Source organism: Archocentrus centrarchus, chromosome 18 (assembly GCF_007364275.1).
Source record: "Archocentrus centrarchus isolate MPI-CPG fArcCen1 chromosome 18, fArcCen1, whole genome shotgun sequence".
NCBI classification, from domain to species: domain Eukaryota; kingdom Metazoa; phylum Chordata; class Actinopteri; order Cichliformes; family Cichlidae; genus Archocentrus; species Archocentrus centrarchus.
In genome coordinates, this window is record NC_044363.1 from 12,341,956 (window position 1) to 12,414,044 (window position 72,089).

Here is a 72,089-nt window from a genome sequence, read left to right on the forward strand (position 1 = left end):
AACATCATCATATCCCACAGTTGAAAGCAGATTAACACACACAGAGGCCCAAATGTAGAGAGCAGAGGGAGGTGATGCAGTTCAGTGATTTATGTTACACAAAGAGGAGCAAAGACCCACAGAATGAGGCTGAGATTTATACACAGACACGAAGAAACGAGCATTCAAAGTAAGAAGCTCAGAGAAAAATCTGAGAGGTCGTTCAGGTTGAAGAGAATACGCTGTGCTTGAAGTGTGAGGCTGAATAAGGAAATGAACGCAGGGACGTGACTGAGGAAAGGAAGAGGAAACAGAGCTTGGATGATGGGGGGTAGCTAGTCAGCTAGTGAGAGCAGGAGGGAGAGTCTGAGGACACCCGGTGGACACTTGGAGGAAGACAGGCCTGCGGAGGATGGGAACAACAGCCTGCATGGAGGAGGTGAGAGGAGGAACAGAGGATGGAAAAATGTTTGGAGGCCACGTCTGACTTCACTGCAGAGGAAGAAGATCCTGTGATGGATTCAGACCTCAGTCTGACCAACATGTTTCACACCTGTGTGCTGTTTGGGTCTGCTGGACTTGTTTTCAGTGTTTATTGAAATATTTCTGTTTGACTTTGTGATATTATTTCTAATTCTGTCAGAGACTAAATGTGACTGCACATAGTGTTCAAGTGTTAGTTTTAAAGAGTTTTAAAAAGCTCTGAGTGTTTGAATCATGTTTAGTTACTGACTTGTTGAATGTGTGTAATCCAGCAAAGAGCCTGAACTTGTTCTAAAGATGCTGAGTCCTTATTGAACTTCCTGTGAGCTGAAGCTCAGCAGCTGCTCTGTTTCCTTCACTCTGAGGATCGTCACACACTCTTGATGACTCCTGTCTCTGATTAAAAACATACAGAAAGTCACAACAACTCATCAAGTTTGCATTTATTTGCAATAAGAAGAAACTGGATGAGTCACATCAGAAGAAGCTGAGAGGACTCTCAGACATCTCATTATTTAATCAGGCATCGATTATTTCTGCTGCATTAACTTCAGTTCAACAGCAGGAAATATTCTGCCACTAAATCAGTTGTTACAGGAAGAGAGTCTCGTAGTCTGCTGGAGGACAAAGTCTTACCCAAAATCTCTGGGAAGTGAACTAGCTTTTTGCTCTTTTATTTCCTTCCTACAACAAACCAGATCAGAGCAGCCAGCAAAGCAGACAGTGGAGCTGTTAGTGCTGTTAGACCATGTACAGCATACAGGGTGGTCCTTCCCCAGCTGTTTACTTCTGGACTCACAGTTGGTCTCAGTGTTTGGACCTGATGAGCAGCTGTTAAAGACCAGAAATAAAAGTCAACTATCTGGACTTTTGTTGCCATTTTCATAATATTATATAACACAAAGTGTGTCAACTTACCAGTGATGCTGACTCTGCATCTTCCAACACTGAAGCCATCATCAGTGTTGACCTCACACAGGTACAGACCTGAGTCATCAGTCCTGAGTCTGGACACTTGAAGTCTGATTCGTCCTTCTCTGAGGGCGTCTTTGTCACTCTGGACTCGTCCTGAAAACTTTGCATCCTGAGACTCTGACACCTCAACACCTTCATGGACATGATACAGGACAAACTCTTTATGATCAATGATCAGGTCACAGAGGATCTTCAGTGACGTGATGGATCTGTCAGGTTTGGTGGTGAACGTCCACTCCAGTGTGATGTTGTGGTTCTCCTCTGCCTGATAGGAGGTCTGTGTCACATTGACTACAAATGATCCTGTTGAGGAGACAGAGAGGGAAAGAGAGGAGCAGACACACTGAGAACTGGAACAAATCTGTTGTTGAGCTTTATTTGGAGTTCATAAAGTGAAGCTGTAAACTAACCAGAGACACATGAGGTGAGGATGAGGAGCAGCAGGATCCTGCAGATCATCTTCTCCCTGTGAGAGGAGACAGAGGTGAAGAGTCAGCAACACATGAGGTCAAAGGTCAGTCAGTACAGCTAGAAGAAGGAAAATCTACAGTCTGACTTCATTCACTCATTCCAACATCTGATCCTGTTCATGATCCTGATTCTTACACTGACTGACCAAAACTAGAAGAACTACAACCAGAAGAAGAACCTGCACTTTGATTTGATCTGAAAATGTTTCACATTTTAAATCTTCAGAGCTGCAGAAATGTTTTTCTTCCTCATGGTAGTGCCATGTTTCAACTGATAAACAACTGACGAATGGCCGCTGAGGACAAATTTTCATGTGAGTCACTGATATATTTTGCTGTGTTATCTGAGAATGTATCTGTGTGATCTAAACACTGTGATCACAGGACAGACAGAAGCTGTTTGTTAGAAATGGCTGCAGATAAAATGTAAAAGTCTGAATCTGAGAGAAAAAACAAATGTTGGAAAAAGTCTTTCTACCCGTCTAATATCTCAGAGTTTCCACTGTCTGGATAGACTGTACAAACAGTTCATATTTTAATGTAACAGAAATCAGTCCTTACTTTTATTTATTGAGCTGATGATTTTAAATTCACTGAAAGAGGATTCAAACAAATAAAAAAATAAAAAAACATACTCACAAATGCAGAGCAGAAGTAGAACAGAAGTAAAGACAGTAGAGTAGAATAAAAAGATAAAATAAACCTCTCCTCTTGTTTCAGTTTGTTGTTGTTTATCCTCTTCAAACAGATGATTCATCGTTGCAGTCACTGATGACTCCATCCTTCCTCACAGGAACTGCAGCACAGTTATGTGGTTTCACTGTCAGATGATCGGGCACAAAGTCCACTGTTCCCTTTTTTTTATCATGTTCACGTCTCCATTTGAATTTGCTCTGTTGTTATTACACAACCCACAGTCCAAATGTTTGCAGAAAAAAATGTTTTTGATCAGTAATCAATAAATCATTGATTACGAGTTGAAGAAGGAAATCTCCAGCCTCTGTAACCTGTAGTTGATGTTGTATCAGAGTCTCCATCAGTTAGTTAGCTTTAGAAGCTACATTTGAATCAACACAGACTAATAAAGTGTTCATGGATCCAGAATCTGAATTTATGTTTAACTGTAAACTTTAAAGTCTCAGAGATTAAACTGAGAACATCAAGTTGAGGTGAACAGTTTGTTTCTTCATTAATTCATCTTCATTAATCACACTCAGTGGGGGACTGTCCAGTGAGCAATGAAACCTTTTCAGTGGTCCGATCAGTTTGTTAAAGAGAGAAATTGATCAGAGATTGTAGAGCAAAGAAGTTATTTAGAGTCTGAATCACAGAGTCATGGAGATGTTACTTTTATTTTTATTGCACAAAAGTACAAGCGTTTGGTGATAAAGAGCAAACTGTGTTCAGGACAGAAACAACCACATTATACAGTTTACACATCTTCAGGTCTCAGCAAGCATCTGCACAGACAGCATGCTAACAAAGAAGCAGCCAAGAATGCAGACTGATGATAAATCTGAGTGTATGCTGACCCCAGTACAGCAGCCAGAGCCTGAACTTCAACAGGTAACAAAGGCAGTGATCAGCAGTCAGGTTTACAGCTTCCCTTATGGGACCATTGTTCACCCATGTATGATTAGCATAGATGGAATAGATAGAGTCACGTACTTTGCATGAACCCTTCTCTCGTCTCTTATGCAAAGTGAAATGACTCTGAGAATGCCCTGAAAGGCAATTTTCTTCCCTCTCACTCTTTCAGCTGGACTACTCGCTCTGCATTGTCACTGAGTGCTGCACACCCAAATTTTGTGTCACCCTGCAGTTCTGCAGAATGTCGGCATAAAGAAGAGGAAACAACAATAGTAACTATTTTATCTTTAACCTCCTTTTATGGTTTTTATGTCCTTCTTGTTGCTCTGTGTTTGTAAAATGTTCAGAATGACAGGACGTCTATGTGAGCGCTCAACTCTTCACTCCTGCTATTATCATTAGTTATAATATTAATATGTTTTACCAGGTGATGCTGCAGTTTAATACCAAATTTTTAATTTCAGATAGATTATTGTTCACTCCCTCTGTTGTTAATCTATTGACTGTAATTTTTTCAGAAAGTTATAGAAGTGAGAACAAGATCTCTGATTCAAAGTTAATGTGAGAATACAGAGTCACAAGTTCCAGTTTATACTTTGCTGTATATTTTCTTATCACAAGATTATTATAATGCTAGAATGAAGACTTCATTCATAACACAACACAACACAACACAACACAACACAACACAACACAACACAACACAACACAACACAACATGTTGTTCTGCCTCAGCATGAGGGAAATGACTGAGATTATCTCCACATGAGGCGTTCAGGTGCATTAGACTCTGTTTTATTCCATGATCTGTTTATTGTGATTATTTCTATGAAACAAAGCAGTTTCATATAAAATAGTTGTGTTGTTGTATCCTAGAATGAACCATCTAAATGAGTCTGACCTTTGACCTCATGTGTTGCTGACTCTTCACCTCTGTCTCCTCTCACAGGGAGAAGATGATCTGCAGGATCCTGCTGCTCCTCATCCTCACCTCATGTGTCTCTGGTTAGTTTACAGCTTCACTTTATGAACTCCAAATAAAGCTCAACAACAGATTTGTTCCAGTTCTCAGTGTGTCTGCTCCTCTCTTTCCCTCTCTGTCTCCTCAACAGGATCATTTGTAGTCAATGTGACACAGACCTCCTATCAGGCAGAGGAGAACCACAACATCACACTGGAGTGGACGTTCACCACCAACCCTGACAGATCCATCACTTCACTGAACATCCTCTGTGACCTGATCACTGATCATAAAGAGTTTGTCCTGTATCATGTCCATGGAGGTGTTGAGGTGTCAGAGTCTCAGGATGCAAAGTTTTCAGGACGAGTCCAGAGTGACAAAGACGCCCTCAGAGAAGGACGAATCAGACTTCAAGTGTCCAGACTCAGGACTGATGACTCGGGTCTGTACCTGTGTGAGGTCAACACTGATGATGGCTTCAGTGTTGGAAGATGTAATCTCAACATTACAGGTAAGTTGATTTAAATAAATTTGAATAAACTTTGGCTGCTGGAAATTTCTTTGCCAGCCATTTTTACATGCAGCACTTTACAACATTATTCAGTTTGAGTTAAAACAATGTCTGTTATTTTGGTGATGATCTGATTTGTTTTTGGCAGCTTTTCATAAGTCCAACCTTCGGAGATCAACAATGAGTCCACAACCAGAAAGCAGAGAAAGGCAGAGTGTTGTTGGACTGACACTGGTACTATCAGTACTAGCTGCAGTGCTCATCTGTGCTGCGCTCTGTTTTTTTTACATAAAAAAAGGGACCCAACCCTTGATGAGTGTCTCAGAAACCCAGCCTATCAAGACTTAGAGGACACTTTTTGGAGGACCAACTTTCTAGCAATGCAAACTATCAAATAAAGCCCAAAGTCACACATTTACTACACACACTCTTCAACATCTGTTTAAGTGCCAAAAAATCCAGTTATGGAAAAAGATTATATTAAGTTTTGGCAGCAGTGATGTCATGTCAGTGTCAATGATGATGATGTTTTTATTAAAAAAGAATTCAAAGGTCTGAACGAGCTTGTTCTGATTTATCTCATCATGCTGATCCATTAGAAGTTCAGTCCAACAGCTTCATCTCTCACCTGCATGAAGACTGAATGAATGTTCCTGCTAAAATATCATTAACATTATGAGTTAGTCAGGATTGTTTACATTAGTAATGTTTATGCAGAGATTTTGTTAATGTAATAAATTGTAGATTGTAAATAAATATCATTTTTATGAGAGAAGTTGTGATGAATTACCTTCATTTATTTTTAATCAGAGTTGAAAGGACCTAAAAGAGTTTATCAACAACACAAATTACAAACTGTATTCACACCAATGCTCGACAGTCCTGTCATGACGGCTGAACTTCTGTTACCTTCTGAAGTGAAACATTTTTGAGTCACTGGACTGCAGGAGCAGCATCAGCTGATGACTGTCGTTTCACCCCCTTATTGCTTCATATAACATAATTACAGTTTCCTTTTCCAGCCAGCTGACTTCACTGATATTATTTCACTCAACTTGAAATTTATCACAATTATTTTGCCAAGTGTATTTAAAATGAGACAATTTGAGTGAGATTTTTCCTCCAAATAAACTTGTTTAAATCATGTGGTTGAACTGTCTGACTTCTCTTTAGTGATTAACTGGAAAAAACATGCTGAGTGAGAAGCTCACACCAAGAGTCAACACAGTTTGTGTTTCATGGAAATCTTAATCCTGCAGAGTGGAGTCTATGCAGACCCCAGAGGAATAAATGTATCACATCAGGTTTCATTTCTTTCATCTTTATGCTTAATTTGTGTTTTGATTGGTGATTTTTAAAAATACAAATGCTTTTAAACCTCTTTCATCACTTTCCACAGACACACACCTCATGCACCCAGACGTGGGATGAGCTTGGATGAGAATTTTTCAGTGCAAACGCTGCATCCAGATGAAGAGAATCGATCTTTTGGGGATTTTCTTACCTGGATTATTGAGCCTGTATCAAGACATTCAGATCTCATGTATTTAAATGGCTGCAGGACTCCTGCACTGCTTACATGCAGCTGAGAGTATGAAAAGTAACTCCTATACAACAGAGGAATTTTCTCAAGAAATGCAATAATTAATATTTTTCACATGTTAAATCACAAACCAGCAATCTGGATGCTATTTTTAAATAAAATTACTGTACTTTACAACTGTATATGATAGTAACGGTACATTTTATGTTTCTAATAAAGTCTTAAAGAGCTTCACAAACTCAAAGACCTTTAAAAATATGAAGATTTTTGAAGCATAAAAAAATAACGCCAAAACTAAAAATAAGCTCAACTTTAAGCAGAGGCTCAGACTTTTTAGGAAACCACCAAACATTTCTGCTCCTCATTTCCTTCCTGCAGGCTGTCTTCCTCTAAGTGTCCACCAGGTGTCCTCAGACTTTCCCTCCTGCTCTCATTAGCTGACTAACTACCCCACCCATCCACACTCTATTTCTAAATCCTCACCTCAGTCACCTGTAAGTTTTCTCTCAGCTTCATATTTTGAATTCTTGTTTCTTCATCTCTGTGTTTAAATCTCAGCCTCATTCTTTGAGTCTTTGCTCCTCTTGGTGTGACATAAATCACTGACCTGCATCACCTCCCTCTGCTCTCTACATAATTCATAATGTAGAGAACTGCATGAACACACAACTCTGACACCTGCTGTGTGTAAAATATGACCGCACATTAAAGAAACACTTATCTATACAGTAAATATATAAATCTGTCACACATGTAGAAACTCACAGAGCTACAGAGAGCTTTGTAGAAGGATCAGCAGCTCAGTGGTTAAACAGTCCTGTTACATTATGGAGCTCCAGGCTGTAAACTTTAAGAGCAGCATGAAAACAAACCTGCAGACACTGAAGCTGCTTTAGAGATTCATTAAACACAGTAAACAATGAGTCCTCTTTACTTTGGTTGGATTGTTTCTGTGTGCGCTCACAGTGAAGCTGATGGAGCTGCAGTTGTTGAGCAGTGGTTGCTGGGAGGACTGTGTACAGTGTGTCTCTTTGTAACAGGCGTCTTCCTGGGACATCTCTGAGAGCTAAGGATGGGATGATTGATACAGACGTTTCAATACTGTGTCGAGTTTCTGAAGGGCAGATGTTCTGAAGCACAGCTCTGAAATTTGGTCCAAAGCACCCACATCACCTGACTGTGTCTAAGTGAGGTTTCTGTTTTGTTTTGTTTTTTCTGTTTTTAAAATTTGCTTTATTTTTTATTTTTAGAGCATTTTTATCTCTCAGGCACTTTCCAACTTTTTTTTTAAATATAAATGTTTTCTATGTTAAATCTTATTATTTTAACTATGTAAAATTAGTATGTGTATATAATAATGTGGTGGGATTGTGTGTAAAACTTTATTGCAATGCATCAGAAAACAAATCCCTCTGACTATCTGTGTGTTTGCAGTGTAATAATTAAAGTGTCATTTTCAACATTTGACTCTTGAATTATTGACGAAAAAATAACTTTATGATTCTTTTAAATCAAAACTGTTAATGTTTTTGTTAAGTTGAAACTTATTTATTTATAAAAAAAATTAATTGTACATTGTACAACTGTTGTTAACATTAAAAAGTTCATAATATGAAAAAAAAAAAAAAAACCTGCAGTGTTTTATTTTGTATCCTGACTGATTCTGTTCCAGTTTCATTGCAGCTCTCATCATCGGTGTAATCCTCAAAGATGTCGCGAGATGTCGCAAAGCGCTCTGAAGAAGGTAAAAGCCTCTCAGAGGAGCTGCAGCAGAAATCCTGCAGTCATGGAAAACTGCATTTTTACTTTTTTAGGATGTAAACTCAGGATGATGATAACAGATGCTGAACTCTGTCCCAGCGGAAACAAATACAGAAATCTAAACTTTTACCTTTTTTCCTAACAGACGCTCCTCTGTTTGATTTAAAACCCAAACTCGTCTCTATGAAAACAAGCTGAGCTGGACTCTGAGTACAAATATGTGCAGTCATGTTACCTGGCTCTATGAACAACTGGACTCTTATTGATGACAGTTTCAGAGTGCAGAGAGGAGAACAGAGAGGAGGTAGTGATAGCTTCACAGCAGCTCTGTACCTGCTCCTGAGAGGCGCTTTGGTTAATCACTGCGCATGCGCCACCTCACAGCAAGAAGGCGGATCAGCTGTGAGCGGTCTGAGTGACACTCCCACCTGGTCTCTGGCTCCTTTGTCCAGCCTCGGTTCCTGTTTATTGTCGAGGAAATCCAGGACAGATCAGCGCGGCTGCTCCGAGCTTCGCTTCCTCTCCATGAAACACAGATCAGTGTTTGTGGTGTTTGCGGTCGGCTCCACTCTCACTCTGGAGGAAATACCCGGTGAATCGACAGGGTTTGTCCATCGGTCGCTTCGAGCTTTAATCACGGGTGAGTCCGATCTTGGTTTCTGCTTCTCCTCGAGGAAGTACCCGATGAGAGGGTAAACAGGCACCGGGTGGTGTTACTGCTCCTCTCTGTTCTCCATCAGCTCCCTGGAAGTGGATTTACATCCTCCGTGGATCTGTATCCCTCCGGCAAGAAACACGGTCTGCAGGGCAGAAATCCAAAGTGGGACCGAGTTGGAAAGAGAGCTTCGCCGTCCGGCTTGTTGAACACGTTATCCTCCCTGTGACAGAGACACACCGTAAAGATGAATACAAAGAAGTGATGTTTTATATGAGCCCTGTACATGTTTGGAGACTATCCCAGGTGTTCTTGAGTCAAATATATATTTATAGGAATGAGCTGCTCTGCTTTTCTTCTTCTACTCTTAAATAAATGAACTGCGGTCGGTTTGGGGAGTAACTGTGTGAGCTGCATCTTTAAAGGAGTCTTTACAGAAGCTTTTAGGATACTTTTCATCTCTGAAGTTGTGGAAACGCAAATGTAAGAAACAGATCAGCAGGTGTGAAAAACAGTCCAGATTTTAAGAAGGTTTGATTTCTGATGATGCCTTAAAATGTTCATATATTTGTGATTTCACTTGTTAACAGACTCATTACTGAGTGTTTGACACTAACTGCAGCAGGGTGAAAAATGTGTCCTCTTGTGTGCGAGTGCATTTCCTAACAGCAGTGATCGTGTCTCTTGTGCTGACTTGAAGATAGGACTCATCACAGGATCACAGAGTCATCAGCACACTTTAAAATGCTCCTGTTTTCAGAGCTGAGTTTATAGATTCAAGTGTTTCAAACATTTTAAATGATTATTAAACTCTCGTCCTCCCTTTGATGAACCATGTGGAGTATCAACACACACACACACACACACACACACACACACACACACACACACACAGGAGTCATAACTTCTGTCACATAAATAAAGATTTATTTACAATATGAACACTTTATAAACAGTAACATTAGGAACAGTAGAACATTGCACATTGTAACTGTGACCATCCACAGTTAAATTATTAGGACTTCATTATAACAGTTATTTTGACCTGTTGAGTTCAGGCACATTTTAAACAGTAATTATTGATCACAGCTGATTGGAGATCAGCACAGTGATCAATCAGTCTACAAACTGAAGAGCTAAATATTAAAGATTCCTCTGAAAATGTCTGACAGACCAATGAAAGAAGCTCCAGGAAAAAGAAAAGTCCTTCTTTGATCTGTGTGATCAGAGCTTTGAATGTTTACCTCAGTATTTTGTGATGATGGCTGCAGACTGCAGACAGTGTTTCTCAGCTCACACTGAGCTTGATGCTCCCACAAAGCTTCCACTGCAGACCCAGCTGTTAACATGTGGATCTGTGGAGTTCAGGGAGCTCCTCAGTCACATGAAGCAGCAGGATGAGACTCAGAGGAAGAAGTCGAGGTGAGCACGCTGCTCAGAGACTGTTTACATGATGATTGTGTTTCTTTTTTGTTGTTTTTCAAGCACAGTGTGATGAGCAGAGCTGCAGCAGCTGCTGTCAGTATGAGAGCAGCATGGAGGCCGATCCTTCCTCGACTCTCTGTCTGTGGGTTCACTGTTGGAGTTTGAGGTTTGGGCTCATCAGCAGCTGCTGGAAAGGACACAAAATATTATTTTATTCCTATGATTTATAAAATGTATATTATCCGAAAGTTCAAATCTAAAATACAACACTTTTTTTTGGCAAAGTTCTACTAAATCAACTTACCAGTGACGTTGAGTCGACATCTTCCAACACTGAAGCCATCATCAGTGTTGACCTCACACAGGTACAGACCCGAGTCATCAGTCCTGAGTCTGGACAGTTGAAGTCTGATTCGTCCTTCTCTGAGGGCGTCTTTGTCACTCTGGACTCGTCCTGAAAACTTTGCATCCTGAGACTCTGACACCTCAACACCTCCATGAACACGATACAGGACTGAGAGCTTATGAAGAGTAATCAGAGTACAGAGGATCTTCAGTGAAGTGATGGATCTGTCAGGGTTGGTGGTGAACGTCCACTCCAGTGTGATGTTGTGGTTCTCCTCTGCCTGATAGGAGGTCTGTGTCACATTGACTACAAATGATCCTGTTGAGGAGACAGAGAGGGAAAGAGAGGAGCAGACACACTGAGAACTGGAACAAATCTGTTGTTGAGCTTTATTTGGAGTTCATAAAGTGAAGCTGTAAACTAACCAGAGACACATGAGGTGAGGATGAGGAGCAGCAGGATCCTGCAGATCATCTTCTCCCTGTGAGAGGAGACAGAGGTGAAGAGTCACCAACACATGAGGTCAAAGGTCAGTCAGTACAGCTAGAAGAAGGAAAATTTGATCTAAATATGATGCCATAACTATCTCTGATCATGCTCCACTTCTAATGGATATTAATCTAAACAAACTATTGCCTGAACGCCCTCCATGGCAGCTAAACACACGTCTTCTCTCACAGAGCAGCTTCAGTAACTACATTTCAAAGCAGATAGTTTTTTTCTGTCCATTAACAGAACCCCAGGGGTCTCTGCAGCTCTTCTTTGGGAATCACTCAAAGCTTTTGTCAGGAGAGAAATAACCTCTTATGCTCATTATGAGGAAAAAGTTAAAGAAAAATACTCACTGCTGTTGTCGCTTCGTCTATTCACACACATTTTGCAGACAAGTCTGAGTTAGTTACGTATCTGTCACAGTGCGAACACTGTGGTAGAGCCAGCCGCTTTTATAGGTCGGGACACTGGGAAGGGGAAGCCGATCGGCCCGCCCCTTCGGAACGTCCCGACCTCCCGATTGGCCAGTCATTTGATGACTGCACAAACCTGTCTGTGATGAGTAACAGACAGGTTTGTGCGCATTCATCAAATGACGGGCCAATCGGGAGGTTATAGGAGGAAGACAAGGGAGAAAGAAAAGCACCTCTTGAATGATTATATTTGAATAAACACGGAATAGATGTGTTGCCAAATGCAGCCTCTACGAGTGATAATGTCATTTCTGAATATTGCTGTAATCCAGAAGCAGTCACACTGTTTTATTCCATGTTCTGTTTATTGTGATCATTTCTATGAATCAAAGCAGTTTCATATAAAATAGTTGTGTTGTTGTATCCTAGAATGAACCGTCTAAACGAGGCAGTAATCACAGAAAATTCTACTGTAATCTTTTATTTACAGGTTTCTGTTTCTACACATTTTGTATCCAGACTCTGTTCAGGCTCCAACCTGACTCATAATTATAGAAATGAGTTCAAACCAAATGAAGCTCAATGTGTTTGTTTTCATTCACTTTCATTTGTTCAGTCATCACACACATTTATTATAAGCTGATATTTTTATAACATTCACACATAAATGTCTTTTGTCCCTCTGGTGGTCAAACTCTGTAACTACAACACTGTTTCTAAATTACTTCAAACCTGCTTTGGTGTTTCTGCAGTTTCTTTGTGTCTGTTTTGTATCTGTTGGAATGAGTGAATGAAGTCAGACTGTAAGTTAAATGGTAAGTTGATTATTAGAACTTAACTTTTTTAAACATTAATCACTGTCTGGGATGTTAAACTGGATTATTTGGTTAAATGTCAGCAAACATCATTGGTTGAAGTCCACCTTTTAATTCTGCACATCAACAAGTATCAACAAATATATTTTGGGTTTTACAGCAGCTGCTGATCAGCTCCAGCCTCAGAGACCGACCTGGAGTCCAGAAGCAGAGAGCTGTGGATGGACCACCGTCTTCCTTGTAGTGGGACTGACAGCAGCATCTCTGTTTGTCTGTCTGCTTGTTGTTTGTTTATGTTTAGGAATTAAAAAGAGAAAAAGACTCCAGAAAACTGCTGAGTCACCAGAGAGTTTGGGGAAGACTTCTTCCACTAAAGACTCTCATACTTTTAAAGTAAAACAGCTGAAATCATCAATGCTGCAGTTGATCTGCAAATAATGTTTCTAAAATCATTTTAGATTTTGTGCAAAAATATTTAAACTGTCTCCACTGAGTGGAGTACATACCTCAGCTTCTTCTTTGTTTGTTATTAAATACTCGTCCTCCCTTTGATGAACCGTGTGATGTATCAATGCTGTTTATTACACATACAGACACACACACACAGGAGTCATAACTTCTGTCACATAAATAAAGATTTATTTACAATATGAACACTTTATAAACAGCAACATTAGGAACAGTAGAACATTGCACATTGTAACTGTGACCATCCACAGTTAAATTATTAGGACTTCATTATAACAGTTATTTTGACCTGTTGAGTTCAGGCACATTTTAAACAGTAATTATTGATCACAGCTGATTGGAGATCAGCACAGTGATCAATCAGTCTACAAACTGAAGAGCTAAATATTAAAGATTCCTCTGAAAATGTCTGACAGACCAATGAAAGAAGCTCCAGGAAAAAGAAAAGTCCTTCTTTGATCTGTGTGATCAGAGCTTTGAATGTTTCCTCAGTATTTTGTGATGATGGCTGCAGACTGCAGACAGTGTTTCTCAGCTCACACTGAGCTTGATGCTCCCACAAAGCTTCCACTGCAGACCCAGCTGTTAACATGTGGATCTGTGGAGTTCAGGGAGCTCCTCAGTCACATGAAGCAGCAGGATGAGACTCAGAGGAAGAAGTCGAGGTGAGCACGCTGCTCAGAGACTGTTTACATGGTGATTGTGTTTCTTTTTTGTTGTTTTTCAAGCACAGTGTGATGAGCAGAGCTGCAGCAGCTGCTGTCAGTATGAGAGCAGCATGGAGGCCGATCCTTCCTCGACTCTCTGTCTGTGGGTTCACTGTTGGAGTTTGAGGTTTGGGCTCATCAGCAGCTGCTGGAAAGGACACAAAATATTATTTTATTCCTATGATTTATAAAATGTATATTATCCGAAAGTTCAAATCTAAAATACAACACTTTTTTTTGGCAAAGTTCTACTAAATCAACTTACCAGTGACGTTGAGTCGACATCTTCCAACACTGAAGCCATCATCAGTGTTGACCTCACACAGGTACAGACCCGAGTCATCAGTCCTGAGTCTGGACAGTTGAAGTCTGATTCGTCCTTCTCTGAGGGCGTCTTTGTCACTCTGGACTCGTCCTGAAAACTTTGCATCCTGAGACTCTGACACCTCAACACCTTCATGAACATGATACAGGACTGAGAGCTTATGAAGAGTAATCAGAGTACAGAGGATCTTCAGTGAAGTGATGGATCTGTCAGGGTTGGTGGTGAACGTCCACTCCAGTGTGATGTTGTGGTTCTCCTCTGCCTGATAGGAGGTCTGTGTCACATTGACTACAAATGATCCTGTTGAGGAGACAGAGAGGGAAAGAGAGGAGCAGACACACTGAGAACTGGAACAAATCTGTTGTTGAGCTTTATTTGGAGTTCATAAAGTGAAGCTGTAAACTAACCAGAGACACATGAGGTGAGGATGAGGAGCAGCAGGATCCTGCAGATCATCTTCTCCCTGTGAGAGGAGACAGAGGTGAAGAGTCAGCAACACATGAGGTCAAAGGTCAGTCAGTACAGCTAGAAGAAGGAAAATCTACAGTCTGACTTCATTCACTCATTACAACAGATACAAAACAGACACAAAGAAAAACTGCAGAAACATCAAAGCAGGTTTGAAGTTATTTAGAAACAGTGTTGTAGTTACAGAGTTTGACCACCAGAGGAGAAAAACATATTTATGTGTGAATGTTATAAAAACGTGTAGAAACAGAAGTCTGTAAATAAAAGATCAAAGTAGAATTTTCTGTGATTACTGCCTCGTTTAGATGGTTCATTCTAGGATACAACAACACAACTACTTTATATGAAACTGCTTTGATTCATAGAAATGATCAGTTTGACTGCTTCCAGTATTCATGGTGACCTACAGCTTCATGCTCCACCTGACAGCAATAAATATAAAGTCTTCACATTACAGCAAAATCAGAAATTACATTATCACTCGTAGAGGCTGCATTTGGGTATAACACCTTGTAACCTGACAACTAATATTATTATTATTATAACTAATGGTAACTGGACCACAAATTTCCGAGACCTGGGACCATTAAAGTTTTATCTTATCTCTTTTAAAGACTCTCAGAAACTTTTTACATTTTACTCAAAGTAACAGATCAACAGGAAGGACGCAGGAATCCCAGAAAACAGAGTTAAAGATAAAATACTCACTGCTGTTGTCGCTTCTTCTATTCACAAACATTCTGCACACGAGACGCAGCAAGCAGAGAGATTTCACTGTCTGTCACAGAGTGAACGCTGATGCAGCGCCAACGGCTTTTATATTATTTCACTTACGTCACGGTAGGACGGCTTATATAGTTATCCACTTACGTCACGGTAGGAATATAAAAGCCGTTGACGCTGCATCAGCGTTCACTCTGTGACAGACAGTGAAATCTCTCTGCTTGCTGCGTCTCGTGTGCACAATGTTTGTGAATAGAAGAAGCGACAGCAGCAGTGAGTATTTTATCTTTAACTCTGTTTTCTGGGAATTACCATTAGTTATAATTATACTATTTGTTGTCAAGTTACAAGATGTTATAGCCAAATCCAGCCTCTACGAGTGATAATGTAAGTCAGGTGACCTACAGCTTCATGCTGCACCTGATTGTCTCATTTGGCTGTAGCGTCTTGTAACCTGATAACAAATAGTATAATTAAAACTAACTGTAAATGAACCATAAATTTCCTTTTAAAAACGTTCAGAAACATTTTACTCTTTACTTACAATTACAGAGCGAAGGACGCAGGAATCCCTGAAAACAGAGTAAACGATAAAATACTCACTGCTGTTGTCTTCATGTTCTGCAGACATGTGGAGTGTGTTCTGGATCTGTCGCAGCGCAAACAGAGGCGACGCTTTTAAAGCAACCAACACAAAAAACACACACTTGCTGCAGCTTCAGGAAGCACACCTCTCATTCTCACGTCCTACACTTTTTTTTTTTTTTTTTACTGTCCGCTCTCTGACAGATACGGAACTCACTCCGCTACAAAGAAATAGGCGGAGTTCAGTATCTGTCACCGTGTGAACACACTCCGTCTATTTCTTTGTGTCTTACAAAGAGGAAGAGGGAAGTGTTCACCGACTAAAATTTGAGACCTGATTTAACTCTGATCTAAGAGCAGCTCTTTGAATCACACTGAACACAAACTGAAATGAGTTTTTTCGTCTCAGCACCGAAAATTTAACGCTTTGATTCTGCTGAGTTTGTCTCCTGTCAGCTTCTCTGATTCTATCAAAAAAAAAAAAATGACTCAATCACTGAGAACAGTAACAGAAACAATGGTGGGACATAAGATAAGATAAGATAAGATAGTGTTTATTTGTCACATGCACAGTTATACACAGTACAATGCACAGTGAAATGTATTTTGTACCTGCAACCTTATATACACACACATATAAATAAGAATAAAAAATAAAAAAAAAGTAATTCACACTATACACTATACTCTATATACTATACACTATACACACTTTTTAAATTATGATATTTACACTGTGCAATAATGGTCCAGTTAGGGCTCAGAGTTGAGCAGACGGATGGCTTGTGGGTAAAAACTCTTCTTCAACCTTTCAGTCTTAGCCCTCAGGCAGCGGTAATGCCGGCCTGATGGGAGCAGGGAGAAGAGAGAGTGTCCGGGGTGGCTGGGCTGTTTTAGGATCTTCATGGCCCTCAGCCTGCACTGCTTGGTGTAAATGTCCTGCAGGTTGGGGAGGGTGGTTCTGATGGTCCGTTCAGCTGAACGAACCACCCTTTTTAGGGCCATGAAGTCCTGCTTGGTGCAGTTTCCCATCCAGGTGGTGATGCTCCCACGCATGATGCTCTCAATGGTGCAGGTGTAAAAGTTCCTGAGCACCTTGAGTGGGAGCTTGAAGTCTCTCAGCCGCCTGAGGAGGTAGAGACGCTGTCTGGCCTTCTTCACAGTGATGTTTATGTGATGAGTCCAGGACAGGTCCTGTGAGATGGTCACTCCCAGGTATTTGAAGGTGTCCACTCTTTCCACCTCAGCACCACTGATGACAAGTGGATGGTAGTCCCTCTGCTGCTTCCTGCTGAAGTCCACAATCAGTTCCTTTGTTTTGCTGACGTTGAGCAGGAGGTGGTTCTCCTGGCACCAGTTCTCCAGGCGGGAGACCTCTCTCCTGTAGGCTGTCTCCTCATTGTGAGAGATTAGTCCCACAACAGCAGTGTCGTCAGCAAACTTGATGATGACGTTGGACTCTGATGTGGCCTCGCAGTCATGGGTGTACAGTGAGTACAGCAGAGGGCTGAGCACACAGCCTTGGGGGGATCCAGTGTTGAGGGTGAGGGAGGATGAGGTGAGGTGACCCACTCGTACCACCTGTGGTCTGCTGGTCAGGAAGCTGTGAACCCACCTGCACAGGGATGGGCCCAGGCCCAGGTCCAGCAGCTTAGAGACCAGCCTGGAGGGAACTATGGTGTTGAATGCTGAGCTGTAATCTACAAACAGCACTCTCACATAGTTCCCCTTACCAGTGTCTATGTGTGAAAGGGTCTTGTGGAGGAGGAAGGATATGGCGTCATCTGTGGATCTGTCTGGCCGGTATGCAAACTGTAGTGGGTCGAGGGTGGTGGGCAGTGAGGAGGTGATGAATGTCTTGATGAGTCTCTCAAAACACTTCATCACCACAGAGGTGAGTGCTATGGGCCTGAAGTCATTGGGGCTGCTGGGGTGTGGTTTCTTTGGGACAGGGACTATGATGGACTTTTTAAAGCAGGTGGGAATCACACACAGTTTCAGTGAGAGGTTGAATATCAGTGTAAACACAGGTGCCAGCTGGTCAGCGCAGGTCTTAAGGACACGTCCGCTAATACCGTCTGGTCCAGCCGCTTTCCTGGTGTTTACACGTCTAAACGCCCTCCTCACATCGCGCTCCGTCACAGTGAGTGTCTCCGCCCCTCATTTTCTCTCTAAGAATCCTGCAGCATGGTGGGAGCAAATGTAATCTCCCAGCATGATCTGGGTCAGCCTGTTGACGTGAGGTGTTATGGTTATATATGTGTTATAGTTGCGTTCCTGGCTCACAGTGCAGAACTCACAGTTGCCACCTATTGGTAGACTACATATGGCAATGACAGCACATCAGCTGAGAGTAAATGAGCTGAGAGCAGAGATGGTTTCTCTGCAGTAACTCTCACTTTGGGCCACAAAGACGTCTGACACAGAGGAGAGATTTTCACAAACTGCACACAGAAATGCAGTCACAGCTCAGAGTGTTTCACAGTGTTCACAAACACACGTCTGCATTTCTCCTTCAGCTTTCATTTTCACTTTGTCACAAGTTCTTTTTTTCCTGATCAGTTATCCAGCAGCTCCTTCCTCCTCTGTCTCATTCACACTGCTGCAGTCAAACTCAAGCAGACTTTACACATTTTTACACAGTTTTCATTCGTTCAGACTGAACACTGAATACTTGTTGCTATAAGAAAATCTTCAGAGCTCCAACAGCTTCAGGCTGCATTAAGATGCCAAATAACTTTTAATAATGTGGCTCTCTTTCCTCTCTCTCCTCCAAAGAGTTTGCTGTGACTCCGACCTTTCAGGCAGAGAGGACGACATCATCATCATCAGACAGTCAGAACCAGACTGACACGTCTCTCACCAACATGATGTGTTTTCCTCTCAGGTGTCACTGAGATTCTGTATAAAATGATCAGAGGAGTTGAGGACTCAGTGTGAGCAGTTTGATGGGCGGGTTCAAAGTGACAGAGACGCTCTGAGAGGAGGACCAATCAGATTTCATCTTCCAGAGTCACAGTTAAAGACTCTGAAACTACAACTGTGATCAGATTCTAACACGGAGATGAGAGCTCAGACCTCTGCTGAGTTTAGCTGGCAGTTTTTCTCCTTCTCACTGAGCTTTTAGTTGCAGAGAAAGTCAGCAGAGCTCTGAGTGCTGCTGCAGTGCAATGCTGTAACACTCACACTGATTTCCTCCACACAACATTTGGTCTGAATGTGACCCAGAAAAGTGAAGAGACTCCTAAAACTGACAACAGCTGAAGGTGAACGAGGTGAGTCGTTACCTGCTCACTCATTGATGATGTAACAACGTGCAGATAATACATCAGCTGTTAGCTTATCAAGGCTCTAAATGATTTTCACAGCTGCTGGTTTAGTCTTTGTGTCTTTATTTACAGAGTTCAGAGCATCATTCCTGCCTCTGATTACAGCACTGATGAAAGAAGTCAGACTGATCAATAATCAATCAATCAGACAAGTTAGACAGAACTGAAATGTTGGTAATGATCCCTGAAAGTGCAGCAGGTCAAAATGAACCAGCAGCTGATCTGGAAACTGTGATGGGCGTTTACAAGAGACTAAAAATAAGAGAGCAGGAAAAGGTGAGCTTATAGCGCCACCATCTGGACAAACAGGCTCATTTCAGCTGTCTGACTGGTCTTTGATATTTCAATGCAGCATTTATGTGAGATTGTTTTAATGTTACTCTCTACATTAGTCGTTGCTGTGATGCTCCTCCTCTATAATAGATATAACTCAGTAATTACTGTGATAGAAACACTGTTTGTAGCTGTTCTGTTGAGTTTCTCTGTTTAACTCTGAATCTGTTTACAGGTGATTTCTGTGATGAGAATCTAATTATTTAGATTTACTTTGAACATTTTATAAGAGAACATTATTAAAAATGAAACTCAAACACTTTCTAACATAAATGTGACTCTTCTTCTGATGACCTCACTGCTCAGTGTTTATATCTGCAAATATTTATTTATTTATCTGACATATCTGACACAGACCACAGTTACTCTCTTTTGTGAGTCCAAGCCTTGAAGAATTTGATTTTGGTTCAGATATGCAAAATGTAAAAAAGCCAATTAACATGAGATAAACTTTACATTTTATGTAGACACTTCTAGATAAGCACACATGAAACTCAGCTCTGCAGCAGAGCTGAGTTTCATGTGATGATCCTGTTCTTGAAGCAGAAGAAAGTCCAGCAGGAAACCCGAGAGCAGCTGATCTTTGTGTCCTTCACACTCAAAGTTCATGTAAAAGCATCACTTCCTGTTTATAACCTTATAATTATTCAGCTGCGGAGCTGAAGGACCGTCACCACGAGGTTTTACACAAACGAGGTGTCAGAGTTTTCAGAGTCCACATGGCTGAAACATCATCATATCCCACAGTTGAAAGCAGATTAACACACACAGAGGCCCAAATGTAGACAGCAGAGGGAGGTGATGCAGTTCAGTGATTTATGTCACACAAAGAGGAGCAAAGACTCACAGAATGAGGCTGAGATTTAAACACAGACACGAAGAAACGAGCATTCAAAGAAAGAAGCTCAGAGAAAAATCTGAGAGGTCGTTCAGGTTGAAGAGAAATACGCTGTGCTTGAAGTGTGAGGCTGAATAAGGAAATGAACACAGGGACGTGACTGAGGAGAGGAAGAGGAAACAGAGCTTGGATGATGGGGGGGGGGCTGACTTCACTGCAGAGGAAGAAAATCCTCTGATGGATTCAGACCTCAGTCTGACCAACATGTTTCACACCTGTGTGCTGTTTGGGTCTGCTGGACTTGTTTTCAGTGTTTATTGAAATATTTTCTGTTTGACTTTGTGATATTATTTCTAATTCTGTCAGAGACTAAATGTGACTGCACATAGTGTTGAAGTGTTAGTTTTAAAGAGTTTTAAAAAGCTCTGAGTGTTTGAATCATGTTTAGTTACTGACTTGTTGAATGTGTGTAATCCAGCAAAGAGCCTGAACTTGTTCTAAAGATGCTGAGTCCTTATTGAACTTCCTGTGAGCTGAAGCTCAGCAGCTGCTCTGTGTTTCCTTCACTCTGAGGATCGTCACACACTCTTGATGACTCCTGTCTCTGATTAAAAACATACAGAAAGTCACAACAACTCATCAAGTTTGCATTTATTTGCAATAAGAAGAAACTGGATGAGTCACATCAGAAGAAGCTGAGAGGACTCTCAGACATCTCATTATTTAATCAGGCATCGATTATTTCTGCTGCATTAACTTCAGTTCAACAGCAGGAAATTTTCTGCCACTAAAACAGTCGTTACAGGAAGAGAGTCTCGTAGTCTGCTGGAGGACAAAGTCTTACCCAAAATCTCTGGGAACTTGTTTTTGTGAAGCTTTTTGCTCTTTTATTTCCTTCCTACAACAAACCAGATCAGAGCAGCCAGCAAAGCAGCCAGTGGAGCTGTTAGTGCTGTTAGACCATGTACAGCATACAGGGTGGTCCTTCCCCAGCTGTTTACTTCTGGACTCACAGTTGGTCTCAGTGTTTGGACCTGATGAGCAGCTGTTAAAGACCAGAAATAAAAGTCAACTATCTGGACTTTTGTTGCCATTTTCATAATAGTATATAACACAAAGTGTGTCAACTTACCAGTGATGCTGACTCTGAATCTTCCAACACTGAAAATAATTCACATTTTAAAATCTTCAGAGCTGCAGAAAAGTTTCACAAGGTGGTGCCATGTTTTAACTGATAAAGGAAACTGGACTGTGGCGATAATTTCTTCCAACTTGAACTAAACCTTCACTGACTGCTGCAGGAAAACTAGACTTAGATCGTATCCTGGTGAATATCAGCTGCACACTGTGAACAGCAGGCTGAAGAAAAACGTGTCTTTAGTTTGATGATTGGAGTTACACAGACACACTGAGGTCGTGAGATGAGATAATGAGACACCTACTTCAGACTCTTGAAAAAAAGAGATAAAAAAAACTTTATCTCACAGTGGGGAAATTTGCATATTACAGCATCTCAAGTACAGAGAAGAAGGATGGAAGGAAACTAAATTCACTGAGTGTAGAACAGGACGTCTACCAGGCAAAGGAAAACAGGAACGTCACGATGACATGGCTGCTCCATTTCAACACCAACAGGCCTCCTGACTTCCTGCAAACAGACGTTAATAATGTAAAAAGGAGGAGGCAGATCATAACATCATTTTCCAACATACACATGCCCACAACAGCGGGAACGTGTATGTTATGATGTGCCACTCATGTTAGCTTAGTCTGAAAAATGCTCCACTTACTTTACAATCTCTTGCCAAGTGACTGACGATGACGTTGGTGAATGGTTGGTGACGCGTTTTACCCATAATACACTTGGAGAAAATATCAGTGATCCACTTGAAAATTTGTGTGTCATAAAGATAAATGTAAGAGTGAAAATAAGGCCACTCATGCAGCACAACATCTTATTCAATATTTTACACCTACTACATCACTAGTCAGCTGTACCCTTGACCATACATCGTGAACATCGGGATACAATCAGGAGAGAGCCTTCCTTCTCCACGTCTCTTCGGACACAACAGAAGCCTGGTTACCTGAAATCTTATCCTCCTCTCCTCTCTCCCATCCAGGCCCCCTCTAGACCCAGGCCGGGGGAGTGCCTCTCTCCCAGCCCCCCTGAAGCTCCGCCCCTGTACACAATAAACTGTGTCAGTATAAATAAAGAAACCACAGCACTGAGCCAGTACTGTAAACTGTAAATGTTCTCAGGATTTCACACCAATGTATTCAGGAAACGTTTGCTTAAAGAAAGAAAACCTGCTGCTAATTAACTCTGGTGCTGATGCTCATTAGAGCTCCCTCAGTTTATACAGAAGTGTGTTTGTATCAGCTCCTGAAGTCCATTCTTCTTCTATGGAGCAGTTTAGTCTTTATTTAAGATGAGACTTTTGTGCAGCTCTGCTTCAAAGCTCAGCACACTGAAGACAGTTTGATATTGGTCTCCAGTACAAATGAATCAGTCGACCATTCAGCAATCAGGAGATGTTGACCTTAAGATGAATGCACTTTGTTTGATAACAAACACTCTACTGGAATAACTGATGTGATGAAGGCCTCGTATTATCAAGTTTACATTACTGTGAAACAGTCGTCCATCACAGATCACCTCTCAGTTTAGCTCTTCCTGTAATGAGGCTGCTGTTAACATTAACTAAGGTTCCTGCTCAGAATCAAACTTTAGATGTAGTTATTTTGTTATCAGTGTTCAGGCATGTCAGAGACAAACACAATAGTGTCTCCCAAAGTAAACATCTCAGTTAATGTAGGGCGTGGCTTAGCTTTAGCTGTAGAGTCATGTTAGTGTCATTAAACAACTCGTGTGTGTTTACAGTTCTAAACTAATCTGTAGCCCAAGTATTGATTAAGGATGGTCCAGTGTGTCCTCTGCTAAAGGAGATAATCAATGAAGCACCTTTCATTAGTATGTAGAGACACAACAGCTGTTGTTATGGCTGCCATGCAGACACTTTGAGCTGATCTGTTAGCAGCTTTGGGATGTGGAGATGGTGCAGGTGCACTGCAGAGTGGACAGACTCTGAGGGCTCTGATGTTGTGCTGTCTTTATTGTTCTGTAGATGGTTGATGTAAATATGCACAATGATGCTGCTACTGATCAACTCTGGTACTGCAACATAACATTTCCTCAGACAGTAAATGTCAAACACCGACCCAAAAATCTTAAAAACTATAATTTCAAGGTGAAAAAATGTTTGTACTTATAACAATTTTTTAAATATTTGATATCTCAGTACTGTAAATTAATGCAGTTGTTCTGCGTAAAAATATATTTCAGTCTTTAACCTAGTAAGCTGCGTAATGTTTCATAAATGAGATTTTTTTTCATTTTCCATATTTAAAGTGGACCTATTCTGTTAGCACAGGAGCCCCACCCACCTGCTGTTCAAACCTTCTGTTTACGAACGGCAGCCAATCAGAAGTAAGTTGGAGCTAAAACTGTTTCATTTGGAGCATGAACTGACAGCAGAGGCTAGTTTTCTGTTTTCATAAGTATGTGAGGGTCTGTTTTATTCAGAGAAATTCAAAGCTCACTGTTACATGTGTAAACATATAGACCCCCCCCCCCCCCCCCCCCCCCAGTGATTTATTCTCAAGAATTTTACATTTTGTTCAAATAAAGTTTAAAAAACTACAAAGACATTAACTACAAATACCTACAATAATAATAATAATGCTCCAAGGTCACGTGTAAAATAAATAAAGAATAGTTTGAAAGTGAATCTTGCAAAGGTACTGTGGTAGAGTCCAAGAACAAAAATATGAAACTGAAAATGAGCACAATAGGTCTCCTTTATTATTTTCATTAAACCACATTAAACTAATAAACACAATAAAATATAACATTTGAACGCTTTTTAATTTGTAAGCTGAGCATTTTATCAGTCAAAAACACACAGTATAAAATCCTTTGTAAACTATCTGTGCATAGTTATTTTCAGTGCTTATATATTAATTTCCACTAAAATATCTTCCCACTGCAACACATGATGTACAGTATGAGTTTGTCTGAACAACATACAGAATATAAACTGCAAACATTAAACATTCAGGGAAGCTTTGAACAGTTAACTTTGATTTTTGGTGTTGATGATTTGTTTTTCCACTGACTGTTCTCTCACTTTGTTCTCAGAGATTAAACAGTGAAAATTCAAGATCTAAAGTATCACTAAAGTGTTCTTTAACTTGTTGGAGCAGTGTGTTACCTGTAGTGAGAGTAGGGAGCAGGTGGAAGAGAGTCTGGATAATTGTCCAACATTGCATCACACTCATCTGAACACCACAGTGTTCATTCTGGATATCACAAATGCAGTTAATGATTAATGAAAACCTAATGCATGATGTGAAGTGCTGGTAAATCAATGACATTCAGCTCATTCTTTGGCTCAAAATGCTGAATTTTTAACCATTGTGAGAATGTTTCTCTTCACAGTAAGTTCACTTCTCTGAGTCACCACAGAGACAGATGCTGGAGTTAGCAATCCTTAATTTAAACCCAGCATATAGAGATTCAGTGAATGTGCTGTGGAAGGTGTGGAGGTGGGTCAGTGTGTCAGAGAGGACACTGTAGAAGGAGATGGTGCCTGCAGGATAGTCCACATACACTGCTACTTTGTGAGACACAGAGGAGGAGGGGACAGAGATCACTACTGATCTGTAATTGTGATTTCCAAAGTAATCACCATGATTATTGCAGCAGAGACTCCAGGACTGATCAGTTCTTCCAAACCTGCTGTCATAGCCGTCTCCTTTACGTCTGATTCCTTTATAAGTTACTGTAATATGAACCTCTCCGCTCCACTCAACCTCCCAGTAACAGCGACCAGTCAGACTGTTAGTACACAGCAGCTGACGCCAGTAATCAAATCTTTCAGAATGATCAGGATACGACTGCTCCTCATTCACGTACATCACCTTCTTGTTGTTGTCAGACAGTTTGAGGTTTCTGTGTGCTGTGTTTGGATCCAGAGTCAGATCACAGAAATCTAAAGAGACAAAAGACATTAATGCTTTTAACTCTAGCAGCCCAATATCCATCCATCCATCCATCCATTCACTTCCGCACATCCTGTTAAGGGTCGCGCGGGGGGGGGGGGGGGGGGGGGGGGGGGGGCCGGAGCCTATCCCAGCTGTCATAGGGCGAGAGTATGTATGTATGCAAGTGGCGCACACAGTCTGTGACCTGTAAACACTGAATAACGCAGGCAGTGTCATGAGGAGTGTTTAGGCTTAGCAAAGCTGCTATTAGGGTTTATCAAAGAAGCACACCGTCAGATTTGTGACTGAAAACTATGAGGTAAATTTACGTGATGATGTATTTTTAAAAATGCTCCCAAAGAAGTGGAAAGTTCCTTGGGTTATCAACTAAGAGTGCACTAAAAGAGAGCTGAGCATAAAAGAGAAGCTGTTGAATTACCGGACAATCTACATTCCCATCCTCACAAGCTCTGAGTAGTGACTGAAACAAAGAGATTGTAGATACAACCATCAGAAATGAGCTTCCTCCAAAGAGTGATTGGCCTTTCCCTTAGAGATAGTGTGAGAAGAGAAGCCATCTGGGAGGGACTAGTGCCGCTACTCCTCCACGTCGAAAGAAACCAGTTGAGGTGGTTCGAACATCTGAACAAGATGCCTCCTGAGTGTCTCGTGGTTGAGATGTTCTGGGCATGTTTTATCCGGGGCAGACCCAGGACACACTGGCGAGATTATAGCTCTTGGAGGACCTGGGAATGCCTTGGTGTTCCCCTGGATAAACTGTAGAAGGTAGCTGAGGAGAGGGATGTCTGGGTTTCTCTGGTTAGGCTGCTGCCCCCATGACCAGGCCCCAAATAAGCAGGAAAATAAATGAATGGCTGGAGCTTTTGTCCATCTGGCCCAGCATTCCTATCTGACTTCTCAGACTTTTTAACTGATTTAGTGCTAAGTTCAGATAAAATATTGTAGTGGGTGATTGTAACATGCATGTAGATGCTGAAAATGACAGCCTATAGACAAATAGCATTATATGTCATGTAGAGAAATAGCACTACACCTGTGATGAGCAGTATTCAATTTATGGTTTTAGAATCAAATCTGGCCTACATCTGTCTTTTTTCTGCCTGTGTAACCAGCTGCTAATTTGCTTTTTATCACAGATGAATTACAAGCTGTCTCATGTATCTAACCTCTGTTCTGAGTGGGTAAGGTTGGCTAGTTCCTCTGAACGCCAGAGGCTGATCTGGTAGATTAGCTTTAGGCTTGATTTCTGCAGCAAACATCCTGAGCCAGATTGGTGTTATTATAGCTAGCTGACTGTAACTTCTTCAAAGTTATTACAAATGTTATTGATTGCAAAATTATATATAAGAACAAAATATTACTTGGCTAGGTAGTAAAATTATGTCACCAGGTAAAGTCATGGGTGTTTTTCACAGTAGTGTATTTCGAACAAGATCTAGCATGTATAACAGTGATATTTAAAGGTTGTATTGCTAACAAAAGATGCTTTTTAGTTATGGAAATAAATTCCTAGAACAGTTTTTTTTTCTTAAAATTCATGAAAAAGGACCTCTGGTAAAGGAATATATAAAGTTTACAAAACGTCTTATAGAACAGAAAACAGCAGGGTGCAAATACAGCTGCTAAATGAAAAGCACACTTACATTTCCTTAGACCTGGTCTCAACCACTGGACTCCTTGAGGCTCGACCCTGAAATGAGCACATTCTCTTTCAGCGTGCAAACATGGACATTTATATTATTTGAGTCATCTTTGTCATCTTCCTCTACAGAAGCAAGCTTGTTTCTTGTTTTCGCCAAAATCTATTCTACATTGTTATGGATACATGAAATAAAAATTAGGCTACTGGCTTTCCTCTTATTTAACAGTATGACTTCAACTGACAGTCACTGCAGAAATTAGAAAGCCCTGTTGCTTAAAGTAGTGCTGTATTTATTGGTATTAAGGTGTATGATAAGTTACAGACAGTAATGATACTAAAACCTGATAGGGCATGATTTGGAGGAACAGCCTTATATTATTGAAATTCACAGTGACATTTTCTCATATTATTGAAACATTTTCTTATATTATTGAAATTCACAGTGACATTTTCTCATATTATTGAAACATTTTCTTATATTATTGAAATTCACAGTGACATTTTCTCATATTATTGAAACATTTTCTTATATTATTGAAATTCACAGTGACATTTTCTCATATTATTGAAACATTTTCTTATATTATTGAAATTCACAGTGACATTTTCTCAGTAACTAGCAGCATGTCTGAGCATAAGTTCAATTTCACATGGCACCAGAACATCATGGGCCAATGATCATTTTTGTTAACATAGCACACAAAGAAATTTGTGTTTTGTTGATTGTTTCTTTATTATAACAATGTTTCTTGGCAATAAATCTAATCCTATTTTATAGTATAGAATAGAAGAGAATAGAAGGCCTTTATTGCGATTATACAGAATGTACAATGACAGCATGTTTATTCCCCTAAATTACATCAGATTTTTAAGGAAATGCATTTGCTCAGCTTGGGCGTGCTGTTTGTGCCAGAGTGGCCAACACACAATCACATTTGCTGACTTGCAACAAAAGCTGGTTGAAGAATGGGATATCATCCCACAGCAGTGTGTGATCAAACTGGTGACCAGCATGAGGAGGAGGTACCAGACTCTTGTGTCTGTGTATGGTTCTTCCAAAAGCTGCTGAGGCCCCTGTTTGTTACTTGAGTAAATTGTTAAATATGCCTTGTTTGCTCAGACTGCAGTCAGCTAATATTATAGACACCAAACAAGAGTCAGTAGCAGAATAAGCTTTTTGGCATTGGCAGAGAAGATCTCATGAGCACAGCCCACCTACTAAACTCTGCTGCTCAAGCTATAAATGCATTTTCCTTACAAATAAATGGTGCATTATGGGGAAATAAACACTCTTTCCAACAGCATAGGTTTTATTGCCAAGATGCATTGTTACAACAAAGAAACAATCAGATGAACACAAGTTTATTTGTATCATCTAACTTTCAGTTGCATGTGTTGAAATCTTGAGTAAACAGAGGAGCTCAGTGGCCAAGTGGAGCCAAGTGGAGCCCAGGCAGTGTGACATGGAAGGAGTGTGAGGAGTGAGTCCTCTGGATATTGTGGCTGATACGCCTCTGTTGAAGATCTCTCCTTTCCAGACTGAATTCAGCAGTTTTTCTTTTGTTGTTGTTGTGTCTTTACTGAGGTTAGACCCTGAAGTAGTTCCTGAAGTGGACTTGTTTATTTTAGTGTGTTAACATAGTTAAAAGATAAAAGTATCATGGGGTCTTGTTCAGAATAATTATAGACAACTGTTCGTTGAAGTAATGAGAGCATGAAGATAATGCTGCTGATTTACTGAACTGAAATAAGACTGTCAAAAAGCTTCCTGTGACAGGTCTCTGGGCTCACTCTTAGATATATGGTGAGAAGTTCAGTCATTGGGGAAAGGGTCAGAGCAAAGGCACTGCTTCTCCACACTGAAGGCTTCCAGTTGTTGTGAATTAAACATCTAACTAAACTGCTATAAAACAACAAAAGCTGGACATCTATACTGATATGGACTGCATAACACGTTAGGAATATATAATGCCGTATCATTTGAAGGAAATGAAAATAATCAACCTACGGAAAAAACAAAAAAATATTTGCATTTTTCTAAAAAATAAACAAATAAATAAATCTACGAGGTTTGATTTTCTTTAAAATATAGGACATTGTTAGGATTAAGGTTAGAGGTTGGAGGTTATGGTTATGTGGAGGTTATTTTTTTATAAATTAGACCTCAGAGGGTTGACGTGAAAATATGTTACTGATAAGAAAAAAATGTTTGGCGTGATTGGTTTTGCATTTTTGATTCACAGCTGAACTCATAACTGTGTCAGGAACTGGTCTAACATGTTTTTACTGGCCTTATGTTCACTGGTTCTGACAAACCCTGAGAAGGCAACAGATAAATTTATGTTCTTCCTTACAGTGTGCTGTAGAAAACTGTTTCCACTTTTATCTCCAGTTTTCCTACCTGAGAGTTTCCAGTTTCCAGTGTGGATCCTCCAGTTGAGCAGACAGGAACTTCACTGGGTCTCCTGGGTGGTTGTAGCTCAGGTCCAGCTCTTTCAAATGGGAGGGGTTGGACTTCAGAGCTGAAGCCAGAGACTCACAACCTTTTTCTGTGATCAGACAACCTGACAGCCTGCAAACAAAGAAAACATATACGTGCCACATAATTAGAAAGAACTCTGGTGGGGTAAATGCAGTCAAAGTAATAAATTCTAAAATCAGCTTAAAAATCTTAAACTTTACTCTTTTGCATTTTGATAGACTTTTAAGATTCAAATAAAGTTATTTTGTTTTGCTTTGATTTCTCTAACATTACTCTACTGTACTTCTGCATAGCATATAACCAAACAGCACCAACATCTGCTCGTGAAATGTGTGGAAGCTTTTTTTCTGGCTATATAATAATTATACAGTGGCTTGCAAAAGTATTGATACCCCTTGAAATTTTCCATATTTTGTCACATTACAACCACAAACATGCATATATTTCACTGGAATTTAATGTGAAAGACCAACACAAAGTGGTTTAAAATTGTGAAGTGGAAAGAAAATTATACATGATCCAAAACATTTTTTACAAATAAAAAACTGAAAAGTGCAAAAGTTTTCAGCCCCCTGAGTCAATATTTTGTGGAACCACCTTTTGCTGCAGTTACAGCTGCAAATCTTTTAGGGTATGTCTCCACCAGCTTTGCACATCTAGTGACTGAAATTTTTGCCCATTCTTCTGCAAAACAGCTCAAGCTCAGTCAGATTAGATGGAGAGCGTTTGTGAACAGCAGTTTTCAGATCTTGCCACAAATTCTCGATTGGGTTTAGGTCTGGACTTTGACTGGGCCATTCTAACACATGAATATGTTTGGTTTTAAACCATTGCATTGTAGCCCTGGCTTTATGTTTAGGGTTGTTGTCCTGCTGGAAGGTGAACCTCCACCCCAGTCTCAAGTCTTTTGCAGACTCCAACAGGTTTTCTTCCAAGATTGTCCTGTATTTGTCTCCATCCATCTTCCCATCAACTCTGACCAACCTCCGTGTCCCTGCTGAAGAGAAGCAGCCCCAGAGGATGATGCTGCCACCACCATATTTGACAGTGGGGATGGTGTGTTCAGAGTGATGTGCAGTGTTAATTCTCCACCACACATAGCGTTTTGCATTTTGGTCTCATCTGACCAAAGCACCTTGTTCCACATGTTTGCTGTCTCTCCAACATGGCTTCTGGCAAACTGCAAATGGGACTTTTTATGGTTTTCTTTTAACAATGGCTTTCTTCTTGCCACTCTTCCATAAAGACCACATTTGTGCAGTGCATGACTAATAGTTGTCCTGTGGACAGATTCCCCCACCTGAGCTGTGGATCTCTGCATTTGGTCCAGAGTCACCATGGGCCTCTTGGCTGCATCTCTGATCAGTGCTCTCCTTGTTCGGCCTGTAAGTTTAGGTGGACGGCCTTGTCTTGGTAGGTTTACAGTTGTAACATACTCTTTCCATTTCTGGATAATGGATTGAACAGTGCTCCGTGAGATGTTCAAAGCTTGGGAAATCTTTTTATAGCCTAAGCCTGCTTTAAACTTCTCCATAACCTTATTCCTGACCTGTCTGCTGTGTTCTTTGGACTTCATGATGCTGTTTACTCCCCAATATTCTCTTAACCAACCTCTGAGGCCGTCACAGAGCAGCTGTATTTGTACTGAGATTAGATTACACACAGGTGGACACTTTTTAGGCATTAGCAGTCATCAGGCAACTTCTGAATGCAATTGGTTGCACTCAGAGGACAGGGGGCTGAATAGTTTTGCACACCACACTTTTCAGTTTTTTATTTGTAAAAAAAATGTTTTGAATCATGTATAATTTTTGTTCCACTTCACAATTGTATACCACTTTGTGTTGGTTTTTCACATTAAATTCCAGTGAAATACATTTATGTTTGTGGTTGTAATGTGACAAAATATGGAAAAGTTCAAGGGGTACATGTATGAATACTTCTGGAAGCCACTGTAATTAATGCAAAGGATCAAAATCCTCTTAAACAAACATTAAGCTGACCTGAGGGTTTCCAGTTTACAGTGAGGACTCCCAAGTCCAGCACAAAGGAGCTCCACTCCTGAGTCCTGCAGGTTGTTGTTACTCATGTCCAGCTCTCTCAATCTAGAAGACTGGGAGCTGAGGACTGAGGACAGAGCTTCACAGCTTCTTTCTGTGAGGTTACAGCCACTCAACCTGGAAATATTATTAATATAATCAATAATAATAATAATAATAGTAATAATAATAATAATAATAATCATAATAATAATAATAATAATAATAATAATAATAATAATAATAATAATAATAATAAAGTATTATTATTATTATTATTATTATTATTATTATTATTATTATTATTATTATTATTATTATTATTATTATTATTATTATTATTATTATTATTATACACACTTACAGAACCTTCTTAGAGACTTTGATCACTGGCAGCAGCTTCAGTAGAGCCTCCTCTGAACCTGAATATTTCTTCAGATCAAACTCATTCAGATCTGGTTCTGATGACAGTAAGATGAAGACCAGAGCTGACCACTGGGCAGGAGACAGATTAACTAGGTTTCCTGAGCTAAGGTGGTGTTGGATCTCCTTCACTATAGAGTCATCATTCAGTTCACTAAGACAGTGGAACAGATTGATACTTTTCTCTGGAGAGAGATTCTCACTGATCTGCACTTTTATATACTTGATTATTTCCTGATCGGTCTCTGAACTGCTTTCTGTCTGTGTCAGCAGGCCTCGTAGGAGAGTCTGATTAGTCTGCAGTGAAAGACCCAGGAGGAACCGGAGGAACAAGTCCAGGTGTCCATTTGGACTCTCTAAGGCCTTGTCCACAGCACTCTGGTAGAAGTGTCTCACTGAAGGCTCTTCAGGGAGCACTGATGCTGTTTGTTCTTCTTCCAGCAGGTTGACACCAGAGTTGGTGAATGTCAGATGGACATGAAGAGCAGCCAGAAACTCCTGAACACTCAGATGGATGAAGCAGAACACCTTCTCCTGGTAGAGCCCTCTCTCTTCTTTAAAGATCTGTGTGAACACTCCTGAGTACACTGAGGCCTCTCTGATATTGATGCCACACTCTGTCAGCTCTGATTCATAGAAGATCAGGTTGCTCTTCTGCAGCTGCTCAAAAGCCAGTTTCCCCAGAGCCTCAATCATCTTCTTGCTCTCTGGACTCCAGTCTGGATCTGACTCAGCTCCTCCATCATATTTGATGTTCTTCATTTTGGTCTGAACCGCCAGGAAGTGGATGTACATCTCAGTCAGAGTCTGAGGCAGTTTTTCTTCCTTTCTGAGTTTTGATACATTTTCCAGAACTGTAGCAGTGATCCAGCAGAAGACTGGGATGTGACACATGATGTGGAGGCTTCGCAAACTTTTAATGTGGTCGATTATGTTGGTGGACTTTTCCTCATCTCTGAATCTCTTCCTGAAGTACATCTCCTTCTGTGGGTTATTGAACCCTCTGACCTCTGTAACCATGTCTACACACTCAGCAGGGATCTGATTGGCTGCTGCAGGTCGTGTGGTTATCCAGATGTGAGCAGAAGGAAGCAAATTCCCCCTGATGAGGTTTATCAGCAGCACATCCACTGATGTGGACTCTGTGACATCAGTCAGGATCTCAGTGTTGTGGAAGTCCAGAGGAAGTCGACACTCATCCAGACCATCAAAGATGAACACAACCTTGAGGCTGTCAAAGCTGTAGAGTCCTCCATGTTTAGTTTCAGTAAAGAAATGATGAACAAGTCCCACCAAACTGAACTTTTTATCCTTCAGCAGATTCAGCTCTCTGAAAGTGAATGGAAACATGAACTGGATGTCCTGGTTGGTTTTATCTTCAGCCCAGTCCAGAGTGAACTTCTGTGTTAGGAATGTTTTCCCGATGCCAGCGACTCCCTTTGTCAGCACTGTTCTGATTGGTTTATCTCTCTCCACTGTGGGTTTAAAGATGTCTTCACATTCAATTGATGTTTCTAGTCTGCCTCGTTTTCTGGAAAGTTCTTCTATCTGTCTGACCTCATGTTCATCATTGACTCCTTCAGTTCCTCCCTCTGTGATGTAGAGCTCTGTGTAGATCTGATTCAGAGCGACTGATTTTCCTGGTTTAGCGATCCCCTCAAACACACACTGGAACTTCTTCTTCAGGTTAGATTTAAATTGATACACACAAATTGGATCTCGGTTTTCTGCAGGAAAGCAGCAGAAATATGAATATCATAATTTCAAGAGAAAATATGACATTTTAATTTTCCATTTATTAAAAGAAATCTTACTGCTTTGCAGACGGTCAGCAAACTCATCCTGGTTCATTTTCCTCAGGAAGTTAACTGTGAGTTTCAGAAATGCCTCTTTGCTGCTTTTCCTCTGCTTCTCTTCCTCACTGTCCAACTCCTCCTCATCCTCCCTCTGACACTCTGAGGATTCTCGGTAATCTGGATTCAGAAAACTCTTCATCTTCTGCAGCTCATCTTTTACAAAAGTGATAATGTTCTCCTCCAGCCTCTGGAAAAGAATAAATGAATCAGATAAATCAGATCTACACTGTAATAATATCTTTTTGTTTTTTTACAGATATTTTTCTGCTATCTGTTTAAAGAAAATATAATGTTAAAAGACTTACAGATATGTTGGTTTTTTTTCCAATAAAATTGTAGTAATAATTTTCCTTTACATTTTGGAGGGTGAATGTGGTAGTTATTAATGTACAAACATAGACTCCTAACATTATTTTATATTTCTCAAAAAAGAAATTGTGATAAGATATAAACAAGCAACATAAACATAACACAAACACAAATGGGCTCAGATTTGACTCTAGAATACTTTGGCATACAGAGGAGGTCATTGTGGCTGCAAAATAAGCCCAAATCATCACCCTTTCATCAGCGTGCTGACAGCTGGTTTGAGGTGTTTGTGCTGAAATTGTGTGTTTGTTTTTGTCAAATGTGGCTCTCTGCATTATAGACAAACATCTCCAGTTTCGTCTTGTCTGGCCAAAGAACACTGATCCAGAGGTCTGGTGGTTTGTTCAGGTGCAATTTTGTAAAAGTTTGTTTTGTTTCTCTGACTGTTGCACAGTCTGACCTTCCCATGAGTTTGCTGGGACAACTACTTCTGAAACAATTGCAGGTGTCTTGAATGAATGATTTGGCGCTATATAAATAAAATTGAATTGAATTGAATTGAATGCTTTTCCCTTATCAATAATTTTCCTTACTGTATAATGATGGATTTCACAGTGTTTGAAAATCGTCTTATAAACCTTTCCAGATTGATGGGACAGACTTGAGCCTTTCACAGCTCATAGGGTGAAAAGTGGGGCTCACCCTGGAGCCATGAGCAGTTTATCAAAATGGTTAAAGTCATATATCATAGCAGCTAAGGGTGAGTAAACTGAGACTGAAGAAAAGTATGCACATTGGTGTATTTAGGCTGGTGATCTTTAAGTAAAATAAATGGACATAAGATTTATAAAAAAAAAAAAAATGCTATAGAAATAACTGAATATGTTTTTATGAAAATAGAAAATGGTGACTGTTATTTTCAAATAAATGTAATAATTTTACTTCAAGAAACTGGGTCCTTCATAAGTGTATGTTATCAACTGATTGGAAAAACCAAAAAAAGATGATTATTCTGTTATTTAAAAGAGGAACCACCAAATTATGTTTGTCTGTATTTTATTATATTTTAGAGATTTTTTTTTTTGATGGGGAAAATTAGATTAGATTAGATAAAACTTTATTAATGTGTTATTGTACTGTGGAAATTTACTAGAGAAGACTGTAATTAGACAATAATTGACTATTGAATTAAGTTTGTAATTTTGTGGTTATTTTACAGCAACTGTTGGACAACATTTGCTGTCGGATGTTTTAGATTTTCTGACACTCTGAAAGTGAAACATGAAGATGATAAAGAGGTTTATCTGTACAGGTACAAACCATAAATATTTGGTCCAGATCAGTTTGTTGCTGCTGCTGATGCTGGAGACTCAAAACATCTGAGCTCTGCTGATCGACTCTGTGAAGACAGCAGGAAGAAACTGTAAACATTTTATACACAAACACAAGCTCAAGGTTTCTTCTTCTGTGGTGATCATCCTGATTAACACAAACACTGCTGTACTGTTGTTTTTAAAGGGAGCTTACTGCACTCATTTATAGGGTCATTTTTTGGTTTTACTTTTGGACTCTACTGTATCTGTGGGTCCACAGTGTGGTGGTTAACAGAGTTTGAGCCCAGAAGGAGAGACAAACGTCTTTGAGGTTGTGTCAGAAAAGAGCATCCTGTATTTAAAAAAGAAAGTAGTGGGAAGTAACAAAGTGTTTGTACTTCATTACCTCCCCTGAGTAAACCTCTTTCAGTACTTTTGTATCTAATTAGTAAAATTATGGGATATCAACACCCACATCTATCTATCACTGAGTGCCCATATTCATGTCCTGTTTTCAATGTAATATAATGAACTCATGTTTTAGACAGGAAGTTGTGAAGGAAGAATGAAGTGAGAGGAAGATGAGTAAAAATGTGAAGATCAAAGGAGCAGTGAAAGTGGACAAGTTTAAATATCTGGGATCAACCATCCAAAGCAACGGACAGTGGACGAGAGAGGTGAAGAAGAGAGTGCAGATAGGATGGAGTGGGTGGAGTGTTGAGGGGATTTGTGACAGAAGGATGGCAGCAAGGATGAAAGAGGAAGTTTACAAGATGGTAGTAACACCTGCTGTGATCTATGGTTTGGAGACGGTGGCTCTGACAGAAACACAGGAGGTGGAGTTCCTGTGTTGAAGAGTTGAAGATGTTCAGATTTTCATTGTGAGTGACCAGAATGGAGAAGATTCAAAATGAGTGCATCAGAGGGAAGTTTGAACACAAAGTTAGAGGCAAAGCTGAGATGGTTTGGACATGTGCAGAGGAGGGATAGTGGACATATTGGACAAAGGATGTCAAATATGGAGCTGCCAGGGAAGAAGAAAAGAGGAAAACCACAGAAGAGATTCATGGATTCTGTGAACATGCAGTGACAGGAGGATGGTAGGGACAGGGTGTGATGGAGGAAGATGATCTGCTGTGGTGAGCCATAAAGGGAGCATCTTAAAGGTTTAAATTTTTCCTATGTAGAGAACCACTGGTGATTAATATCTCTTTTTTATAAAAGCTGGAATAAATTATTTCATGAGTTTATCTCTGCACAATCTACTTTTCAGACAATGTTGTTGTTTTTAACCGAATGTAGAAACATGAAGAGTTCAGATGCCAAACACTCGAAATCTGCCCGACACTTTTCTTTTAAAAGAGTTTTTTTTTATCTGTATCATAAATTTTAGTCATTTCATTTACAGTCAGTGGGAAGTCGTGTTTGGAGGCTTTTGATAACTCAGACTAGTCAGAGATGGAATTTAACAGGTTATGAGGCGACATGATTGATTGAGGTAAAGTACCTGTGGCAGTACTATTCAGGGGGCCTGATGGAAAGCTCTGGTGGGCCAAATATGGCCCGCGGGCCACCCGTTGATGTTTCCTGCCCTGAAGCATTTGTGTCAGACTGAAACGTTCATGTAATATGAAGCTGGACTGAAAGTTTAGCTCTGCTTTTTAGTTTTTGTTGTCTTTTGACCTGGGCTCTTTTTTTATTTTAAATAAATGGCATAAATGTTTGACTGCTGCACTGGGTATGGTTTACATCTGAAGAACTGAAGAAGCCTTTGGGATGAGAGAAGAAACGTCTTCAGGAAAAAGCTCCAGAGATTACTGATGGACAGTTGAACTGTTCAGCTGTGAGGTCATTTTAAAATGTCTTACTTCTCAACACCAGAACGTTTTGATCCTTCAAAGTTGATGACTAAACCCTTTGACCGATCACTGCTCAAAGACACACAGCTGGGTGCAGGTTCAGGTTCAGAGGAGTCTGGTCCCTCACTGATCCTGGTAGACAAAGAGACCATAACAGAGAGAAATGAACTTCTTAGTCTTCAGCTGTGAGTACTGGACAAACTCAGAGCTGTCACAACAATAACAATACTGCAAGCCTCTGAAGGCTGAAGCTCTTCTGCTCTCTTTAGTCTTTTTTTTCATTTCCATTAACACAGATAAAAAATAATAATCATAAAGTGACCACAGCAGCTGCTACTTACTGTACAGCCTTTGAGATGGGTTGGCTGCACTGTGTAACACATTTTTTTCTGAAGTGTTTTTTTATTCGTTGCTTATGGCTCAAAGTTATAAACAGGAAAATATTTATTTTTTCAAACTTTGATTTTGTGATTGAATACAAATTTCATTATAAATCATGCAGGGACTGCACTGTGGGAAGAATTAATATTGGATGATAAATGTATTGTGAGGTGGAGCAGAGCCTCACAGTCTCAGGTAGAAGCAGAGAATGAATATCCACATCTATCATCACTCACTGCTCATATTCATATCATGTTTGGATTTAATACAATGACTTCATCTATAAGATAAAAATATTTCTATTTCCAGTTTTACTTTAAGCCACCATTTTAATAAATGACAGCACTCTGGTCAGTTTTCCTCATGAAGCTCTTAAAGCTGAGCAGTGGGAGGTCAGCTGTAATGACAGCTGTAAGATACCTTTAACATTCAGTTAACTCTTACTTCTCAGCAGCAGACACATTTCTTCTTTTAAGGTCAGCGGCTTCTTCCTGTGGATAGTTTTGCTTCCTTGTAGACACAGAGCTGAGTCCAGGTTCAGCTTCAGGAGAGTCTGCTCTGGGAAGGGAGGAAAAGCACAAGTTAGAGAAACATGTCTACAATTTTATTTTTACTCTTCAGGTGAAACATATGCTGGACAGACTGAACATCTACAGCAAATAGAAAACAGTAAACCTATAAAGTTTGAAGCTCTTCATACTGAATGATTTCTAGTGTTAAGCTGCCACATTCTGTGCTGTAAATGTTTGATTTCTGATGTCTCAGAAAATTTTCCTGCTTTTCTTTGACTTTATTAAATTCACAGTCTGAGTCAGATTTTCTTTATTTTCTTTCTCTTTGATGAGATGGTCTCTGATCATGTTGGCTGAATGTCTTAAAGCTGTCATCTTCATCTCCATGAGTCACACTAACATGCTGTCTGACAGAGAGCTGCAGTTTGGTGTAAATCAGTGATGAACAGAGAGAACAGAGGTGTTGTAGAGTTATTGAGTGTCTTTGTGTTTGCAGAGTTAATGTGAGCTTTTGAGTGTGATACCTTTCCATGTTGGTCCAAACCTGCAGTCACCTGATGAGAAACCTGAGAATCAAACACAGATTATAATTTGGTTTTCTTTCTGTTTATTGGGATCTTTGATTGCTGTGAAGGCAGTGACCTGTTTAATATTCTAGTCAGGCCCGGATTAAGGTGGGTCTGGGCCCCGGGGCAAGGAGATTGCAAGGGCCCCCCCCCCCCCCCCCCTCCCGCTTCGAGCCCATACCAACCCCCCCCCCCCCCCCCCCCCCCCCTCCCCGACACACACTCCCCTACAAAAGTCTCTTTCTGCTCTTCCTTCGTGCAAAATCATCTACCAACTCATCAAAGTTCAGCTGTTGCACAAACTGTGGTTCAATTGCAAGAAGTGAGAGGGAGTTCAGACGATTTTGGGTCATTTTCATCCTGAGCTCATTTTTTATTCGAGCCATTCTGGAGAATGACCGTTCCCCTTCACAGTTTGTAATTGGCAGAGTCAAGAACAGTCGAAGTGCGATGTAAAGACTTGGAAAAGTGGACTGCAAATCCAAATTTACCACGGTCTTTAGCATTGTATTTGGGCATCTTTGTTCTTTTGGAATGAATGATTTGAATTGAACAAGTTCATCTGCCAGGCTCATGGTTAGATCAGTGGGATATGCTGCAGCAAGTGCTTCGGCCCTTGAAGTGAGCTCACTGATTGACATATTATCAGGCATGAAAAGAACATGAAAAAGATTGGTCAAGTGTGTGTATGCAGTTAACCGATGGTCAAGACAGGACACAAGCTTGTCAATTAGAACATTGAACGTTTCAATTCGAAACTTTTCTTTTCCACCTAATTTAACATCTGGCTCTGCACTTTCATCAGCCATATGTTTGCGCTTCTTTGTGCGCTGGAGATCATGTCTGTAGTCTTGGGAGACTGAATCAGTAACACTTAAGGCTGATCTTTCAAAATGGGCAAAATTGTCTCTCTGTGCTGCCACAAAATCACAAAGAGAACTGAGAAGCTGTGTTGCCGTATTTATGTTGATGTTAGGCTTCTGTAACTGCAGGCTTGTGGCTTGGAACCGCTGCAGTATTGTATCCCAAAAGTATGCCATGACAGCTATCTCTAGGGTGTCCAGCTTGCCACAAAGTGCAGAGGCCTCACTTCTAGTGTCACGTTTCTCCTGTGGATCTTTGGAAATATTGTTCAGTGAATCTCTCAGTTGTGCATAATATTTCCACAGAGCATTTGTTGATTCAGCTCTTGCACTCCAGCGAGTGCCTGACAAGGACTTCAGTGTGAGTTTCACATTTGTATTTCTGAAAACCTTTCCCCACCTGTGTGTTGAAGAGGCACAAAATGTGTACAAAGATTGCAGGAAGTCAAAGAAACGCCCAGCTTCTGGGCTACTGTCAACAGCATTGACACCAACTAAATTCAATGAATGCGCAGCACAGGGGACATAACAAATCAATGGGTTTATGCGTTTCAGATGAGCTTGAACTCCATTGTACTTTCCTGACATATTACTTGCATTGTCGTAAGACTGGCCACGACAGTTACTTATGTCTAGGCCCAGGTTCTCCACCATTGCAACAACACACTCAGCCAAATTGCTCCCGCTATGATTCTCAATAGGCTCGAAACCCAGAAACCACTCAACAACGTCTCCCCCAGCTTCAACAAATCTGAAAATAAAAGTGAGTTGGTCCACATGTGCAAGATCGAGAGTGGAGTCAACGATAACAGAAAAGTATTTGGCCTCTTTTATCTCACTGATAATCGCTTCCTTTGTTCTTTCTCCCATTAAGTGTATAAATTCCCCACAGATTGTGGATGAGAGATAGGACACAGAGCCTTTGCCCTTGCCTCCAAACCTTTGGAGATGGTCAGCTAGAAAAGGGTCAAATTTGGCCAACAGTTCGATAATGCCTAAGAAATTACCATTGTGAGGTGATCCAAACTGCTCGTCATCACCCCGAACGCAAGGCCCCTCTCTCCCAAAAACTGAATTACAGCAACAACTCTTCTCAAAACGTCCCGCCAGTATTGCCTTTCTGCATCAATTTGTTTCATAAGATCAGAATCAATTCTTCCTGTGTCTTTGGAACGACTGTGTAATGCTAACATGCAAGCCCTATGCTCCTCATTCCTCTCATGCTCACCGATACGCTCAGAATGTTTCCAATCAGAAAACCCATTGACAAATGCATTGCACTTACTTGAGAACAGTTTGCAAGCAAAACAATAAATGCAACCAGAGGAAGGTGAGTAAAGGAGCCACTGCCTTTCCACAGACTGACCATTAGGTAGACAGCATTTGACTAAGGAATTTGTGAAACTCCTAGTGCCACCCCCCATGGTCATATCTCTAATTGAGGCAGGGTACTTTTCACTCCGATTTTGAAAAGCAACTGCTCCTCTACTAACCAGAATCGACTTAGCCTGTTCAGTAATGGCATTTGGCCACAAAGCAGGGTCATTAACGGTTTCACACCAGGAGTTTGAGGTCCTAGCTGCTAATGGGATACTGGTCTCAGTGTACTCCTCCTGGTCTGACAGTGAGTCTGCTGTTGTAAGAGTACACAAGTCTGGAATGGCTGTGGTATTTGAGCATGAAGCAGAAGATCCATGACTGGAGATGGTGTCCCCAGCTTCTGGGTGGAAACTGAGCTCTGTGTGTGGCCCTGAAGCCTGAGCCTGAGAGGCCAGGTCTACACCGGATTGGATCTGTGTGGGCTCCGGCATGATCAAATCAGTGGTGCTCTCTACACTGCTGCAACTCGGACCACTGATGACATTATCAACATTGGTATCAACATTGGAATCCTTTGGCTTATCAAAAAAGCCAGAAATCGAAGGCACATTTTTTAAGAAGTCAGCCTGTTTTGCCTCTCTGTTTTTTTTGGCTCTTCGCTTTGAAGCGCCACTTTTTTGTTTGCAATCCATAGGCCTACTATTAATGACAGTTGCAAAAAAAACCAAAAAAAAAAACAAGACAAACAAAAAACCAAGTCGCCACTGGCTCTGTGAAAAGTCACTTGATGACAACACGATATATGATTAAGGGCAGAAGCTAGATAAAGGTAATATCTCAACCGTGTAAGACTTCCTAAGACAGAACAGAATATGATGAAATGATTAAAATGGGAAAAAGTCGCTTATCAGCTTTTTAGTTATTAAAGATGGCCAAAAGTTGCAGTGTGAAGCTTAAAGGCAGAAAGTAGCTGTTGTTTACATATCAAAACTAATAGGCAATGTTGCTAAATTCACTAAATGAAGTTGCCAGAGAATGGCCAAATACAATACAACACTTCTTAAAGTTCGGAAGGTGTTATATTTAAACACGAAATACACTAGCCTTTTAAGGTAGGCTTTTAACCTTTAAAGGTGTAATGTGATATGCGTATAATGTGATATATTATAATGTGATATAGTACACAATAATAAAATATAAATGTATACAAGCTTTTAAAAAGGCTGTTGAATATTAAACTACATATGATGATATAGTATGATATAATATAATACAATATAATATAAATGTATACAAGCCTTTAAAAAGGCTGTTGAATATTAAACTATACGTATAATGATATAGTATAGCTTAATATAATATGATACAAATGAATGCAAGCCTTTAAAAAGGCTGTTGATTATTACAACTAAACAAGTGATGTTGCACAGGTTGAATGCAAAGCAATTTGTCAAGCAGTAAGCCAAGGTCAAGTTCTGAGTGAACAGAAGTGATGCAGGGGGTTATATATATAGAGACAGAGCCAAAGTCTCCGCCCCTTCTTTCAGTCCACTACTTGTGGCCAATTCAGCGACTTTTGATGGTCCCTGGCGACTAAAAATGTCGTGTAGCGCCTTTGGCAACTTTTTGGTCAGCTGATGACTCAACTCATCTTTTCAGTGGCATTGTCCGTTGATTCTCGCTATCCCGACATGCCGCTATTCCGACAACTAATGTAATAAATATTTGCCTTTACTGACGGTTAGGGTTAGGAATAGTTTTAGGGTAAGGCATATGCCTTTATTGACGGTTAAGGTTAGGAATAGTTTTGGGTTAGGCACATTTAATTAAACAGTGTGTCAGTAATAAACAAAACCAAAACATACCGCTATGCAGACAATAGAAATCAATGGCAATAGCGACATGCACCCGGCATAGTCATTGTTTTTCAGCATAAATGTAACTCTGTGCTGCTATCAGAAGTGTTTCTCATGGTGAAATAGTGCTGCAGATTAGCTCTAATCTTTAAAAATTGCTAGCATTGCCCTTTTGCATTATGAACGCAGCCATGCATGCACGTTTTCTAGAGATGAGCGTTGTGTATGACGCTTTGCCGTCATATGTCACGTCATGACGTCATGAGAGCCAATAGTGACTTTCTGTGATTTCCACAGGAAAATCCATATTGGACATCCAAATTTGTTCATATGGACATATGCAAGCGAAATCTGCAAAGTTGAGAGGTACAAAACCTTGTGTTCTTAAGGTGAATATCTACTGGTGTATTACTCTCCCCGAAGAGAACTAATAGGTTATAATGACAAGTGAATCACCATGTCATTTTGTGTGCAAACAATATTGTGCAGGAGCGAAATCACTTCCCACAGAATATAGATACAATTTCTGCTAGCTCTCTACTGGGGCCAGCGTTAGGCCCAGGATATGCGGTGGTCACAAAGTGACAGTGTTGCTAGGTCTAGTAACTTGTGCGCATCTCTAGCGATAAAAGAAACCATCTATTGACTTTGGCGATTTTATGGCGAATCTGGCTACTTGTCTTTTAAGTGACAAAAGCATTATTTTTCAACACAACTGTAGCCCTGCGCCACTGTCAGAAGCCATTCTAATGGAGAAATAGGGCAGATTAGTTCTGATCTGTAAAAAGCTGCTAGCACTGCCTTGGTTAGCAATACCTATTCCGACATCCCGCTATGTCGACATGTCGCTATTCCGACACTTCTTCACTGATGGTTAAGGTTAGGAATAGTTTTGGGTTAGGCACATATCGCTATGCCGACAATAGACATCAATTGTCGGCATAGCAGCATGTCGCAATAGCAACATGAATCCCACTGCCTTCTTGTAGGATAGTCGTAGCCGTGCACCCGTTATAACGCTGTGACATTATACATAATGTCATGACTTTATCTGGCGACTTCTAGCGACTTTTGAGAGAGTCAATAACAACTTTCTGTGATTTTCTTAACAATACTGAGTCCACTGGAAAATCGACATTGGAAATCCAAATTTGTTCACTGAAAAAATACAGTTGCTCTTTCAATGACATAAGTCTTTAAGTACAATATAATTTATTCCAATACAGTTATAATATTATGTAAATGTCTATGAGCTTTTAAACAAATTGTTGGTGGCTAAATCTGATATGTGAGATATTAATAAAATAATATTGATAGAAGTTTCGATAAATGGATTTAAGAATATTAGATTCAATTTTCACTTAACTGTGGGACATATGGAAGCGTAATCTACAAAGTGAAGTGGTACAAAACCTGGTGTTCCGAAGGTGAATGTCTACTTGTCTATTACTCTCCCCAAAGACAACTAATAGGTATCATGACAAGTGAATCACCATCGAAATCACTTCCCACAGAAAATAGATACAAGTTCTACTAGCTCTCTACTGGGGCCAGCGTTAGGCCCAGGATACGTTGTGGTCACGAAGCAGGTGTTGTCAATTGAGAAACTTTGCCGTTAGATTTAGTGACTTGTGGGGGTTACACCTCTCCATTACGAAACCCCGCTACTCCGAAACCCGAAACCCGAAGGGGGTGCATATCCCTACCCCCTTACCCTAACCCTAACCCCGTTCGGAGTGGCGGGGTTTTGGAAAGGAAAAACGTCCGCACTTGTGGGCGTCCCTAGCGACAAAAAAACATTTAGCAACTTTCGCAACCTTTTGGTGAATCTGGCTGCTCGTCTTTAAAGTGACAAAAATCATTGTTCTCAACATAACTGTAGCTTTGCGCCGCTGTCAGAAGCATTTCTAATGGTGAATCAGTGCTGCAGATTAGCTCTGATCTGTAAAAATCCGCTAGCACTGTCTTCTTCTACTACAGACATAACCGTCCCCACACGTTTTCTAGAGATTGGCATTGCGTGCATGGTGCTGTGACATCATACGTAATGTCATGATGTCATCTGGTGACTTTAAGCGACTTTTCAGAGAGCCAATTGCGACTTTCTGTGATTTTTAGCAGGACTGAGTCCACTGGAAAATCCATATTGGTTTTTCTCTTACAATGGCTGCCGTTCCTCATGGCCCAGGGATCCTCTGGTTGTCGTCCCCCATGCCCCAGGGGCCCTCTGGTTGCCATACATCATGGCTCAGGGGCCCTCTGGTTGCCATATTCTGTGGCCCAGGGACCCTTTGGTTTTCGTACTGTATGGCCCAGGGACCATCTGGTTGCCATATCCTGTAGCCCAGGGGCCCTTTGATTGCTGTCCCCCTAGGCGCTCTAGTCGCCGTACCGCATAGCCCAGGGGCCCTTTGATTGCCGTTTCCTGTGGCCCAGGGGCCCTCCATCCATCCATCCATTTTCTTCCGCTTATCCGGGGCCGGGTCGCGGGGGCAGAAGCCTAAGCAGAGAAGCCCAAGCTTCCCTCTCCCCAGCCACCTCCTCCAGCTCATCCGGAGGGACCCCAAGGCGTTCCCAGGCCAGCCGAGATACATAATCTCTCCAGCGTGTCCTGGGTCTACCAGGGGCCCTATGGTTGCCATATCCCGTGGCTCAGGGGCCCTTTGATAGCCGTCCCCCGTGGCCCAGGGGCCCTCTGATTGCCGTCCCCCGTGGCCCAGGGGCCCTCTGGTTGCCATATCCCGTGGTTCAGGGGCCCTTTGCCATCCCCCGTGGCCCAGGGGCCCTCTGATTGCCGTCATCCGTGGCCTAGGGGCCCTCTGGTTGCTGTACGACATGGCCCAGGGGCCCTCTGGTTCCTATGTCCTGTGGCCGAGGGCCCTCTGACTGCTGTCACTCCCCCCAGCCCATTTCAGTTAACCCTTATAGACTAAAGAAGTATAGGAAGAAGATCCTAGAATAGAGGGCTCTATCGCAATCAGCATCGACATCGGTATCTGGATTGTTGTTGGCCCCCCCCTGGGCCCCCTGGATCCATGGGCCCCGGGGCGCCAGCCCCACTCGCCCAGTCGGTAATACGGCCCTGATTCTAGTGTTATATTTTCCTTAAAGCGTTCATTATTTGTCAGCTTGTGTCTGAACATCAACAAACCAGCAAACAATCAGTTTGTTTGTGATGAAGTGAAACATGAGAGACTATTTTATCATCAGCGTGAAATCACATCAAAGCTTCACTTACTCGACTTCCTCCTGATCGCCGTCACTCTGCAGCTCTGTGCTGTCTGCAGCAGGTGGCGCTGTTTCTGCCCTTTTTCTATTTAGGTCCCTTCATCAGTTTGAGCTTGAAGAGTGTGAGTCTGTATTTAGGTGAAAATAACACAAAGACACTTTTCAGTGTTTAAACTAAAACATGATGAACATGAAGTCTCTGCTCGTTCTGAACTGCCCACAACATGTTTCAGTGAAGTTTGTCTCTGTGAAAAGAAGCTGGACGTTTCCTTCAAATCAAATGAAACTTGTTGCTCTAAAACTGAGTGGACATGCAACTTTCAGGATGTTGAAAACACAGAGCAGAATTCACAACTTGTAACTTCTGTGTTGTTGTTTTTAGGTTAATAACACAGAAACTGGTTCAGCTCAGGTTGATCCGAATCAGGTCTGTTTTTGATCTATAAATCCATTAATATCCACCATTTCTTCTGATCATAGCTGTGTGCTTCATAGAGTCATAAATTTAGACTCATACATAAACAAACTGCATACCTGTGCTGTTTGTTAAACAGGTTTTAGGTGTTTTACAGAGCTTTGTATATAAAAATTCAAAATATTAAAATGATTTTAAAGTAAAACAAATGTGACCAATGAGCTGATATAAATAAAACAACTAAAGACTAAAAAAACTACATGTAAAGTTAATTCTTGTTATTCTGTGTACACATCATAACTCAGATAACACATCATAACTTCTTTGATATCATCATCATGCTAACATTAATAATCAGCCTCTACTTCAACCATTTCAGCTTTTCTTTCCAATCTTTAACTCTCCAAAGAGGAACTTCCTCACCGACTGTTTGTAACCACCGCAGGATTCACAGGAACGTCTTCATCAATAAATTAATGAAGAATTATTTTTACCAAACTAAATGAGAAATAATTTCCATCTGCACATTCAATAATAACAGAAATGTTTCTGTAATGAAAATAATTTAAAGCTCACCAAATGTCCACCATGAATCTGCTTCACTCTGAACTTCACTTCCCTGTTTTTCTCTTAGATAAAGAGGATTTGAATACAGGTGAGCAGAGCTGCACACACTGAGCTCATTATTTGACCTTGACGGACATGCCTGCACCGTCCAGCTGGTTAAACCAGTTTGAGTCTCATGTTACCATCACATTATTCTGATGTGTTGTTGAATTTCATGCTCCTGGTTACTGAATTTCCTCTTTGAACAGCAAAGCTTAAATAACCCAGTTACATAAATAGTGTTTGACATTTGAATCCATCTCTAATAACATTTGTTTTATGAAATGTAGGACTCTGCAAAGCTTTGAATATCCTGTCTTGTTTTCAGACCAGATCAGACTCAAACATCTGAATCAGGAAGATGAAAAATTACAGATCATCAACCAGAGGCTGGAGTTTAAAGGTTATACAAAGCATTTCCATAGCAACATGCAAATATGACCACAGGATCATGTTTCAAAAGACAAAAGACTGAATTCATGGTCTCACCTTGAGTCCTCAGCAGAGACAAAGCTGAACACAGTCTATGATCTGCCTGCAGTGGGAGACCCTCAGCCTTCTCAGTCCAGGCAGAGGAACTCAGGGTCCCACTACAGAGGAGAACACCATCCCTTATAATAAACTGCTTTGGTCTGAGCTTCACTTCATAATATGTACTAACCCAAATATTTAACCAAGTTCACATGGTAACAAGCTGGACAATAATCCACATCACAGCAGGAACTGAGACACAGAATTACAGTGAAATAAAAAAAGATAAAATACAAACTCCTGCTGTATCATCATCATCTTCCAGTTGGTACTTGTCTGTTCTCTTCCTCAAGTTTCACCATATTTTATACTGAAAAAAATATGGCAGTACTGATTGATCTTTGACCTCATGTGTTGCTGACTCTTCACCTCTGTCTCCTCTCACAGGGAGAAGATGATCTGCAGGATCCTGCTGCTCCTCATCCTCACCTCATGAGGTTCATGGTATATGTTTGTCTTTACGAAATGTACATTTACTTCCCTGAGAAATTGGTCTGGAATATAACATAACTGATTAAAATACAGAAGTACATAATGTTTTGGGTCAGAATGTTCCTGCTCTGTCACCATTGTATCAATAACAGGAGCAAGGACTCCTGAGTGGAGTGGTCAATGAGACTAAACATGATAAAGGAACCCTTGGAGGGAGAAGCAGCTGTGGAATCCTTTTTCTCTGTCTTGCACATTTCTTGTTTTGTATAATGATGTAACAAGACTGATAAGCTGTGACTATATGAAACTGTAAGCTGAATTAGAATGTGCCAGAACTTCATGCCATCTCACACGGGCATGGCATGCAGTCTGACCCAGATATGTGTAAACTGTTTGAAATGGCGTAATTAAATTTAATAATTGGACTCCATATTCCATTGTTTTGGTCTTATTCCTCTTTAATAAACGAACATGCCGGAACCTGGGAGGATAGGCTGTTTTTTTAGGTTCCTTCGATTACTGAGAGGAAATAATTTCTCCTTCCTCTTCTTCTTTGAAGATGATTGTTACTTTGACACTGACTGAACCGTTAAAATAGACTTTACTGAGTTTAGCTACTGAGAACTGTATTATTTGCTTATCTGTCTTTTATAACTTAAACATTTAATATGCTTCTTATTGCAACACACAAGTGTCATTAAATATCTTTGTGTTTTCTCCAACAGCAGCTGATCAGACACCAACTCTGAGACCCCAACCAGAGAGTCAGAGAAGCATTGTCTTGTATGTGGTACTGGGACTAACAGCAGCAGCAGCAGCTGGACTGGTTGTCGGTTTAATTTGTGTTTATTTGGCAAATTCACAAAACAGATTGCTGAGTGTCCCAGAAAGACAACCCACAACATCGAGAGTTTTAGATGTATTAGATTACATGGACAGTATTTACGGTATTTTACCTACACAAACCCTACGGCTGACCAGAAGGTGGAGCTAAAATGTTACTATATGAAGGCTGCTGAGCTGCATGGTTCACTGAGTCAAATTAAACTGATTTTCTTTAAATTTTCCACTTCTTGTCAGAAATCCTGTTTCTATACAAACTTTTCTACCCTAACGTTTTTCTTCATTAATTTTAAACACAGTTATGCGATGACCTTCATCCATTTTGGCCCTGATGTTGTTAAATTGAGTCTTCCTTTTTTCCCTTTTTACTTATTTAAAATTTGTTTTCAAATACTTTGTTCAGTCTGTATCCTGGAGCCTGGACAAATGAAAGTATAAACAGCAGCTGAAATAGACACAGCATGGACGCAGAAGAGGTCAAAGGTCATCAACTAGGCCTCAGCAGGCAGTCAAAGACAAATCAAGGAGGCTGTTCACATTCAACACCTGAGACCATCTTTGAAAAGAGATCCAGGTTACCATCTCACTCCATAACATGTGGCTCAAGGTCCATAAATCACCATGACGACCAGTCGCTGATCTGAGCTTTTCAGCGTCTCAATCTGATCTCCTGCTGAGGAGAGAATTATTATTGTTGCAGGTTTCCTGCATGAATTACACACAGATGAGTCAGAACAATGACAATTATATCACATTTATTATTTATTAACAATACAAACACATTATAAACAGTTCAAATGCATTATTCATTTACAATAGCAATGCTGCATGTTGAAGAATGAGGAGTGAAGCTAAATCCAAATCTAAAGTGATTCTCTCATCCAACATCATCTGAAGTTAACAGTTTGCTGCTATAATGAGCAATCCAGGCTCTGTTTGCCCAGGACACCCACTGATGTGTTTGACAGTTCCTCAGAGGTCCATTAACAGCATCTATCCTCCCACTGGTGACCACTTCCAGTGTTCAGCTCAAAGCTTGACTTGGTAACTGCCGGTTATTTATATAAAATAATATCAATAAATAGACTAATTATATTATGTTGTATGTCTTACATCGGCCCAAAGCAGCTGCTCCTCACAACATCTGCACTGCTCAGCAACTCACTTTACATTTATATTCTGATATGGCTGATCTGAAAGAATGGAAGCTTTTTGTTTTTTACACTAATAGTTTGAGTTATTACAGCTGTATTAGTTTAAACTCAAACCCAAAGTCATGTGAACATAATTGAACTCATCACTTTCTGACACCCACAGAACTTTTGTGTGTTGGTTTGGGAGTTACGCCTTGAACTAATGTTTTGACTCAGTGTGTTACACCTGAACAGTATCAGTGGAATACACAGTGGTGTAGTGAGCATATTTACCCCATCTGGACTGTTACCCCAGAACCTGCTTCACACTCTCTCAGGTGTTAGTGTGATGCAGGTTTGCTTCATGAGTCACAGACTGAGCAACCAAAACATACTTGATGTGTTTAAAGACCAAAGTTGTGTCACAAATCTAAATGTGGGCATATCTTCTTCTTAAACAGAAAAAAACAAACACAAACACCCAGAATTGTAAAAACACCCAGAACTGCCAGAAAAATGCCCCAGAAGATTTTTCCCGAACTCTCTGGTTGTGGACTCGGAGTTGGTGTCACAGGCTGGGGCGGAGCAGCAGCTGCAGCAAAGGGAGAAAAAATCTTTCTTGAACTTAAACATGATGCTGATTTCCATCTAAAGCACACCATATGTTGGAGAAAAAATGGCAATGATAAATAATACATTTCTCAGAAGACAAACTCAATCAAGTCTAGTTTAACTACTCAGTCAGTGCAACATTGATAACATCCTTTAAAAAAATGTCAGTAAATCAGGAAAATTCTTGGGATTCAGCAGGAGTTTGGGAACTACAAAACTAAGAAGAAGAAGAAGAAGAAACACCCTTTATTGTCCCACAGACTGGAAATTTGGGTGTAACAACAGCTGCAGTTATTATAAATATAAATATAATAATTTACATTATTAAGAAAAATAATATATATATATATATATATATATATATATATATATATATATATATATATATATATATATATATATATATATATATATATATATATATATATATATATAAAAACAACAAACAAGATTAACCATAATAATAATAATACAATGTACATGATGTGCCTGTGTTGAACCTTAACAGGCCGGACTATTTACAATATATTATATATTATCCTACAATGTGTAGGTTATTGTGGATTTGTTGATAGCAGTGATGGTTATACAGTCTTACAGCTGCTGGGAGGAAACAGAAACAATACTGAACAGGATGAAATGACAAAGAAGGGAGGGTGAAAGGAGACAAGGACAATAAACACACACAAGGTAATCAGGGAGACCGGGAACACACCTGGAACTAACTGGGAAAACCAGATAGGGAAAGCAAAAGTAAATCCAATGTACACAAAGCAGGAGGCCATCAAAATAAATCAAGAAGAACTAAAGAAGGAAACATCACCGATGGAGACTCAACTATACGTGAGGAAAACTGAAAGAAGAAATATCATAAACAACAGTCAATGGAAGAAAAACACAAAGATGAAAAACACAATAAACAAACTAAAAACTGAAAGATGATGAACAACAACAGAACTTTGGAGCTGGAAACACAAAATAAAAACAAATTCAAACAATTTAAATTGAATCAACTTACCAGTGACAGTGAGGTTACATTGATCATGGCCAAAACCATAATCTGTTTTCACATGACACAGGTACCGACCCGAGTCATCAGTCCTGAGTCTCAGCAGGTGAAGTCTGATTCGTCCTTCTCTGAGGGCGTCTTTGTGACTTCTGCATCTTCCTTTAAAACGTTCATGTTGATGATTAGAGCTCTCTTCACCTTTAACCACACAATAAAAGCCAAAGGTTTTTGTTACAGTTGGAGATTGATGGACTAAATTATTAGGTAACACTTCAGGCTCATTGTGTTGATTTATAAAGTTGCATGTGATGTTCAGAGTTTTGATGGATCTGTCAGGGTTGGTGGTGAACGTCCACTCCAGTGTGATGTTGTGGTTCTCCTCTGCCTGATAGGAGGTCTGTGTCACATTGACTACAAATGATCCTGTTGAGGAGACAGAGAGGGAAAGAGAGGAGCAGACACACTGAGAACTGGAACAAATCTGTTGTTGAGCTTTATTTGGAGTTCATAAAGTGAAGCTGTAAACTAACCAGAGACACATGAGGTGAGGATGAGGAGCAGCAGGATCCAGCAGATCATCTTCTCTCTGTGAGAGGAGACAGAGGTGAAGAGTCATCAACACATGAGGTCAAAGTTCAGCCAGTATGTCTCTAGGTCCTAACCTCTTCCTGACCAATGTCAAAAACAAATATTACACCATAAACCACTTTAATGTAAGCAATATTTTCCCTTTCAATAAGTAAATAAATCTCAGTGTTCAGTGTTGCAGAAATGTATTTATGTCACAGGTTGGCAGCATCGTCTCCTTTTCTCTGAACAGCTCTCAGCTTTTCAGTGACTGATGTGGAAAATTCATCAACAAGGGATCATCTACGAGCACATGTAAACAAATAATAAAACATTCTCCCATAAAATATTTTGAAAACCAAGCAAGTCACAAACCCCCTTATTTAGTGTGGTTTAGTTGTTGTTGCTAGTTTATGAACTAATCTTAGGATAATGTTGCTTACTCTGGTCAGCCTCATTCACATTGTTAAGAAACTTGAACTGAAGAACATCTGATCTACAGGCAAAATCATCAAGTTAATATTACATTAGCAATTATTATTTGAAAGCACGACTTAACAGGTTCCCCAGTGCTCAAACAAAACCTTGTGCCCACCTCTCACGTGAGAGCAAGGACCTCTTTCTGCTGCTCCCTTTAGGGGTCGCCATAGCAGATAGTCTGCTCTATCTCACCCTGTCATCCTCCTCTGTCACACCAACCCTCTGTATGTCCTCCGTCACTAATGCATAAAGCTTCTCTGTGGTCTTCCTGTTTTCCTCCATAATCAGCATCCTTTGACGTATCTGTCTCTGCGCATGTCCAAACTATCTCAGCCTTTTCTCTCTAACTTTGTCTCCAAACCGCTAAACCTGAGCTCTCTTTGATATCATTTCTGATCCTTTCCCTCCCAACAAAAATCTTAGTATTGAGGATACTCAACGTTCACACAACCAATAGTAAAAAAACAACAAAAAAAAAAACAAGTACACCATAACATACATAAAATCGCAACAAATGATTTAAAACCTTTTTAAAAAGGAGTCCTTCAATCTACTGGTCCTACATCTCGGTAGTCATTATCTGCGTCTAGAAGGAAGCAGCCTAAACTCACGGTGGGCGGTCTGAATCCTCCAGGATCAGTTTGGCCTTTTTCCCTGACCTCACCTCAGTCAGTGAGGTTTCTGAGGACTATGCCAGCAAGTTTTCTGCACACTTTTACGATTCCCAGCAGTTTATTCCTGTTCTTAAAAGTTCAGGTTCTTCAGGTGGCACTGCAGCACATCGTCTTTCCACGACTGTCAAATCCAGCATTATTTGTTTAGTGAACAGAGCTGCTCTCAAACACAGGATAAGACAGAATATGATAAGTTATATACAAACACCTACCACATGTAGCCTACTTTGGCTTTATTATGGCGACAGTAACAGCAGGTACTGTGTGTAATAAGTGCACTGCAAGCATCACTCATACTTTCACCCGTCCAGCAAAGACACCGACATGCACACACGTTAACACTGAAAAATATGAATAAAGGGTTTCACTGCTGCGATTTACATTTTCACATATTTAACAGAAGTTGGAATTAAATTCTACTTCCGCACTCATTTTCTTCTGCGTGAGAGCTTCATCTGTTCAAGCTACACTCAGAGATAATCAGAGTGATGGTCTGATGTCTCTGACATGATAAACCAGCCTGCAGATTTTAAAAGTGACAAAGATAACACGGGTCACAGAAGCAGCGCTTCACCTGAAGCTGAAGCTGTTATAACACCGTGAATGAAGCGGTAAACAAGAATTAATGATAACAACAACATCAACACATTACCTGCAGACAGTCACGGACCATGAGAGGAAATATGACTGACGTTGGCCGCTTGGTGTGTCTCCTACACGGGGAAAGTGAAAAAAACGATCATATGACAGCCTGGCCTTTGTGGGGGATGGGACTGTACCCCACCGCTGCAACCACTGAACTTCCGAGAAGTCAAACCTGCCTTTGTCACTGAAACCCTGCTTTAAAATATTAGATCTACAGCATGGCACTGAACAGGAGTGGCCCTCCAACCTCACTGTACATTCTGTATGATGACAAATAAAAGCATTCTCCTTCTATTCTTGTATAAACTGGAAAAAAGCTGTAAAAGTTTCATTTCTTTGAAAGTGTACCTGTATGTCAGGTGTTTATAGGCCACCTGAACGTATTTCAGTTTCATGTTTTCTCAAATTTATCAGAACAGCTGCGTGTTCTGAGTCTTGGCTTCTCAAGCATCACGTCCAAAGAGGCAGCTTTGCATCACATGCTGGATTCATGTGTCGAGACATTAGAGAAACGAGGAAGATGCAACACCATAAAAAGAAAAAGGTACAGACTGAGGCGATATTAACAACAACAACTATATTCACTCTGTAGTTCTTGGTTTTCTGCACTGGTTTCAGTGTGAGAGAAGAACACAGGAAGTGGCAGAACCTTCTATATTCATTTCCACCCACAGTTTTTCTTTTTTTCTTCCTTTCTTTTTGTGAAGTTAAAATTATCTTTCACAAGACTGAGTAGCATCAGCAAACACACTCTTTCACTGCATAATCACGATACAGATGAGTCACTTCACAGTAACACGGTAAAAACTGTGGAACTATTTGAACTCTACCAACATTTTCAGCATCGTTCTCTGTTCAGCAAATACAGATCAATAATACACACTGTACACAGCAGAGGTAGAAAATTTCCACAGTATAAACAGAAATACTTACTAACATATTTATTTTTTCATTGACCTCACAAACACTTTACCTTCTGCCTTATTTATTATAGGAGCAGGTTTATTACACACTTTGGTGTCATAGGTTGGAAGGAGACTGCTGCTCAGTTTAATAACGTGGACAGAGAATAATAAGCCATAATCCAAAACTGATCCACCAAATAATGAACTTAATGAAGGAAAATATTCTTTGTGTTTACACTGTTCATTATTCTGAAAGGAAACTATTAAACTGTCCCTCATCACACAGATGATGAAATAAACACTGTCTTCTTTCACCTAAACAGTTAATCTAAAGTATTTTTATAATGAAGATATTATATTAATGTTTGCAGTGTTTTGACTCCTGCAGGTTGTAACAAAGTATTCAGGTTATAAGCAGGAAGTGATACTTTGCTTTCACTTTGTATGAACTTTGAGTGTGAAGGACACAAAGATCAGCTGCTCTCTGGTTTCCTGCTGGACTTTCTTCTGCTTCAAGAACAGGATCATCACATGAAACTCAGCTCTGCTACATGGAGACCAAACAAGGTCCCAGTGGACTGATCACATTCACTGAGTGACTGGTTCCATCATTCAAACATTCACAGGTTGGATTTATAGAAGGAAAGATATACATGAACCAAACAGCAGCATCTGGATCACATCTGGAAAACACAGTCCCTCCATGCTCCAGCTTTGATTTTCTGCAGATCAATAAAGATTTATTCAACTTTAACAGTGCAGGAAATAATAGAAGAGAATAAAAATCTTTCATTGTCATTGTTGGAGCTTTTTTATTTCTTTCTCTGTATTGGATGCATTTGGACGCTAGGGGGCAGTAACCTCATGAGTTACTGCATTTATACATGAACGGTTTATTCATCCAGGTAAGTTAATGGGGACGCACAACAGTGTTTAACCGTGGTCTGTGTCAGATATGTCAGATAAATAAATAAATAAATGTTTGCAGATATAAACACTGAGCAGTGAGCTGTGAGGTCATCAGAAGAAGAGTCACATTCATGTTTACAGAGTTAGAAAGTGTTTGAGTTTCATTTTTAATAATGTTCTCTTATAAAATGTTAAAATCTAAATAATTAGATTCTCATCACAGAAATCACCTGTAAACAGATTCAGAGTTAAACACAGAAACTCAACAGAACAGCTACAAACAGTGTTTCTATCACAGTAATTACTGAGTTATATGTATTATAGAGGAGAAGCATCACAGCAACACCTAATGTAGAGTAACATTAAAACAATCTCACATAAATGCTGCATTTTAATATCAAAACTCCAGTCAGACCAGTCAGACAGCTGAAATGAGCCTGTTTGTCCAGATGGTGGCGCTATAAGCTCACCTTTTCCTGCTCTCTTATTTTCAGTCTCTTGTAAACGCCCATCACAGTTTCCAGATCAGCTGCTGCTTCAGTTTGACCTGCTGCACTTTCAGGGATCATTACCAACATTTCAGTTCAGTCTAACTTGTCTGATCGATTGATTATTGATCAGTCTGACTTCTCTCAGTGATTAATGAGATCAGTGCTGTAACCAGAGGCAGGAATGATGCTCTGAACTCTGTAAATAAAGACACAAAGACTAAACCAGCAGCTGTGAAAATCATTTAGAGCCTTGATAAGCTAACAGCTGATTATTATCTGCATGTTGTTACATCATCAATGAGTGAGCAGGTAACGACTCACCTCGTTCACCTGCAGCTGCTGTCAGTCCAGACTTTGTAGTTTTTAGAGTGTGTTATGATCCAGGATCATGTGTTTTCTGCTTGGCCCTCCCACTCTGTGTGTGTGTGTGTGTGTGTGTGTGTGTGTGTGTGTGTGTGTGTGTGTGTGTGTGTGTGTGTGTGTGTGTGTGTGTGTGCGTGTGTGTGTGTGTGTGTGTGTGTGAGAGAGACTCCAGGAGCATCAAGGTGAGGCTGCAGTTTTCCTGCTGGACTTCTTGCTGGATGCCTCACAGTCTGACTCTGAGCTGCTCATGAAAACAGGTTGTTGAAACATTTTAATGGGCAGAAAAACAAAGATTACAGCAGAGAAATAAATCACATCATTCATGGCCACATGACATTAAGTTCATGATCTCAGGGCTGCTTCTGCCTTTTAGGGGTCAAAGGTTATTTCACTCTTTGGTCAGCTGATTAAATGTATAAATGTATTTGTAGAAAAGTTTTACAGCCACAGTTTCTGAATTCAAACCATCAGCGGCTCCTGGAAACGATCAGCTGGAAGAACGACGTGTCTGCAGCAGTGTGAATGAGACAGAGGAGGAAGGAACTGCTGGATAAACTGATCAGGAAAAAAGAACTTGTGACAAAGTGAAAATAAGCTGAAGGAGAAATGCAGACGTGTGTTTGTGAACACTGTGAAACACTCTGAGCTGTGACTGCATTTCTCTGTGTGCAGTTTCTGAAAATCTCTCCTCTGTGTCAGACGTCTTTGTGAAAGTGAGAATTACTGCAGAGACACTCAGAGAAATCATCTCTGCTCTCAGCTCATTTACTCTCAGCTGATCTGCTGTCAATGCCATAGTTTCACCGCTAGGTGGCAACAGTGAGCTCTGCACTGTGAGCCAACAACACAACCATAACACACATGTACAACCATAACACCTCAAGTGTTCCTCTAAATTAAAGTAATTCGTGTTTTAAATCAGTTCCTGTTTCACACACTTCAGTGTTCCTAAAGCTCAGTTATTGCTGTGGGTGAAGTCATGCTGTTTGAGGAGTGTGGTCAGAGTCTTTGAGCTGGTTCTGTACGTGTTCTTCAGCACTTCTGATTTATGGAACAAATTCAATATGAACTGATTATTTTTCAGTTTCACAGATTTCCTGAATTAATTCACAGCTTGTTCAGTTTCACTGTTTCTGCACTCAAGTGAACTCTGTACTGATTTACAGTTAATGGTTCCTCTAATGAGGCTCCATCAGGACACCCGTCAATCAAAGTGGTCACGCCCCCATTTCCAATATCCAGATTGGGGGGGGGGGGGGGGGGGGGGGGGGACACCTCTGTGGCACATCATGAAAACATTTTTATAGAGAGAATGAAGACACCTGCAAAAGAAGAAAACAGCAGCAGCAGCTGCAGAAACACCTTTTCTTAAATCTTTAATTCATAAAGAAAACACATTTAATACAAGCTGGTTTAAAATGATCACTTTCTGCTGGTTTTATCAATACTGTTTATTAGATTATACTTGGTGTTGCTCTCTCAAAAGACCTAAACACACACACACACACACACACACACACAGAAATGTCGTAGCTTTGATAATTAAAAAAAATATTTCTTTACAATATATACAGACAATTATTCACCTTGAGAAAAGAAGCACTCTGCACATTGTAACTATGATCATTAATAATCAACATATTATGACTTCATTATAACACAGGGATCAATGGATGAGTATAAAAAAACATCTGAAAATATTTGAGTTATAAAACTGAAATAATCTAAAGAGGGTAGAAATATTATTCCTGATCAGAGCTTTGAATGTTTCCTCAGTATTTTGTGATGATGGCTGCAGACTGCAGACAGTGTTTCTCAGCTCACACTGAGCTTGATGCTCCCACAAAGCTTCCACTGCAGACCCAGCTGTTAACATGTGGATCTGTGGAGTTCAGGGAGCTCCTCAGTCACATGAAGCAGCAGGATGAGACTCAGAGGAAGAAGTCGAGGTGACACACTGCTCAGAGACTGTTTACATGATGATTTTGTTTTTTTCTTTTTTTATTGCATTTCAAGCACAGTATGATGAGCAGAGCTGCAGCAGCTGCTGTCAGTATGAGAGCAGCATGGAGGACGATCCTTCCTCGACTCTCTGTCTGTGGGTTCACTGTTGGAGTTTGAGGTTTGGGCTCATCAGCAGCTGCTGGAAAGGACAGAAATATATTTTATCTGTATAGTTCATTTTGTTTCAGTTCAACTAAACAGTGTTTAGAACAGTGTTTTAAAAAGTGGGGCTCAGCTAAGCAACAATCATGAGGAATGTTTATGTTTTAATAAATTCTTTGTGACAGCTGGACCAGATCTAGTGAGGAAAAATCACTGATCCTGGGACAGCAGAGGAAAAGCTGGAAACTTTGACACATAGAAATCTTCATCAAATCCTCACAGCTGTAGAGGAAAATTACATTCTTTAAATTGTTTTGGGGAAAAGTAAAAGTAACAAATCTTTGGATTGTAATGCTGTAATTTATCATTTCAAATGAGTATATTTGATGAAAAAATTAAAATAGTAAAAATTAGATCTCTGAACAAACCAGGAAACACACACAACTTCACAAACTGCAGGTCTGTGTCTTTACTACCTCAGTTCTCAAAAATGATCACAAAACTAGTAAATAACTGACTGGAAACATTTATAAACAAACATAAACAACTGACTGAGAGTCAGTTTAGGTTCAGATCAAGCAGATCAACATCACTGGCTATATTACCCTCAACACAATAACATCCCAAACTCCATCAACAAAAATCAGTACATGGTTTGATTATATAGACTTGATACAATAGATAATAATATATTAAAAATATAAACTGGAACTTTATGATAGGAGGGAGCTAGTTTTAAATTGGGCTGGAAGTTATTTAAGTAACAGGCAACAGGAAGTTAAATAAGTGTATGGATATTGCTTGTGGTGTCCCCCAGGGGTCAGTGTTGGGTCTTTAATGTTTAACTTATGCATCAACGATGCAATAAAATTGGTACAGTTTGCTGATGATACTAATATTTTCTGCTCTTTTGTTGATTTTCAGCCTTTATTGAATGAGATTAATACTGAAATTATTAAACTGAAGATCTGGCTCAATAAAAACAAATTAACACACAAAAGACAAATAAATAAGGTCGATACTGAAAGAGTCCATGAAGACAGAGTTCTTGGGTTAATAATAGATTAGAGATTTAGTTGAAAAGCACACATTAATATTCATTCTGAAGTATCAAGAAGTACTGCAGGAGGAGAAGATACTGGATCGTGTATCACTCTGTATTCTCTGTTCTCTGGTTTCAATTCATTAAGTTTCTGTGCTGTATTTTTACAGTTATTAGGGCAACAACTAGTAAATTACACTTTTTATTCTAAAAAATGCAGGTTAAAGGGATCATATGAAATCACTGTTCTTACAGAAAATCTTTTGTCTTTCTGTTTGGAGGGAAACACAACAATATGATCATAATCTGTGCAGTTAGAAAAAGATTTATTGTGGTTATTGCAGTTTATATTAATAAGGAAACCAGACAGATATTAACTGAAAACTTACAGAGATATGGCTGAATTAAATAAGTGTGCAGGTCTTCCCACTCCACAAATAAACTGAATAAGAATACAGCAGGTGGAGCCATACTGGAGTGTAACTTCTTTATTTTGTATAGAAATGTATATCTCTCTTTTTTTTCAGAAGTCTTTCTGTATAATGTTTACATGATCAAGATAAACTGGACAAAACAAAACTACAATAAATCAACTTACCAGTGACGCTGAGTCGACATCTGGCAGAGCCGAAGCCATCATCAGTGTTGACCTCACACAGGTACAGACCCGAGTCATCAGTCCTGAGTCTGGACACTTGAAGTCTGATTTGTCCTTCTCTGAGGGCGTCTTTGTCACTCTGGACTCGTCCTGAAAACTTTGCATCCTGAGACTCTGACACCTCAACACCTTCATGAACATGATACAGGACTGAGACACTATCATGATTTATAGGTTCATGTTCATTCTCTGTGAACAGCCTACACACTATGAAAAGATATTTAGAGGATCTGTCAGGGTTGGTGGTGAACGTCCACTCCAGTGTGATGTTGTGGTTCTCCTCTGCCTGATAGGAGGTCTGTGTCACATTCACTACAAATGATCCTGTTGAGGAGACAGAGAGGGAAAGAGAGGAGCAGACACACTGAGAACTGGAACTAATCTGTTGTTGAGCTTTATTTGGAGTTCATAAAGTGAAGCTGTAAACTAACCAGAGACACATGAGGTGAGCATGATGAGCAGCAGGATCCTGCAGATCATCTTCTCCCTGTGAGAGGAGACAGAGGTGAAGAGTCATCAACACATGAGGTCAAAGGTCAGTCAGTACAGCTAGAAGAAGGAAAATCTACAGTCTGACTTCATTCACTCATTACAGCAGATACAAAACAGACACAACGAGAAACTGCAGAAACATCAAAGTAGATCTGGAGTAATTCTGCAGTAATTGTCCATATCTCAATTGTCTCTTAGCCACCACCCAACATACATTGCACACTCAGTTGCGTCCCCAATGAAGGGATTGTAGAGTGTCACAGTTATAGTGCAGATTCCTGTGATTAAGTTGTGCATTAATGAAAATGAATAATTCATTCGGTCAGGAGTTAAAAATCATGATTCCATGGTAGGAATGAAGTCTGAAGCAGATGACCTTGCATCAGACAAGGAAAACTGAAAACAAAGATGCCCACAAATTGTAGGAAACAAAGACAACAACACACAAGGAGCTGCAGAACTGAGGCTTTAGATACACAAAAGGTAATTAGAGAGAATGCAAACAATCTGTAATAGGCTGCAACATCTTATCTGGTAAAATAATCGCATATATTCAAGACACTCAGAGACCTTTTATAGTTTACTTACAAACACAGAGCAACGAGAAGGATGCAGGAATCCATAAAAACAGAGCTGCAGGAAGTCAAGGAGGTGCGCGCGAACTGCACTCAGCGACAGTTCCGAGCCATCAGGTCTTAAATAGAAACCGAGAAACCACATCCGGCTTTGAGACTGTTGTGATTTTGCATATGAGATAGTAATTTTGTTTCATTTATGCAAATGATCACTGCGGTTAAGGACTGCGGTGAGACCGGGTGTTTCAGGAGGTGGGTCGATCTGCATGTCGAAGTGTCCTTTGGCAAGATACCGAAGCGCGCATATCTTAGACACAGGTCAGGGGTGTTAAACTCAATCAGAGGATGGGCCAACATTGCAAACACAGTCTAACTCGCAGGCCAAACAGAACTAACATTTACTGAAGAGTCCAGAACTGAAAATATTTTAATCAGCAATATGAACTTGAATGTCCAGAATACAGCAACTTTATATAAAACTAAAATGTGAAACATTATACTTTTCTTCAAATGCAGGGAAAATGAAAGCGTTTCAAGCTGATGAAAACTGGCAATTTTTTTTCAGGTAAAAATTGTGATATTAATTTCTGCGCTTCAAAGTCGAAAAAAGAAACGCTGCGTAAACTGCGCAGTGTGTCCAGCTTATCAGCAAAAAGCGCGGCTGTAAAACACAGCGGTGGAGAGTGAGTGAGTTTTTATTTATTTATTTATTTTTTGCTACAAGGAAAGTAGCATAAATTCCCTTTTAAGATCTCTCGCAGGTGCACCTTGACTAGAAAAGGTTTCATTGTGTCATACGTGTGCGTAATCACGCGGTCCAGTTGCCGAATTTGTGGGTTTAACATTAAAATGCTTCACTGTGTCGCAGGAAAGGGCCGACTCACACAGCCACCGTTCATCCCGGAGCCCTGCTGAGTCTTTTCCATTTCCTACTTTCCTACTGTTCCATGAACGGACAGATTTCCTCAGGCACCTCATCAAAGCGGTGTGATGAGGCACGTCACCAAATTCACAAAGTATTTCCTCCAGAAAGACCAAAACTGCTGCTTTTAACCTTTGCCTCTACACAGTTCACGTTGAGTTACGTGCTTATAACGTGTTCTGCCTTCAGGACTTGGCTGCGCAGCGTTTCCTGACAGTGATGCACACCTGTGCAGGTCTCCCTCGGCATCCAATCCGCTCTATTCCCCACACATCCCAGGTGGGGAAAAGAGACACTCTTTACCTGAAGCAGCGCTTGTATGAATTTGTGCGTCACTGGGTGAATGAGGCTTGTAGTAAAAAACGCTTTGAGTTCTCAAAGGAAAAAGAAGAAAAAAGAAGCTACAGAAGTACTACTCCATCTGCCGTATTTTCTCTGAATGTACTCAAATGTACACTTTCTCAGATATCCGTGTCCATCCATCCATCCATCCATCCATCCATCCATCCATCCATTCTCTTCCGCTTATGCCATTCAGAGTCGATCAACTTAATTTCTAATGCAAAACACACAATGGTCAAATCTCAGAGTCTAAGGAAAACACAAGGCAAGGAAGCAGACAGCTATGAGGGACAACGCAACAAAGGACAAGGGGAAATGCAGACAATTTAGAACAATATTAATAAACAGAATTAAATGAAAAAAACAAAGAACATAACATAAAGAAAAAAACACGAATCATTATCACAGTATAAACTCAAAACTCTGAGTACAAAAGCAGGGACCGTAATCACTCTTTTTTTCACACATGCACAAAAGGTGCTGGGCAGAAAGTTTTATCACAGTTGGTCATCTTTTTAACCCCTTAACTGGCAGCAAAAAAATCACCTGACAAAAACTACATAACGCCTTCTGGTTATTATTGGCTCTGAAAAACCCATTTCATAGCCTATTAACTGGCTGCGTCTGGTCCGCGTGCCGAATGAAGTGCATTTATATGGCAGGCTAGACCCGCCCATTTTGACTGACACCTCATTCGGCCAATAATGTTAAGAAATGGGTTTCCCAGAGCCAATAATACTCAGAGGGCGTCACGTAGCTTTGTCAGGTGATTTGGTGCAGCCAGTTACATGATTGGCCGAATGACGTGTCAATAAAAATGGGAGGGTCTAGCCTGCCATATAAAAGGGACTACAAACGGCCCGTCACCGGGCCCTTGCCAGTTAAGGGGCTACAGTTCTATCTTTAATTTCAGTAACTAAAAAAAATACAATGAACAATTTGAAGAGTTATGTTCTCACCGGGGTTGATATATTCCATCTGTTGTCCATCTTTTATACACTGAAGGTAAAAACTCTTCTGCATCCTTGATTTTAGCTCCTCCTGCAGGATCTTCTCTCCTTGCTCCTCTGCTCCTTCACTCTCCTCAGACATCCTTCAACTCAATGTACTGAAATTGATTTCACATATAGGAGATAGAGCAGATGAGAAGCACAAATCAGGTAAATGTAACAAGCCTTGAGTCACTTCTGTCTCCAAACACCCACCATGAGGGCAGCCATAAAGCTAAGATTGAGAATTCAAACCACTGCATGACCTCATAGTGACTGCAGTCATGCTTTATGTACAATCTGTTGTTTTCACTAACTTTTAAGACCCGTCCTTACTCTCACAAGTGATTTGGACTGTGATTTGAATAGTTGTATATTTAAATATCTGTTATTGACAAGTAATCAAGAAGATCAATAAAAAAATATTCTTGACTGTAAAAACGCATGTTGATTAGGTGGAATTCTTCAATCAATCCAGGCATAAATCAGTTACTACTGAGTTATTGCGATGGATACCAACAAAGATGCAGGTGATGTCATCTCACCTGTAATTTTGGGGTTGTAATGGTTTTCTTCCTTAAAGGATAACAAGCCATCAATATGTCCCACTGTCACTGAGACTGAGATCAATTAAGAGACATTTGATCCATGCTTTCCTGGCGAGCTGTGGATCACACTGAAGTCAGTTCCTGGAGAACTCATCTGGATAGTGTCAGTCTGATTGTTATACTGTAAAGGCAAGTACTTGTCTTCTGTTTGACATCCAATAACTCTGCAGCATTTGCACCAAGTCAGGAGGTCTGTTGGTGTTGGAATAGAGGAGCCACGTCATGGTGGAGTTACAGTTTTCCTCTGCTTGGTAAACTTCCTGTTCCATACTCACAGTCTGACCTGCAGGGGTCAAAAGAAAACACAGAGACAGAATAAATTAGGGGTTCATAGATAAATGAGTGTGGAGACATTGACACTGCAGTGATGGACAGATGAAGCCTGCAGACTCTGAACATTATAACAAACTGACATTTGACTCAAACTGAATCTGTCTGTTTTTATTGTTTTCTGTATATACATTGTTTCAGTGGTGGAAAATAATATTAAAGTTTTACACCATAAACATGAGACCATTTAAATTTACATATTTCACAAAATCAGTCAGGTGAACTGGACGATTCATGATTTATAGAAGACAGTTCAGATCAGTTCAGACACGTCACGTCGTCTTATTTTAGTTCTCTTTAGTTTTGATTATGTGAATATTTGAAATATGCAGTCATCTGGATGTTTATTATGCTTGTGTGTGAATATCTGAAGATACATTTGCATGTATGCATAAAGACATTATGCTACTGTAAATAACCAAAAGATTTACTTCTACCTTTACTTCATTTGCATATCAGTGTCAGTTGCTTGACAAAATGCTTGCTTGTTTTAATAATCTGAACAAAAACTATATTATTTTGAATTTATTATTTAAACAATTTTAATACAAGTTTTTTTTTATTGTTATTTCTTATTTTTTTGCCTAGCAACATATTAAAGAAGGTATTATATTTACATGCACTGAAAATGTATTCAAACTAAAAAAAGATGCATACCTACAGTAGATTAAACTCCCACATTATGGTTCAAATAAATTCAAAATACACAGAAAAAATATATCAGGCCCATGACCAACCTGCCCATTACTGTGTGCCTGTATTGTTACTGTGTAAAGTACTTAGAGGGTGGAAATTTTAGCACATGAAGATGACAAGAAAGGGTACTTAACAGTTTAGCTATCATATGATCAGAATTACAAAAACCCACCAGTTTATCCTGTAAGTAAGTGTAACAGAGTGGACATGATATTCTTTAGCACATCAGAGATGACAAAAGGCTGTTGAAAGATTGATACTTCCTGTTGTTCTTGTAGATGATTTCCCTCCAAAAAATATCTTGTGTTTTGTAAGTCATGTGACCAGGGGAACAGTGAGGGGGATTTCCATAAAAGTAAAAGAGAGAACAATTCAGGGACACAAAATTTTTAAATGTCTTTAAGGATTAGATTGAAAAATAACATTTGATGTAGAATATTATAAATATGGCTATGCAATAGTATATAATTATTAAATAAATAATTTCTCCAACTCGCTCTCTTTGCAGTCTTTCCCCTCCAAGCTCGGGTCCTCTTCCAGAGACCTGGGAGTTTGAGGGTCCGGCACAGTATCTTAGTTGTTCCCAGTATTGAGCTCTTCTGGACAGAGATCTCAGATGTCTTTCCTGGAATCTGCTGGAGCCACTCTCCCAGTATGGGGGTCACTGCTTCGAGTGATCCGATTACTATGGGGGACCACTGTTACCTTCACCTTCCACATCCTCTCTAGCTCTTCTCTCAGCCTTTGGTATTTATTGAGCTTCTCATGCTCCTTTTTCTTGATCACTTGGTATTGCAATGTCTATCACTACAGCTTTCTTCCTCTGTTTGTCCACCACCATTGGTGGACAAACAGAGGTTAGCCAGTTGGTTAGCCATCCCAAGTCAGTCTGTCTGTATTTGGAAGTCCCACAGGATCTTAGCTCAGTCCTTCTCGACTACCCTTTAGGGTGTGTCCCATTTTGACCTCTTTTCTATATCAGTCACTTCTGCCAGTGGTACATGCAGTCCAGAGGCCTGTCCTTCCATGATGGTTACTCTTCTTCCTCATCTTCTTTCTTGGATTTCTGCTGCCTGAGATACTCACTAAGCACATGATCCTTTGTGGCCATCTTACTGATGTATTCATGGATCTTTGTTGTTTTATCTAGGACAGTGGTTCTAACACTCACTAGTCCTCAGCCACCTTCCTTCTGCTTAGCGTACAGTCTCAGGGTGCTGGATTTGGGGTGAAACCCTCCATGCATGGTAAGGAGCTTTCTTGTCTTAATGTCAGTGCCTTCTATCCCAGCACCGACTATCTGATGGCAGGCAGGGCGTAGGTATTGATTGCCCAGATCTTGTTTTCCTATTCAGCTGACTCTTTTGGTCTTGCCTTACTCTCTGCAGGTACCTGGCAGTTGCAGATTTCCTAGCTGCCTCTTCATGGTTCCTATTTGCCTGTGGGATTCCAAGCTACACAACCTGATGTCATTCATGTAGAGGAGGTGGTTGATCTTTTCATCATTTGGTTTCTATAGGCAGTCTTCTTGATGATCTGGCTGAGGGGTTCAGGCCTATGCAGAACAGCAGTGGGAACAGAGCATCCATCCATCCATCCATCCATCCACTTCTGCATATCCCAGCATGCTTGATGACAACATATGCATTGGGCTTGAACCTTGCCTCTGATGTTGTTCTCCAGACTCCCGTTGAGCTCTTGATGAAGGCTCTGAGAGTCCTGTTTATCTTGAAAAGCATTCCAGGGGGATGAGGTGGATATTTTCTTGTCACATTTGTCCCTTAGTACCAAATGAGCATTGTTTAAACACCATAGCACTACCTGAGTATTGTTGCTGACCATCACTTTATGACCACAGTGTATCATATTCTGATGCTCTGTGTCAAATCATCTCAAACTGATTTCTGGAGCGTGTCGATGAGTTCACTATACTCAAATGGCAAATGGATGAGTTCTTATATTGCACTTTTCTACTGTAGCAAAGTGCTTTATATAACACATTTGCATTTACACATTTGCACACATACAAGCACTGTTTTGTTCTATTTCAAAGTGCTTTCTAGCTAACATTCACACATTGATACTCCAACAGATGCATCAGACAGAAACTCACTGCACTTGGAACCGCAGCAACAAAGGTTCATAGAATGAGTCAACTTTCCAATAATGAACAACTGCATACTAAACAGCACCAACATGCGTGGGAGGATTTCAATTGTTATTCAAGACTGGAAATGTTAGTGAAGTGCTTTTGAATATACCAAAATTTGCATAAAGGTTTGACACACACAGGAAGTAAAGCATAAACAAATTATAATTGTTGCACAGCATAGGGGCGTGGAGGAGATGCAGAAAGCAGCTGATAAAATATGCAGAGTGGTGGAAAGATTACTCTCACAAAAAAACAAAAATTCAGTTACTCTTCAGGAGAGTCTCAGCTCGCTGGTTCAGAAGATGCAAAGGTAATGTAGCAGTTCAAATAATTACTGGGCATTTATTCTTGCATAATTTGGAGTTGTGCAAAATGTTTATAATAGAGACTGATGGCACAGTCTGCATGGAAATAGAATGAGACAAACATATATTTGCTTGATTTTTAATTTAGGCTAAACACTATTATGAGTCTGTCCTTTTGTGGTTTATGCTGTGAACACATGGAGGATTCCTACTGAAAGCTCTCTGAAACAGACCAATCAGCAGACACCGACTGATGGCTGTTTGTGGGATTCAATGTTATTCTGACTGAAGCTAAAACGTGTCGTGGACTGTGGTACTTAAAGGTAAATCACTCATAGTAATATTTTGGTATGTTAAAATAGCCTGATAACTCATGATGTTTAAAACTTACATTGTGATATTCACAGCATGTTCGTGATGTTAATGCTGTTAGCTAATACTGACCGCTACACTGCTCTTACTCCAAGCTGCTTTTTCTGTATTTAGTGAGAGTCAGAGAGCGAGGATGTAAGAGTTCACAGGTTTCAATATACCCCTTTTGGTTCTTTGTTGAAATAGCGCCACCTTGTGGCTTGTAAAAATATATACTTTAAAGAATGGTGGTTTCTGTTGGGAAATTTAATTTAAGAGATCTACTAATTTATAGATGTAATGTTTCAAATTTGAAGAAACATGAGGTGGAGTTTCTTGTTCAAGAGGCTCCTCTGCTCCTCTCTTTCCCTCTCTGTCTCCTCAACAGGATCATTTGTAGTCAATGTGACACAGACCTCCTATCAGGCAGAGGAGAACCACAACATCACACTGGAGTGGACGTTCACCACCAAACCTGACAGATCCATCACGTCACTGAACATCCTCTGTACTCTGATAATTCATCATGAACTCTCAGGCCTGTATCATGCTCAGCCTTGGACCCCCGACCTGAGGCCTTGAGTCAGGACCTCAATTAGGAGACCAAATACAACTTCAAAAATATTAAAAACTTTTAAATCAATCTCTAACAGGAAGCTAGTGTTGTGCAGCAGTGATGGAAATAAAGTTGTCCGGATAAAAGGGAGCAGCTGAGTTTTGAAATTTAGCTGCTTCCTGCTTAGATGATGTTAGCGCCATTATGTCCAACACTGTGAGAAACAGCAGATGTTTCAGCCCATGCAACACATTTTGGTTTCATTTAATAAATTATTATTTTCAAGTAAAAGATTAGTGTGAGATGTTGACACATAGATCTTATGTTTATAGTTTATAAAGTAGCAAGTTCTACAATGAAGGTCAAATGACTTTTTCAAATGAAAATTTGAAAAAAAAGGCTTTCACTGTGTTCTATTTCTGTCTGTCTTGTTTTTTGTACGAAACTGGTTTCCACTTTAATAAGTTACAGGACTTATTCAGTGATCTGCAATACATTCAACAGGAAATATTGCACGGGAAGTACAGGCCACAAAAAGTTAGTAGTTTCCTCCAAGACATCAGCAGCCTTCACAAAACTCAGTCAATAGCAGCAAAATGCAACCTTTCATCACACGAGCTGACTGAAATTCAGCAGTTCTGACCTGCTGGTTTGAAGAAACTCAGTAAAAACCAAGAGGTGGCAGGCAGCTTTTTTCTAGTCTCCTAATATTTTTAGCCTTTTTTTCTTTCTCCTCAGCATGTAGAATATTATAACACCCTTTGTATACCAGCAAATGGAACTAATTTCACTCTGTAAACAGAAATCCAAATAACCAAAGGGTACAATCACATTACCTTCTGCCTCATAAGCAGTGCGATGCTGTTGGTTTGTGAGTTGAATGTGAAGTTTGTTCTGGTTACAAAGTTAGTGTTTCTGTGTGGGGTTTCCTCTGACAAGTACACAGGAAGTGCTCAAACCTCTGTCATCTTAAAACCTGCAGTTTCATTTTGAATCATGTGAAAACATCACAAACCAACAGACGATCTGTATTAATAAACCCACCCACTGCAGCCTTCCCTTTAAACTGGTGTGACTGGCTTGACTGACTTCTCACCAGATTCTGATCAATTTACAAAAGGCTGAGTCAAAGGTGCTGCTAAACCTCTTCTCCCCAAAGCTTCTCTGCTGCACTTTCATAAGCGCCAATGGCCAACCTTAACCTATGAAAACGCTTTGCTTTCACTTTAACTATAGCAGAACATCTCCATTCCAGGTTCCTTTGCTTAGACTTCCAAACAGTAGTGACAGAGTGAATGCAATCAAAAGAGCCTTATAGTTCACAAAATAGGTATTTTGATCAATTCTTTCAGTTTATCTTCCAAATCAAACTTCAGTCACCATCCAAAACAAAGTGTTACTGATGGAGACACAGTTGATGTCAAGTTAACCCTTACATGGACACCGTGTACTTTTTTCTGTGTTATATTACTAACAGCCTTTTGCTTGTGTGTGTGTGTGTGTGTGAGTGTGTGTGTGTGTGTGTGTGTGTGTGTGTGTGTGTGTGTGTGTGTGTGTGTGTGTGTTTCTGAGGAAACGTACTTGAAAATGGGATCAAGAAGCCCCAACAGCGCCCCCAGGAGCCAGTGGCAGAAAGAAAGGCCCAGGAGACCCGATTATAAATAAAATGGAATTTTATTTATTTAATTTTTTTTATTGAATTTATTTCGAACAATTAAAATTAAAAAGAAAAAAAAAACAGTTTTGGAAAATAAAGCATACATGTATTATATATGCATATGTACATATATTTACATATACAACAGATACAAAGCAAACATTAATAAATAAAATGTCCAGCAATGTATTTTATAAAAAAATCTCAAGGTATTCGAAAAGGGAGCAGGAAGAAGCAATAACTTATCTAGTCCTGTCCCTATGTCATTATACAAGTTCATAATTAAACTAGTTATATTATTACCCAAACATGCCTATGTATACACAAACACATGCATGTATGGCTACACATACCTACCCATATCAAAGTACCCGAAGATACAATTTACCCAATCCTCTATAGATCAGGGCTTAATGTACATGTATCTACAATTCAATAATAACAAAACATTAGATCTCATTCATATTTATACACATTATTTATAAACTCTTTATATTTTTTCTTGAATTGTGCAATATTTGTACTTTGCTTAATTTCCTCATCTAAACCATTCCACAAAGGCACTCCACAAACTGACACATACTTTTAAGATCGGTTTAAATTCTGTGCTGACCGCAGCACTTAAGACCCAAGTCCACAGGTCTAATGAGAACAGCATCCCTAAAGAGGAGGGAGGCCCCAGACGGAGTCACTATGACCAAAGAACAAAAATCCAGAGGGCCAAATGCAAAGGGCAGCTGAACCTGCCAGAACCGGCCACCCCAACAAGAGCCGAGAACAGGGCCCCAGGCATCCGAAAACCTCCCAGCACTCAGCAAAGACCCCCCCCCCCCCCCCCCCCCCCCCCCCCCACACACACACACACACACACACACACACACGCACACAGGTCACACACACATGGAGAGAAACACAAAATGTGTAATGTCTCAGGCAATGCCATCCCCCCACCCCACCGCCAATATCAGTATTAAATTGTGGTGCGCCTGTGTGTATAGTGATTCAGTTTTTTCACAACAAACAGTAACTTCAAGGCGCTTTATATTGAAAGGTGAAGACTCTACAATAATTACAGAGAAAAGCCAACAATCAAACGACCCCCTATGGTTAAGCACTTGGTGACAGTGGGAAGGAAAAACTCCCTTTTAACAGGAAGAATAAACCTCGGCAGAACCAGGGAGGGGCAGCCATCTGTCAGGATATGCTGTAAGCTGTAATGACTAATAAAAAAGGAGGAGTGGGTTCCCAAACAAAGCTATATGAATGGCCCTGTGGCCCCTAAAACTGATCCTCTGCCAAAAAGTGGTTTCTGATATTTGACAAAAAACTGATTGGCTTATTGGAACTGTGACAAATATCTTTTTGGTCTGTAATCTATGAAACGTATTGGAAACATATGCTCATGAATGATATTAAAATGTTCATATATTTGTGATTTCACTTGTTAACAGACTCATCGTTATTTTGACCTGTTGAGTTCAGGCACATTTTAAACAGTAATTATTGATCACAGCTGATTGGAGATCAGCACAGTGATCAATCAGTCTACAAACTGAAGAGCTAAATATTAAAGACTCCTCTGAAAATGTCTGACAGACCAATGAAAGAAGCTCCAGGAAAAAGAAAAGTCCTTCTTTGATCTGTGTGATCAGAGCTTTGAATGTTTCCTCAGTATTTTGTGATGATGGCTGCAGACTGCAGACAGTGTTTCTCAGCTCACACTGAGCTTGATGCTCCCACAAAGCTTCCACTGCAGACCCAGCTGTTAACATGTGGATCTGT

The 72,089-nt window shown here is 40.2% G+C and overlaps 3 protein-coding genes across 4 annotated transcripts; all 3 read right to left on the bottom strand.

The window, feature by feature from the left end:
* Window positions 1-10,184: 10,184 nt before the first annotated feature.
* Window positions 10,185-11,177, bottom strand: LOC115797125 (uncharacterized). Its single transcript, XM_030753605.1, has 3 exons — window positions 11,125-11,177; window positions 10,658-11,017; window positions 10,185-10,540 (listed from the first exon to the last, which is right to left on the bottom strand). The coding sequence occupies exons 1-3, from the start codon at window positions 11,171-11,173 to the stop codon at window positions 10,305-10,307; spliced, it is 645 nt and encodes a 214-aa protein (XP_030609465.1). The 5' UTR covers window positions 11,174-11,177; the 3' UTR covers window positions 10,185-10,304.
* Window positions 11,178-13,154: 1,977 nt separating this feature from the next.
* On the bottom strand, window positions 13,155-15,846 carry LOC115797124 (uncharacterized). The gene is made up of 4 exons (XM_030753604.1): window positions 15,714-15,846; window positions 14,327-14,382; window positions 13,860-14,219; window positions 13,155-13,742 (listed from the first exon to the last, which is right to left on the bottom strand). The coding sequence occupies exons 2-4, from the start codon at window positions 14,373-14,375 to the stop codon at window positions 13,507-13,509; spliced, it is 645 nt and encodes a 214-aa protein (XP_030609464.1). The 5' UTR covers window positions 14,376-14,382; window positions 15,714-15,846; the 3' UTR covers window positions 13,155-13,506.
* Window positions 15,847-24,068: 8,222 nt separating this feature from the next.
* Window positions 24,069-46,947, bottom strand: LOC115797121 (NLR family CARD domain-containing protein 3-like). Of its 2 annotated transcripts, none has more exons than XM_030753601.1 (12): window positions 46,903-46,947; window positions 45,922-46,039; window positions 38,603-38,644; window positions 38,011-38,124; window positions 37,195-37,317; window positions 35,334-35,412; window positions 33,663-33,891; window positions 31,790-33,575; window positions 31,390-31,563; window positions 29,306-29,476; window positions 26,906-26,952; window positions 24,069-25,249 (listed from the first exon to the last, which is right to left on the bottom strand). In XM_030753601.1, exons 3-12 carry the CDS (start codon window positions 38,608-38,610, stop codon window positions 24,702-24,704), a joined length of 3,279 nt encoding a protein of 1,092 aa, XP_030609461.1. In that variant the 5' UTR covers window positions 38,611-38,644; window positions 45,922-46,039; window positions 46,903-46,947; the 3' UTR covers window positions 24,069-24,701. The 2 variants fall into 2 exon arrangements, with proteins under 2 accessions (XP_030609461.1, XP_030609462.1); XM_030753602.1 differs by lacking the exon at window positions 24,069-25,249 and adding an exon at window positions 26,011-26,066.
* Window positions 46,948-72,089: the final 25,142 nt, after the last annotated feature.

Excerpts from the sequence above, each read along its gene's own strand:
- LOC115797125 (XM_030753605.1), bottom strand. The coding sequence starts at position 11,173 with ATGATCTGCAGGATCCTGCTGCTCCTCATCCTCACCTCATGTGTCTCT. Across the intron at positions 11,018-11,124 it reads CCTCACCTCATGTGTCTCTG|GATCATTTGTAGTCAATGTG; the intron begins GTTAGTTTACAG and ends TCTCCTCAACAG. Across the intron at positions 10,541-10,657 it reads ATGTCGACTCAACGTCACTG|CAGCTGCTGATGAGCCCAAA; the intron begins GTAAGTTGATTT and ends TGTCCTTTCCAG.
- LOC115797124 (XM_030753604.1), bottom strand. The coding sequence starts at position 14,375 with ATGATCTGCAGGATCCTGCTGCTCCTCATCCTCACCTCATGTGTCTCT. Across the intron at positions 14,220-14,326 it reads CCTCACCTCATGTGTCTCTG|GATCATTTGTAGTCAATGTG; the intron begins GTTAGTTTACAG and ends TCTCCTCAACAG. Across the intron at positions 13,743-13,859 it reads ATGTCGACTCAACGTCACTG|CAGCTGCTGATGAGCCCAAA; the intron begins GTAAGTTGATTT and ends TGTCCTTTCCAG.
- LOC115797121 (XM_030753601.1), bottom strand. Across the intron at positions 35,413-37,194 it reads AAACGTTCTGGTGTTGAGAA|AGTCGATCAGCAGAGCTCAG; the intron begins GTAAGACATTTT and ends CTGTCTTCACAG. Across the intron at positions 33,576-33,662 it reads TGCTGACCGTCTGCAAAGCA|AAAACCGAGATCCAATTTGT; the intron begins GTAAGATTTCTT and ends GCTTTCCTGCAG.